The sequence below is a fragment of the Centropristis striata genome, chromosome 2 (assembly GCF_030273125.1).
Source record: "Centropristis striata isolate RG_2023a ecotype Rhode Island chromosome 2, C.striata_1.0, whole genome shotgun sequence".
Taxonomy (NCBI): domain Eukaryota; kingdom Metazoa; phylum Chordata; class Actinopteri; order Perciformes; family Serranidae; genus Centropristis; species Centropristis striata.
The window spans coordinates 25,489,254-25,547,194 of NC_081518.1; the positions used below are offsets into that span (position 1 = coordinate 25,489,254).

General features: G+C 38.3%; 1 protein-coding gene across 1 annotated transcript; it reads right to left on the reverse strand.

Moving 5' to 3' along the window:
• Positions 1 to 27,488: 27,488 nt before the first annotated feature.
• lingo1b (leucine rich repeat and Ig domain containing 1b) lies at positions 27,489 to 47,540 on the reverse strand. The gene is made up of 2 exons (XM_059347551.1): positions 47,258 to 47,540; positions 27,489 to 31,067 (listed from the first exon to the last, which is right to left on the reverse strand). Exons 1-2 carry the CDS (start codon positions 47,267 to 47,269, stop codon positions 29,208 to 29,210), a joined length of 1,872 nt encoding a protein of 623 aa, XP_059203534.1. The 5' UTR covers positions 47,270 to 47,540; the 3' UTR covers positions 27,489 to 29,207.
• Positions 47,541 to 57,941: the final 10,401 nt, after the last annotated feature.

The following is a 57,941-nucleotide window of genomic DNA, read 5'->3' on the forward strand; positions in this document are numbered from 1 at the left end:
AAAAAAAAAATAATAATTACAAAGGCAATTGATGAGATATCTTAATCAGATTTGTTATACTCAGTGGTTGTCTTGTTTTTTTAATGACATTGCATTTGTGTATTTCAGGTACCCTTAATTTGGTGTAGTGGTTAGCACTCTTGCCTCACTGCAAGATGGTCGCTGGTTCGACTCAGGCCTGCGGCTCTTCTGTTTGAAGATTGCATTTTCTCCCCATGTCAGAGTGGATTCTCACCGAGTACTCCGGCTTCCTCTGTCCGTCCAAAAATATGCACTTTGGTTTAATTGGTGACTCTAAAAATTGCCAGGAGGTGTGAATGAGAGCGTAATTGTCTGTCTATGTTTTAGCCCTGCGATAGTCTGGTAACCTGTCCAGGGTGTCCCTCGCTTCTTGCCCAATGTCAACATGGATCGGCTCCAGCCCCCCGCGACCTGAGTGCAGATAAGCAGTTAGGATAATGAATGAATGTTTATGAAATAGCTTGGAGTAATTAAAGCCCTATACAAATGGCTACTCCTCAAGAGAAGACACAGTGTGTATCATGGTTTATTGAAACAAAAAAATCTTTCTGTGGCGTTAGGTTAAAGATTTCATGTATTGAACAAAGATATGGGACATCACTGACCTAAAGCAAAAGATCACTGATGCCATTGAGACCGAACATGGTGAGAAATCAGGTACCGTCTTGATGTGCTCTGTGCAACATATGGTGCCCATGTAGAGGTGTATTAAAACTTCAAATCTACTCTGCATTTTGCAACAATTTCCACATATTTTGTTATTATTACATATGTCATACCACTTATACTATACTGTGTATATCTCTGCATATATTTAAATATATTTATTAATTGATGTTGCATGTATTCATTGATTACATGTAACAACCTATTAACCTATTTAACTTGCTAAAATATTTTTCTGTCTATGTGCAATATCTGTATAATGCAAAGTACTTTCAGGAAAACAAACACGAAAAATAGTATATTAATTATAAATGCCAAATAGCAGAAATGTATGTATATACTGTGTATAGAATGTATGTATTTGTCTTATTGTTTATGTTCTTTATTCTGTTTTCCATGTGTCTGTATCTTGAGCTGCTGTGACAACTAAATTTCCCCACTGTGGGATAAAATCATATTTTATTATCTTATCTTATCTTATCTTATCTTGTCTTTTGTCTGTTTATTTGCTTTTGTAATACATTTTTTTAAGTTGTAAAGAGACCTTATGGACACCGTGTAGGACACAGATTGATGAGATATAACAAAATTACATTTCAGTTTTTAAAAATGTTTTACATCACATTGTAGGAATGAATTTTTCTTCTTAAAAAGGTTTGGTAATGGACATGGAATCAGTTAGCAGATTATTAGACTAATATCATGCAACAGTCCTGCAATAATTACCGAAGCTTGTAATGTATAATTGAAAACTGTTTAAGAGAGGCGCTGATTCAACTTTTGGTAATTTCTGAGCCTGGAATTAAGCGAGACATTTTTCTGATTTGAATGCAGTATATTGTTCAGAATTTTATATCATTACTATTAAATCACTACGCTAAAGGAGATCTCTTCATCTCATTTACTTCTCCTTGGTCAACATTAGTTTCCCCAAGCATGTAAATTCTACCCTTCAATTGTCTTTCTTTGCGTTTTACTCTCCACTGATTATTCTTTCTCATGTTGTAATTTGTACTCATTGAATTTTAAGTCTCTGAAAGGTCATCATTAAGAAACATCTCAAAAGTCTAGCAGCGCTCTCTGTGCAATCTGTGACCAATTTTCTCCCATCTATAAAGGAGATTTTAGCCCTTTTTTTTGTCTCAAGCACTTCTGAAGCAGACACTCTGCCGGCACTTGATTGGGTACACCTGACGAGGACTGGGTAGGATATTGTCTTCACGGCTGCATGATTTCAGGGATAGCTTTTCTCCTGTTCCTGCAGATTTGTTTGCCTGTGATTCAAGGTTAAAAAAATATAGTCCAATCTCAGACTCATCACTTTTAGTTATAATTTTTGTTTTATTTCACATATAAAAACTATAAAGCATATAGATGATAACACATAAAAGTACATGTGTGGGTGCAGCAGAAACCTGTAAAGGTTTATATGAAAACCACACCCAAAAAAAATTAGAATAAGAAAAGTCAGACAAAAAAATCAAAACAATACATAAATAATCAAAAAACAAATACAAAACAATCACACCACATGTTAAAATCTATTACAAAACAATCTAAGTGTAGGGCATATATGTGGAGTTAACATTAAATAGCAGGAGTCATCCTGAACATATAAATAAGAACACTTTTAGTTTGAACTAATTGCTTTTGACAGCAGAGCATTTTGTAGTCTCTTTTTGTACACAAACAATGAGACAAAAGAGTCTCAATAGTAGTAGTAAATCAATGTTTGCATTCCATAAGAGAACTCCACGATATGTATTAAGAAACTGACTGGAAGATTTATACAGAGGGTTATGAAGATTTCTAGTACTATAATAATGGAATTTTGAATTTTTAACAAAATAAAATCTGAAACTGTAAGGTAAATCTTTAATTCATCACAACCACGAACCATCCTGGACATCTCAGACTAGACAGGATCCATTAACTTACTGTCTGAAATTGTCCAACTTGTTGCAATCACATTCACCAGGAATGCCACAGGAAATCCTCCCACCGGTTAGCAATAGACATTTTACAAGAAAAGATAAATGTATTGCTTACTTTGATGTCCAATGTTAGATCTTTAGATCTTCTTCTTAACTTTTAACTAAATTTAAGAGGAACAGTTGATGTGTCTGTGGCAGCACCTGTCCTGTGTTATGGCCTGGTCTTTGTCTTTCATTTAGACTGTGTTACCTATAACGGCTTAGAACAAGGTTTTTGAAGTTGAACACAGCTACAAGGTAAGTGAGGTTTCTGGAATACTTTTGCTTAAGTTTTAAGGAGGATCTAAGCTGATTGCAGATCGTTAGTGTGTTGATTAAGGTGTTGGTTTCGCTGTATAGACGGCCATCGCATCGATTTGATTGGTCGTCGGCACAGAGAATCTATAGGGGCATGTTTTTAATTTAACTTTACACTATAACTAATAGAAAATTCCAAATCATTACGCAGCAGTCGCCCAACAGTTGACTCATTTATTCTTATAAACAACAAAAACATTCTTGTCCTAACATGAGGTCAAAGACTGTATTGATGCCCAGCACGTTTCCTCCATGTCTAGTGAAGCAAAATAACCTGTAGCCCTTCTCACTATCACAGCTGTCAATCATCTCCTCAGCATGTGATCTACCATGGCTAAAACAAAATACAAAATAAACAAGCATATTCTAAGAATATAATTTTGTAATCAACACAACAAAGGCTCTAACAACCTGCTTTTCCTTCTAAATAAAATGCTCAACTTGTTTTTTTCTTATGGCTTTGGCTTGGGCTCTGCAGCATCTCCCTCTTCCTCTTTGTTTGGCTTTTCTCTCACGGGAACCTTGTGGAGTGGCCATCGCCTGGTGGAGAGCCCATCTACTCTCCCCTTTGAGGAGGTATGCTTCTTCCTCTATTGTTTCCCTCAACATTTGGGTCTTAGTCACCCTTTTAGCACAGGTCTATGAATGGTTCCTTGTAAGCTCTGTGCTGAGACTCTGCTGCTGCTTTCAATATGTAATTGGAGCGTCTGTCTACTGACGTTTACCAAGTGGAGTGTTTTTCTTTGATGAAAATGGGCCCTGAAATATAAAAAAATGAATAAATGGATTTATTTTGAAAAAAAAAACACAGTGATGATGGGCAACTCCTGTAATAGGTGTAACCCTGACTACCGCAGCATGATTCTATTTCTTGAAACTCAACATGGTCGTCTGCTTCAAGCGACAGTTGTCATGAGCTGTTATTTTTATACCTGTACACTCTTTGTGTGCTGAGCTTGAAATTGTCTGACCATTGTTCTTTGACGTTTTCCATTAATAAGAGCTGCCTGGCAGCATGTTCTTGCTCTTTGTCCCATTATCTATAAACCTGGACACCTTATTGCAAGAATCCCAAGAGGTTCTTGGTTCAGGGGCTGAAACCAGTACATCTGCACCAACATGACAACAAAGTAATGGTCACTTACAACCTGTGTTTCACCTCAGCTGAACAGTAGTTGAATCTGAATTTTATATACAGGATTCAGTGAGTTGCTTTTTTAAAGGAGTTGATAGTTGTTGGCATTAATATTAGCATTAAGCATGCCTCATCACTAGAGGTGGAGGAAAAAATCAATACACCATAGTAACGTGATATGTATTTTTTTTAAAACATGTTTGTATTGTTTTTTCACATAAAGTAAACAAACATTCATTCATTCAAAGCAGGGTAAACATTCATACAGTGAGCCCTTAACCAACCATATTCATACTTAAGTGACAAAAATACACAGATGTTGGCTGAATTAAACAGAATACCCCCCACCCATCCTAATACAATTACTCTCTAACCAAAAATCTCAGTATGTCAAGTGAGTACAAGTGGATTATCAAGGAAAAAGGGTAGCTACAGGCAAAAAGAGGACTTCTTGTAACCCTCTGCAATACGATACGTATCGCGATATTTTGAGTGGCAATATTATATATATTGTTTTTTTCTTTTTTTTTTTTTGGAATAAACTGGATATACTGGTATAATATGAACCTAGAAGATCTAAGTAAACTTAGATCTATAGGCACCATGTGCGTCAGTATATCGTGTCGGGAAGTTGTTGAAAAGTAATTTTTTGATGTTTGTGATTTTGATTTTCAAAGCGGTCATGTGACCTCTGATGTCATGCTATAGAGAAAATAACGCAATCCCTTACTTTCTGCATTTGCAAAGACTTGGATTAGATTAGATTAGATTAGATAGAATTAGATTAGATTAGATTTTATTGATCCCACAACGGGGAAATTCACTTGTCACAGCAGCAAAAACAGAGGTGGAGAGAGAGGATCACAGGTGTGATTATAAATTACAGGAAAAAAAAAAGTAGTTCTAATGAAAAATGAAAAATATGAATACAGAGAACAAGATTATATAAAATACGGTGAGTAGTGTAATAAGTGCTAACAAAAGTGTGGTGATGATCTGAACAGAAACTCCAACATGATCAGGTGGTGCAGGTGTTGTAGAGTCTGACAGCGGCAGGGATACAAGACCTGTGAAATCTCTCCTTCCTATACCATGGGTGTAGGAAGAAGTGTCAGTCTCCTGCTGAAGGAGCTACTCAGGGACCCCACAGTGTATGACGTATAGGTGCTGAGAGGTGTTGTCCATGACGGATGTCAGCTTCACAGAACCTCTCACCCCCTACATGATACTGTGGGCTGACTATGACTTGAGGCCATACAACGTTGTTGAAAACGAGGGTTTTGGCTTCATGCTAAAGACGTAAAAAGACGTAAAGACGTATCGAAGCTATACAGAGCAGTGAAGCTTAACTTTGGGGAAAGTTTGAGAAAATGCTGCAGTTGTTGTCGTCCATACATGTTTGATATCAGTTCAGTTCAGTTTGACTGGATACTTTGTTGGTCAGTCTGTGGGTTTGACTCATTGTGGAGAAATTAAAAGACGAAGTGAGACGAATAGACTGAGCAATTTCTCTTATTTGACAAAACAATTATTAATAGAAATTAATTTTGTGGACACAAAATGCAGTAAAACAGTTAAATTGCAATACAGGTGCATCTCAATAAATTAGAATACCATAGAAAACTTTATTTATGTCAGTGATTCAATTCAGAAAGTGGAAATAACACATTCTATAGATCCATTACACACAGAATGAAATATTTCATGTCTTAATTCATTTAATTTCTTCTAATTAAAATGATTATGGCTTACATTTAATGTTACATTCAGTGTCTCAAATTTGAAAAAAATGTGAATATTACAAAAGAACAATTTTAAAAAGTATGTTTAATATGGAAATGTTGGCCTCTGAAAAGCATGTCCATCTATGTGACTCAATACTTGGTTGGGGTTATTTGACTTGAACTACTGGAAATGGACTTTTCCATCATATTCTAATGTATTGAGATGCACCTGTATATTCTAGCGAAATACTCACGCATTAATATTGTATTGTGACCCAAGTATCAGGATAAAATTGTATCGTGTGGCCTCTGCTGATTCCCACCTCAACTAATCACAGTGTGTTTATATGCATTTCTTGATTGAACTAAAGGAGAAAGGAAATGTGTGTGTGTGTGTGTGTGCCTGAAGATCTCAGAGCAGGCAGACCTGCCTCTGCACATTTGGTGAAGGCAGTAAGGGTTTCCGAGCTCAGGATAATTGGAGAGTTTGTCCTTAAAGGTGAACCTGACATGTATGTGACATTTTTTGAGAGACTGCAGTAGCGCCCTGAGCACAGACATGTAACACGGCCACTGTTAGCACTACCAGCACAAAGCAAAGGGACTTGTTGTCTAAGCAACTAGCTGGATCTCTGTAGGGCTGCAACTAATGATTGTTTTTATTATTGATCGGTCTTCCACATTTTTTCCTGTTTAATGGTTTTGTCTTTAAATGTTCACCAACAGTCCAAAAACCCAGAGGTATTCACTTTACTATCGCAAAAGACAGAAATAAGCAAATATTAATATGTTGGACCAGTTTTATTTCATGCAAAATAACCTGCATGAATAACTGCTTCTCAAAAACAGTTGCTGACATTTGCTTTACTTATTGAAAAATCATCTAATTGTTACTGAGTAGATCAAAGCTATTTTTTGCCCATAGAGTTTTAGTACATTAAGGAAACACATTTGTGTAGCCTTGAACAGAAGTCCATCTAATGCACTAAATAATATACCTTTAGCGGGTATGAAAGCAGAGGATATCATTATTCCTCATTAGACGTGGTTATTTCAAGTACACTATCACACAGTGAGAACATTACCAGCCCCCTGCCTGATAAAATATTTGATTCACCAATGAGATGGACCTCCAGTATCAGTAATAATGAGCAGTAAGGTGCTCATTACATTCAGCAGAAGGAAGATAACCCTTGCTTAAGCCTTTTACTAGTAGGGCACTCTTAATGGAAAAGTGTCATGAAAATGGCACAGCTTCTTTAATGTGCATTCTTCACTGCAGAACGGCCGAGATAGTGTTTCATCGGCTATTCTAGCGCAACTCAGTAACTCTGTAATGGGCACGTCATTCAGTCAAATGTATTCAATGACCAAATGCATGTCATATAACACGTGCTTTGGAGCGCAAAGAGTAATCTCAAGATCCGCAGTCACGACACTGATCTTTATATCTGAGGCGTTCTCTAGACCAAAGGATTTCTGATTTACCGATCCATTCAGAGATTTGAGATTTGAAACAATAGCAAAAAGTAGTGTTCAAACCATATACAGCACTGTGCAAAAGTCTTAGGCAGGTGTGAAAAAATGTCTAGAAGAATTGATGCTGGTTTGAAGACAAAGGGTGGCCACACCAAATACTGATTTGATTCAGATTATTATTCTGTTTACTGACTTTACATCTTGTTAATTGATAAAAAAAAAATAAGCTATTAACATTTCCATTTTTGAAAGGACTCTTATTTTACAACATTTTTCACACCTGCCTTAGACTTTTGCACAGTACTGTATCTCACTAAACGTTTACACAATATACTGTGTTTAGAAAGTATAGTTTAAATTATTTCAAAGCACTTACAATCAATATCTTTATAGTGACAATGTGAAATAGGATGCTCGTCGATATGGACCAACACTAACTGAATGTGTAGCTCCCCTTGGCTTTACTAAGCTTTAACTGGATGTCTAGCTGTCCAGCCCACAACTTTACTGTTTTGTTCACTCTTACTGCTCTCTTGGGGTTGTTTTCAGTCTCAGCAGGAAGCTGTTTTTCGTGAAAACGCTGTAAAACCCCCACTGTACACTACCTGTTCAGTACCGAACAGCAGACAGGTACAGTCAGTGACTTCTTGTATTGGAAGGTGTGGACTTTTGCAGTTGCTTCTCCACCAAACTTGCTAAATTGATGCAAATTGTTTTACAAATATTCCTTTTTGTGATTGACAATTTTACATGACCTATGAGTCGCTCATCAGGATAGGGAAATCAATACACCACTGAGTGGGCTCTCCTCCTGCCGACTCCAATTTGACTCGATTTCAAATCTAAACATCAGAATAAACAACAAAAAAAGGCAAAGAAGTTGATTTCTATGTCTGAGCAGGAACTGAGGAGGAATTAAACACCAGCTGAGATTGCAGCAACATTTGATCATTTCCATAGCCTGCATATAGACATACAGTAGTGTTCAAAATAATAGCAGTCCAATGTGACTTACCAGATTAATCCAGGTTTTTAGTATATTTTTTATTGCTACATGGCAAACAAGGTACCAGTAGCTGCAGCAGATTCTCAGAAAACCAACAAGACCCAGCATTGGTGAAATGCACGCTCTTAAGGCTGTGGAATTGGACAATTAGTTGAAAGGGGTGTGTTAAAAAAATAGCAGTGTCTGCCGTTGACTTCACAAACTCAAAACTATTTTTTACAAACTTTTTTGTTTCTAGGATTTAGCAATCCTGTGAATCACTAAACTAATATTTAGTTGTATGACCACAGTTTTTTAAAACTGCTTCACATCTGTGTGTCATGGAGTCAACCAACTAGTGGCACCTTTCAGCTGTTATTCCACTCCAAGATTCTCTAACAACATTCCACAATTCATTTACATTTCTTGGTTTTGCTTCAGAAACAGCATTTTTGATGTCACCACACAAGTTCTCAATTGGATTAAGGTCCGGGGATTGGGCTGGCCACTCCATAACATCAGTGTTGTTGGTTTGGAACCAAGATTTTGCTGGTTTACTAGTGTGTTTGGGGTCATTGTCTTGTTGAAACACCCATTTCAAGGGCATGTCCTCTTCAGCATAAGGCAACATGACCTCTTCAAGTATTTTGACATATGCAAACTGATCCATGATCCCTGGTATGTGATAAATAGGCCCAACACCATAGTAGGAGAAACATGCCCATATCATGATGCTTGCACCACCATGCTTCACTGTCTTCACTGTACTGTGGCTTGAATTCAGAGTTTGGGGCTCGTCTCACAAACTGTCTGCAGCCCTTGGACCCAAAAAGAACAATTTACTCTCATCAGTCCACAAAATGTTCCTCCATTTCTCTTTAGGCCAGTTGATGTGTTCTTTGGAAAATTGTAACTTCTTCTGCACATGCCTTTTTTTTAACAGAGGGACTTTGCAGGGGATTCTTGTAAATAGATTAGCTTCACACAGACATCTTCTAACTGTCACAGCACTTACAGGTAACTCCAGACTGTCTTTGATCATCCTGGAGCTGATCATTGGCTGAGACTTTGCCATTCTGATTATTCTTCCATCCATTTTGATGGTTGTCTTATGTTTTCTGCTACGTGTCTCTGGTTTTGCTCTCCATTTTAAAGCATTGGAGATCATTTTAGCTGAACAGCCTATAATTGTTTGCACCTCTTTATAAGTTTTCAACTCTCCAATCAACTTCTTTTATCAAAGTACGCTGTTCTTCTGAACAATGTCTTCAACGACCCATTTTCCTCAGGCTTTCAAAGAGAAATGTATGATCAACAAGTGCTGGCTTCATCCTTAAATAGAGGCCACCTGATTCACATCTGTTTTTTCACAAAATTGATGACCTCACTGATTGAATGCTACACTGCTATTATTTTTAACACACCCCTTTCAACTAATTGCCCAATTGCACAGCCTTAAGAGCGTGCATATCACAAATACTGGGTCTTGTTGGTTTTCTGAGAATCTACTGCACCTACTGGTACCTTATTTGCCATGTAGCAATAAAAAATATACTAAAAACCCGGATTAATCTGGTTAGTCACATTGGACCGCTATTATTTTGAACACTACTGTATAGGTTTCTGCAGAGGCGAATTTAAGCTCAAAGTCAGTGGCTCCAGCTGTCGCTTTCTTGGCAGTGCCTGACTCCTACTAATTCCTGGCTAATCCAAAAAAAGAGGCAAAGAAACGACGCGAGGTTGGACTGAGGCGGGCTTAATGATGATCTAAATTGATAATCTGCTAAGCATCCTGTGGCTCTACACACAGGTATTTGATAATAAATTCAACTTTCACAGAAACATGGCTAAACCCTGAAAAAACTGACAGCGCCATTCTTTTGTTTATACTAATCTGACAGAACATATGGCTCTAGCAAGATAAAAGGATTGTGTGCTTCATGGTGAATAATGCATAAGCTGAAGGAGCTGGCTGCATTATAAAATCATTGTGCTGTACCTTTTACAATTTCATATGACCAATGGAATTGATTGATTGGTGAAGAAAGTGGAGCATTGAGCAGCGAAAGAGCAAGAAAATTCCCAGAGGAGTTGGATACAGACAGAAAGCTAAAAGTAGAATGAACATTGGACCTGCATTCATCAGGTGGAAACAAACAGGATAATTTTGTCCTGTAACAGCTGGATGAGGATAACAAATTCTGGATTTGCTCACAAGTTCACCATAACGACTTAAAGAGGTGATGGTACTTTAATGTTGCATTCGCAACTTGCCCTTAAGTGACCAAAAGATCAGTTATTGCAAGTTAAAGTAAGTTATTTGTCTGCATACCCAGTGATAGTATCACAAAAAGGATGCACATAACAGTACGCTGCAGGTACATTTAAATTATTTAGGGAAAGGCAAGTTTACCTGCAAAAGACCTTTCAATAACAAGGCAATTCAGGTAGCCACACATAAGACATAAAAGGCAGCAAGAGGAAGTTTTATAAAAGGGTTTAAAATCATTAACATTTAGTTGAATTTGAAGTGCTTAATGATTTAGACTGCATGCATTTTTACTCTGCTTTGAGATAACAAAACTCAGTGTTCCACACTCAGTAGTCAGGCCAGCCTTGTCTTGCAGGAGCACTCACAAACCGGCCTCAAAGAAGAAAGTTTTGCATTTTTAATTCACCCTTTCTGTCCACCAAAATTTCCTTTCTATAACCTATACCTGGAATGTAAAAAAACCCCATTATCTCGTGGTCCAGTGGCTGAGTGGTTGGGATGCTCGGAAGTAGGGATGGGAATAATCAATCGATGATCGATTAATGGTCGTTAAGAATTTGTTTGATCTTGTGAAATTTTTATCAATCTGTGTATTTTTTAATCTTAATTTTATCAGTTGGATAAAGCTGCAGTTTGCAAACTGAAAGTTGCAATAACAATTTTAAAACACAGAAATAGAAGACGATTAATTTGAGCAAAACTAGCTTACTGTATCAAACCTTGCTAGCATGAATTACTAGGTTTACTTTTATCCAAAACTTATTTAAACACAAAACACATTTAAATATGCAAGATTACTGTGAAAACTAACCTCACGCCTCTTCGGGGGCTAAAACATAAAACCGTGAACTCCTTGACATTATCTTTACAGTTTAATCTTAGTTGAGTTAGTTTTACGATTGACAGGAAGAAAAGCATCCGTTATCAAAGCATCCATTATCAAAACAGGCTTTTGCATAGTTCCTTTTTAATAGAAAATAATGCTCGGGTGTATTTGAACTGGTGACGTTGTAGCATCCCAGGTGGGCATTTGGAAAAAACCTGCCAACTCGATTATCTATTACGTTAACGATCAATTTATCAATTAATCGCAATATCAAAGATATCTATATATATATATATATTATCTATTACGTTAACGATCAATTTATCAATTAATCGCAATATCAAAGATATCTATATATATAGATATATATATATATCTTTGATATTGCGATTAATTGATAAATTGATCGTTAACGTAATAGATAATCGAGTTGGCAGGTTTTTTCCAAATGCCCACCTGGGATGCTACAACGTCACCAGTTCAAATACACCCGAGCATTATTTTCTATTAAAAAGGAACCACTCTATTTAGTCTCAATTACAACAGACTGGGATTCTTGTCTGAGTTAAAGCCCCCTTCTGAATGTTTTACAACACGTGTCTTATTTCACAGTTTACCCATGGGTATGATAACATTTTACGCACCCATTTAATTGCCGCGACACAAGGAGTCTGTGTTGTGGAACTCAACTGGGAATTTAATCAGAGTCTGAGTGGTTTGGTTGTGTGACCAGTCATCGACCAGTCTTTGCAGTGTTTTTTTTTTTTTTTTAAAGCTGTGTCAACTACAGATTTTAAATATTATACTGATGATTTTTAGATGTATCAGTAGTTGTAAGAATGATGGCCAAAAGTATAAAGGCTAGATCAAGGTTATAAAAAAAATAAACTGTATTTTCTGTAAGTGCAGTGCTGCCTGTAAAGAGATCCTATGAGATCGGGGGAAGATATTCTGAGGCAATATAAGCACACCCTGATGCTTTGAGTTTATAGCTCCAGACAAAAGCACTCTGAAATTGGAAAGCTGGCTGTCTTTCATTAAAGCGTTGGGGACATTATATCTTTGCCAAACAACAGTCAAGTTTGCAGAGCACGTGCATGTTTGTGTGAAGAGCAAAATGTTTGGAGAGCAATATCCTTTCATCCTGTGCTCTAATACACACCGGGTCTATTTCCATGAAAATAGAAACTGAAATATGAACCTGAGTTGTTGTTACTCAGAAAAACTCTGTCAGTCATCATTAATTTCTATACTGCAGAGTCTTGTAGAAGTTATAATGGTAATACTGCTGAATAAATCCTTTGCTCGCATTGTCTGCAAGTAAGAATTTAGAAGCATGAGTGCAGATTTATCATGTTGACTCTTTGCTCTCAGCGGTATTTCTTGCTGGCAGTTACAGCTTTCTAAAGCAGCCAGACACCGTCTAAAAAATCTGGAGGTTAGGGTTAGACCATTAATTCAATGAATTTGCTTAATTAGCCTACTGCCTCATGCCAAACCCTTAATAAAATACCCAGGGACTTATAGTCAGAGGTTGCAAATAACTTTCCAATGCAGCCCTGTCTTGCTTTAAAGCAGGATGGGTTTCTTTTTTTTTTTTTTTTTTTACAGCAGGGTGTAGTGGGCTGTGGCCGAGGTTGTCTCATTTAGAGAAGGATCAGTGTTAGGGCAGTTTGACAGATGTTCTTTTTTTTTAAAAAGGACAAAAAAAGCTATCAAGGCGGCTCCATATTCAGTACCTTCTGTTCCTAAAACTGCGATACATCTGGAGGATATCTGCAGGCTTCAAATCTTGATGCAGTCTATCTTACTACAAACCTTGATCCAGGACAAGTACCTGGCTATGCAAACTGTTGTAAACATCACGATTCTTGCGGTGTATAGTGCATTTTACCACTTCTTGCTCTGTGTGTGTTTTGTGTGGAAGGAGAGATATTTGGCAAGACAGAACACTTAACATCAACCTTGACAGCACTGATTGTAAGCCTAACATTAAGAGGAGCGTTTAAATGGAGTGAAAAGTCGGGTAGATTTTACAAAAATACATGCTTACAAAGGTGCAAAGCTGTATCTGAAGGACAACCGCTACATGAAAGGACACTTATCTAGCTTTAGTGATGTAGCAGATTTCCTGTTCCTGTTTTAAGTTAATCAAGAGGCAAACACTATGACATCTACTGTAATGGCACAGAGGAACTCGAATGGCATGCTGTTCTACCAATGACCAACAGTAAATACAGATTACACTGAAAGGAATGGGAGAAAACAATAATGGTGTTTTAATTAACTTGCTGTGATGAACCACTGCTGATATTTTCAAAACTATTGTTCCATCAAGAGAGCTTTGAGGGATAAGTCTCTCCCATGAAATCCCATGAAAAGACCATAACCAACAATGACTCAATTCTACTGTCAAGTGTTGTCTTTAGGGCAGAACTGGATACGCAGGTGAAATGAATATCAAACTATCATATGAGTAAACTATAGGGCTAGGATTTGGCAGAATCTGTTTTTCCATCCTTTCCGACATTTCCCTGGGGTATACTGTTTATTTCAATAATGCATGAAAAACGAAATTATCCCACCTAGGGATGGGAATAATTGATCGATGATCAATTTATGGATGTTAAGAATATGGTCGATAACGTGGAATTTTTTAAACGATCTGTGTATTTTTTATTTAATCTATGACTGCATTCAGTTCTGCGGTCGTTCGTGAATAAGCCAATGACATGAAAATTAAGTTGGATAAAGCTGCAGTTTGTAAAACTGAAAGTTGCAATAACAATTATAAAACACAGAGAAATACAAGAGTATTAATTTGAGCAAAACTAGCTTACTGTATAGAACCTTGCCAGCATGAATTACTAAGTTTAATTTTATCCAAAACTTATTTAAACACAAAATACATTTAAATATGCAAGATTACTGTGAAAACTAACCTCATGCCTCTTCGGGGGCTACAACATAAAACATTGAACTCCTTGACTTTATCTTTACAGAATAATCTCAGTTGAGTTAGTTTTCATGTCTCTTTTTGTCCTTTCAAAATAAAAGTGTCCGTTATTAAAACAGGCTTTTTAAAATTATAGTATTGCATATATATGTATCTTTTATTTTGACCATGTATGCATTTAAAAAAAAATAAATACTTGAGTGTGTATAAGAACATAGCAATTAATCGATGATTTATTGTTAACATGATAGATGCTCGAGTTGGCAGGTTTCTTCCAAATGCCCATCCCTAGTCCCACCCTCATCTGGTTTAATACCTGCATACTTGACACTTGCCTGATGATTTTGTATTTATTCCAAAACCAACAAAAGAGCTACATTTAAAGACACAAAAAACAAATATGTTAGCTATCTTATCAGAGCCATGCTATAGATTATACATTACACAAAGCAAGCAAACGTGAACTTACTTAAACAAACCATTAGAAAGTCGCATTTACAATTTTACAACATAAACCAATCTTGTGCCTCTTTGGTAGGTTGCTAATATATTTAATGTCACCTTTTGCACTCTTTATTTCTCATTTTTTCCACTCTTACTTTGCTGTGGTAATAAACTTATTTCCAATTCTAGAAAGTCACCTTCAAAATAAAAGCCTCTCACCAAAACAGGAAACAGGACCGAAAATGTTGCAGCAATCAAAAAATAAAGGTCAACTGAGGCATTAATTCATTAACTAATTAACTGTATAACATGTCTTGCTCTTTTCAACAAATTGGGTTATTTGCACAGTGTATGGACACAGATAATGAAGTACTTGCTCATCCTTAGTTGTCTGTGTAGCCAAAGTCTGATATAGCGTATTCCCTGTGCATACACCTCTATTGTTGCCCAAACACTATTAAAAACACATCAATTTCACTCAGCGAAATGTTGCTTCATTGCAATGAACACGGGCACTGTCGTTTATTATAAGTTAATCCAACATTCACTGTCCTGCTAGTAAACATTCAGCAAGTGTGTATTAGTCTGAGCCTGAGAGTTGTTCCCCAAACAAATGCACTTTTTACTCCTTGAGTAATGTTTGTTCACTAAAGTGCTCAGCTGTTTCAGTAAATTATTTAGCCTTTTTAAAATAAATGACCCTGCCAGATTCCTTATTCATGGATGCAATTTGGAATAGGACGCACACTCACTCACACCCAAAGTCCAAATAAATGTAGCGCAGGTGAAATGCCGACTCAGAGGCTACAGAGATGTGCTCCAGCTCCCCTGTGACCTTGAATTTTCTGTTATGAAATAATTCTTTACATTTATTAGATGCTTGTAATAAAGCTCAGTACTCATGATTAAGGAATGACAAGTCAAGATATTTGTTTGTGATTAACTGTCAGTGCAAGAAAACAGAATGGATTTTTTTCAGCAAGAAATCTCCGCACCTGAGAATCCCCCTGTGAGGCAATTTTTGAGTCACTCGTATTGATCAACATCGCTATCATACCCCTGCAGCTCTATTATGGTCATAAGACAAAAAATTGCACAGTACCACGATTGTGTTTTTTTCGTTTTTAATCTTCTTTGGGTTTTTTTAAACGGCAGTCTAGTGCTGCATTCTTCTTGCTTCAAATACCACCATTGTCTTCTACCGAGCATTTGTCTCTGGATCCCTCACTTCCATCTTAATGTTGTTCTCTCACTCTGAAAACTCGAGGGAGCTTTTGTGAGATCTCTCTCTCTCTCTTCAATGGCTGAGGTCTTGTAGCATGGCAACAAAAAGGTACCCAGAACGCATTGTAATGACTTATTGTTTCCTTTACACAGTACACAACAGAATGTCAAGTGATATGTAGCCACACTCACAGGATTTGCTCTTTAAAAAAAAAAAAACTAATTTGAAATGCATTATTTCTCACTGGGAATGTGTAAGTTTTATAATTTCTTATCATTCTCAATTATGAGGTCTGCTCGGGGGCAAGTTAGTTCCATTTTAAATCCCCTTCTCCCTCTTGGACCCCGCTCTGCTGCTCTGAAATTGGCCACTCACATTACGAATTGTGCTACTTATTACCATGTGCCAAGGGGAAGTGAAGGATGGCCTGTTGAAACAGCAGAGGTGGGTCTGACGGCGGATGAGAAATGTTAGAGATGAGCAAACCTGAAAACCCAATAACACCATTTTATTCCTTTTGGCAGATCTATATTTGTATAACCCAATAATCTCAGTATCCATGTGTGAAGGCACTAGCTGACTGGTTGGGTTTAACAGGCCTCACAGCAGGCGTATTGGGTGTGGGTCAGATGCCTGCAGGCTGCTAATGATTAATGAATTCCATCACTGTCATACTGGGACTATGGTCACACAGACAGAAGCTGTCTGTCAGCTTGTTCATCTCGCTGCAGAATTAGCTTAAAATATGCTCTCAAGGTTCCACGGAGGAAGAAATTACAAAGCAAAGGGAAAAAAAATTACTCGATGTTGTTGGTTTGAAGAACGACACGCATCGCTAATTACTGGGATAAAAATAAATAGAAGCTGTGCACATCTCGCATTCGCTTGGAATTTCAACATCAGTGCTTTGATTATATAACTGCTGGTTTTGAATTAAAATTTGATTGTTGTTTTTCACCCTATTGGGGAATAAAAATGCAGATTTTTCAAGTCAGGTGTTCATATGCACGTTGAAAGACTCATTACTTCCGTTCATAAGTGATCTTTTTCCAATGTACTTTAATGTAAGTGATAGGGAAACAGTCGAGAGTCGTTTTATTTTCCTTGCAAACATACATACAAGCTGATTTAAAGGCAACATGAGGCTTCAAGAGTCTGAGTTATCCAAATCAAGTGGGGAGCTTGTAAATGTAGTCTTTCAGTACAAAATTTCCCCTTGTTCTGAAGCTGTCTGTCCACTGTACTGTAGATTGGCACCAGAACACTGTCAGGGGAAACAGAGGGAATTTCATATTAAAAAGAACCTTTGTAGATAGCAACTTGATGTTACTCCGATTGCTCGAGCCTCATATTAACTCTGGAAAACATGTTTGCACAGAACAAGGACTGTGGATTATTCCTCACATCTTTTACACTGGAAACTCATTAGGGAAGGAATTACTTACCGGACTCTGAACAGGGGAGGATACATACTGCAAGCAAAACCTGTTTAAATGTCGATTATGTGCACCTTGCTATTGTTGAATCTTGAAAAGTGTGGCCTAATTGTGCTTTCACCACAGAGGAAAATAACAACCCAGATTCACTTTTTAATACAGACTCACAGAAAGGTACCGACAAATAAAGAAACCTTTGGATATCACATTAAATAAGCCAATTATGTTACAAAGTAGAATGTAATTATTGGTGCAATTTGAAAGACCAATATAGACTTGTCAACAAAACCTTGAACCAAGTACAAAAAGCCACCACCTGGCAGGTACCTGGTAAAACACAATAAATAATTTGATTAGAAGCACCTAATAATGGACCTACAACTGTTTCATTCAACCATTTTATGTGAATATGAGCTGTGTTGAGTTATTAAAGCTAAACAGAATGGCATGTTTTACCAAAACCCCTTACTGTTTGATGAATAAATACGTTAATTCATTAACGTAATTGATTTTACTGTATTTTTGAATGAGTGGGGTTGGGGGGGAATGGGGAATATTTAACTCAACATTCCTTGTGTTGTTGTACAATGAAAGAATTGATTGTAAATAAAATAATTACGACTGGATAAAGTTCAAAAAGTTAAAATCTCATGTTTTTTAATTCCCATGGAAAGTTTCTGGAAATTTACTGGAAATTTTCCACCCCTTTTCAACCCTCATGCCAACACATGTTTAGTTCAGTCTCATTGAGCAGCCCCTGAGTGATTTAAAACTGTTTTGAAATCTGAAACGGTGTAAAATATCAGTGCTCAGCAGAAATGTCAGACACAGTTATAAGGCCACCGTCCCACTGAAGTTGAATGTTAATTAGGTGATGATCTGCATACGTTTTAGATTTGTCCTTGGATAGCATGAAACCCTCACTGTGTATGCTTACATAAAAAAATCTTTTCAGTAATCAAACTGCAATTTGTTCAGTTTGTTTTTCCCTTTTTAAAGTTGTTTTAATTTTTAAACTACTATGCTCGATCGATTCTTCTCTAAGATTAATAAACAGTCAGGAGAAAGTTAATGAGGAGAAAGTGTGTCTTTAATAAACTGAGATAAACAAGGACAGCAGTGGACTCTATGGTGCCTTAAGTGGTATTGCACTCGAGAACAAGATTGGTCCTGTCAAATTAGTTTTTTTTGCTCCTGGCAATTAACTTTAATGCCCAAATTCATGTCAGTGAAAAGATGCACTTCTCGGTAACCAACTGTGAAGCATCAACACATCTTACTCCTCTTGCCAAAATGCTATGCCTTAACCAGAGAGAAGTGTGAAAGGGAAGTAACCACAGACGGCCATTCCCATGTCATAACAGATTAGTCCACACACAGCCCAACCTCCTCAAACACCCACACACACTCTGCTTCTCTCAGATCTCATTTTATTCCCTGGTTTCTTATATCCACTGGATTTGTGCTCTGGGAGTTCTTAGCTTTTAAGCAAACACGAAGCTGTTCCAAAGCCAAAACCTGACAAATATACTCTCGAATATTCCGTCATTTTGAAAACGAATATTGTTGACCAGGTTAAAGCTGTTCTGGCATGGCTTTTGTTTCCTCCACCAACAAAGAAGAGTGTTACATTGTCACCTCTGTATTAAAAGGAAACCCATTGGGCTGATATTGGAGGGCAGCCAGAGCCATTATACTGCGTTTATAAGCTGATGGCAAAGTCCCAAATTATATTATCTACACTCTAATGTAAACCACATTTTAAACACACAGGGTCCTTAGATGAGGATAAGTAAAAACACATTTCAGTGGAGAATATAATTAAGTTTGGTGATTGATTACAAAACAGCAACTACAGTTTAATCCTTAGCCTTGTGCTCGCAGGGGTGAGGACTTATACCGGCCCTCCTTTTATGAGTTTGTATGAGGTAGCAGGGCCTGAATGTTTCCATAAACAGCACTGTTTTTCACAACTTTAATGGGTCCTACTATTAAAGATGGACAAAATCCTCCTCGCTGCGGACTGAAGTAGCATTTTCCACGCTAACTATTTTCATTTCTAAAATAAGGAACATTTCAAATATTTCTGTATTTATTTTGACGAACACTTCACCTATAGGCAATGGAACAGAGAAGCAACTTTATGCAATGAAACTAAGAATTTCAAAATATATAGAATAATAAAAAATAATGCTTGTGGATTAAGAGGACTGTAACAATTAATATCACCTTGTAAATTGAAATTGCTTCAGTAATTATTTTATGCTGTTCTGATTTTGTGTCTAAAGGCTGTTGAAAGCGGTGGGGATAAGGAGTTGGGCTCCAGTACTTTTATTCCTAAAAAAAAAAGAAGAAAAAAAAGAAATAACTATATATATATATATATATATATATATATATATGCTATAAAGAAACTGACTAATCTTACCACCTGTTGATAACAGCGCACAGCTTGAAGTTTATAGGTGGAACTCATACTTTATGGTCCAAATAAAGAACCATTACAGCCTGAGTGTATGATTGTTTCTATCAAGTATCATCTAAACAAACTAATGAATCAATTATAAGTAGAAATGGAGTCTTGCATGTCTTATTAAGACTTGTAGTTGCAAACGTCTACATGCAAGTAAAACTCTGTGATGACTGTTAATGGTGACAATTTACCAACATAACATAGCAGCAACTTTGCAGTTCAGCTATAATGTGATGAATTTGAAACATTTTGAGTAAAAAATACTCCCTTCTTCTTGTTCACAGAATATAATTTAAGAACTTAATAAGAAATCCCAGGAGTTGGTAATGGCTTCAAGCTGATGGACATCACTTATGAGTGCTGTCCATGGTGCTGAACAGGTTTCATAGTCTGGAGCTCAATATCTGTAAGTCTAATTTTAAAATGAACCACTGCATACAACTACGAACCAATGAAACACCTTTTGTACTATCATGTTACTAGGGGTTGCAACATCCCAGTTGGAAACTTTCCATGGGAATTAAAGGGAATAAACTGGGAATTTACAAAATGGAAGGTTGGCCCTTAACAGGGAACTTAAATATTGCATAAATTTAACCATATTTCATGCAAGTACACTTGAATATCTGTGCTATTCCTCAATCAAATGCAAATAGCACACTGCTTCCTGCCGGGCTGCTTAGACCACGCCCCCTAGGCCACGCCCCTACACGCACTGTGCATTTACAGTTGAATTACAGTTGGGAGAGGGGCTCTTTTAATATTTTTCATCTCCCTCAAATTTTGAATGGGTGGGGATGGGGGGAACGAGTAATTTTTACTCAACATTCACGTTTTTTATGTTAAATAAATTAATTAAAACTTGATAAAGTTCTTCTTACTAATAAATCTGTTGAAATGTCATGTTTTTTAAATTTTGAATATTTTCAGAAGCTTAACTTCCCATGGAAAGTTTCTGGAAATTTACGGGAAATTTTCCACCCCTTTGCAACCCTACATGTTGCCCTATATGACGCCTGTAAGTCACTTTGTATTCACTCTACACCAGAGTCATATCTTGCTTGACTTTGCCAAGTTTAATTTGCTTGTCATTACTCAATTTCAGTTGGTCAGTAATTTATCTTGCTTTTTTGTTTTGCCAGGACCTGCTTCTATAAAACTAATTCAAGCACACTAATTTCTCACATCATAGAAAATCCAGGTAACACAATCAGTCTGTTGGACAAAATGATGAAAGAAATTAATTTATTTCCCAGCCACGCACACACCCGAATGGAGCTGTGTAACTCCCTCTAGCCCAGATGGCCGGCTAACCTTGGACACACAGGTTGGCACACACGCACACACAAAGTTTGCACTGCCTACTTTTAACAATTTCCATTCAGGGAAGTCAGTATTCTATCCCACTCACATACTACGAAGAAAATTAGTGTCTTGCCATGGACTTGTCGATAAGCTGGAGTAAGCTCTTAGCAAGCCGCTCGGCTGCATAGTAAGGTCAGCCTCTTGACAAGCATGTGCAGCGTTTACATTAGCTGCAGCTCCACTTACTCTGTCAGGTGAAATAGGTGTCTCCTTATGGATGCAACAGAACCCTTGTTGAGTTTAATGAAGTGCCACTCAACTCTGAAACTGTGACAAGACAAATAATGGTCAGAACAATCTGAGACTGAAATGTTTCCCTTGTTCTAGGTACATATGATTGATATTTCATTCTTTAGGGTGATGCTTTACAAAGAAAATCTTCCACAATTGCTTTGTGTCTCAGAGGAACTTCCAATTACTGCCATCATTTTACTTTGTTGTATGACCTAATTCTGTCACAAGCATTCCACCATAGACATAAATGGGTGACAGTAACTTTAAAAGTGGTTGAAAAAGTCTCTGCTTTTACTTGAAGATGACATATACTGTTTGTATTTGAATATGTATGAAAAAAGACATTTCATAAATGTAAATATATATATAAAACAATATGAATTTATTTATTTACTTTATTTATTTACTTTCTCATTTATACTTTTAGGCAGAACAGAAATACAATACATTGGGTAAAACTCAGTATAACTGCATCTAAGAGCTATTGGAGATGAATTGCTGTCTGAGGTGGTTTGACAGGTTTTCTCCTTTAGTTTCCCTCCGATCTTTACATCACACAGATGTAACAGCATCAGCATATGGTTCCAGGGCCATGCCCTTGTAATAATGGCAGAGGATAATGGCGCTAAAATTATGTAACAGTAGAAAAAGTTTGCAGAAATAATTCCAGTGCGACAGAGAAAATGCCGTGGGTGCAGTGGTATGTGGCATTTATGTGACTGTCCATGTGGTGAACAAATCATTTGCCTCCCATGTAGTCAATCTATATATTTTGCATTTGTGTTAGTTGGTGGTCAATCTCAGAATCCATTTAGCCTTTGGGGGCAATGGCCACTATTTCAGAGGTTCAGGTGTAGCCAGCAGATATACAGATAACTGGTATTGGGGCTAAGACTTTCTCTTCTGTGCGCTTTTCTCTGTAAACAGATACAGTATATGCATATGAATTTAGAGGAATAAAAACTAAAAGGTAACAAAAAGTTAAATCGTCATTGGATGTTGGCTTGTCATGATAATTACTATATCATTTTTTTGTTTGATATATAAAATGGACATGATCGTTTACATGCGTGTTTGTTTACAATAATTTAGCCAGTTGTGCTGCTTCTTTCCATCTCATGTCAGTCAGGTGCTCTCTGTGGGAGGCGGGGCTTATATACACAGTTTGTACAGCGTGCAAGATTGAACTAGCCAGCCGAAGCACAGGGAGTGTACTATTTGAAGCTAAGTTTTCCGACGGCTGCACAATTCCAGAAGGTTTGGTGGAATAAATGGAATTGGTTCCACAGCTTCGGTGTGGGAACATTTCAGCCGAATAAGCGAGGAGAACGTAGTAACGTCAACCAGCCGGCATGTTGATATTTATATGAGAAACGTGGCAATGAAAACTGGCAATACAACGGACTGGATACATTTAAAACATAATCATTTCACCCAATTTCTCAGCTGGGAACAATGGTCTTAAAACAACATCAACAATAATATTGATAATATCGCGAATATATCTTGACAGGTCTAATTGGATGATACCTGATAGGTTCCAAGATTACTTACTTATTTGGTCAATGCGTTCTACCTCATTTGCACCCCACATGGGCTATTTTCCTGTATTCAACTCAAACATGATTGGTCAATTCTACTTACACCACAAAGTACTTCTAAATCAAATCAGAATGTTTCGAACACCAACAACTTGCCTACAGATCTGCATTCCTTTACAGATATCTGTTTATAGAGGTGTATAGTTAGTGGTTGGTTGGTGGTCGTGTCCAGAAGGTAACTGTAGATCTGTGAAGCTATCGCCGGATGGATAAGCATTGCCGCTTCTCTTGACATCTTCAGTTCTTTGCAAACAGTTTTCAGTGCATTACTCCCACCGTGTTGGCAGGAGTATGTTCCGGCCCATCCAGGTTTGCATCTAAATGATAAATTGACTCCATTTATGCAGCACCTGTCTGCCTTAACGGACAAAGTGCTTCGCGATTTGCACACACGTTCCATGCAGGGCGGTGGCCTGCCTGTAACAAGCAACTTGGGGTTCAGTGTCTTGCTCGAGGACCATCAACCTTGTGATTAAAGGATGACCCGCCCTCTCTCTCTCTTAAGCCACAGCCACCCCCCGAGCATAAGGAGATGCAAATTACATTTATCATCTGACTAATGAAGACACATGTGGCTTGTTGTACTGTAAGTGAATAAGTATAAAGTGTTATATGGATTTTGATTAAGACACCATGGTATTTTATTCATTGAAATCAGTTATATTTAACATACTCTTGTATTCTTATAATATTTTCTCTTTGCTGACACTAATCTGAATCCTCCTCTTTGTTTGTATCTGGAGAATTATGATTGTATATGATCTTGGACTTGGCCGATGCTGTGTCCTATTTCTGTATAGCTGGAAACTCATGACAGGACGGACCCACTTTTCATGTTGGACTTTTTCTGTGCTGGGCTTTTGTTTTCTGTTCATCAAGGCAGACGCAGACTGATCCTTTGTTCCTCTTGTGCCTGTCCAGCGCGTTGCCAATAAACCACCTTGGAAAGGAAATCCACTTGCGGCCTGACTGATTCCTTCGTCACGATGAATAACAAATAACTCCTCTTTCACAAATGAAGTGGCAGGTAGATATCCAATTGATCAAAAGATGAGATTTTGAATGGTTGACTTAAGGTCTTAAGGCCTTGTGTTACCAATGCACTCTTTCAAATTGATTTTAAATTGTTGACAGCTCATAATAACCCCAAGATGTAGCTCCCATCACACCTGTCAAGGAAAAATGTTCGGTCCTTGGGCGTGTGTACTTCTCCTGCTTCATTATTTACTCGTGAAGTGCCTTTTCGTTTTCTCCCCTTTGGTTATTTCTTGGCTGTGTTATTAATCTTAATCTGCTCGCCTACAAGCTACGGTGAAAATATTCCAATTTTTCTTTTTCTTTTACGTAACTGTTGCTCTTCTTGATGGCCAGAATACATCAGAAGACAAATTGCTTTCTCAGCTCTAAAACTGTTCATCAGGTTGGTCCAAACGAATTCAAAACATTATGACTCAAATTTTTAAAACCAGGGCATTACTTAATCAAACTTGGAAGATCGACAAAGCCGACAGCTTTTTCATTTAAAAAAGAATACTGGCTTTTTCAACAACAACAATTTTCTGCTTGTCCTCAAACAAGCTGTGGCTCGGCTCCAGTTTGTGTGTATGTGTGCTGCCAATAAGTTGCTTATTATCGATGAAGAATAAACACGCTTCATTCATCCATATCAGCCTACTTTTCCCAGCTTCTCTGCACTGCTTTCATTACAGAATCGATTTTCAAAGTTTCAGTGATTACGTGGCTCGGTAATGTCTGGCTGCTTACTGCTTGTCTTTTTATGAGCCCAGAGTGCAGCTGTAATTCTATAAAGTGTGTCTCTTGCTTGAAATTGAGGTATGAATATAATGTTGTCCTTTAAACGCTCTTTATACAAAATATCTTCTGCATTGGAGAGCCTCCAGTAGCTGTCAAGTTTCAAGTGCAGGTTTCTGGGTGGTGGAATAAAATTTTCATCATTCCTAGAAGATAGCCAGTTATGGTGTCAGCCATCATAAATAATGCAAATTGGGGGTATCATAAACATACTGTTTTAAACCAGTCTTACAGCATCATAGAGGAAGAAAGGAAGATATTTTTTCCAGTTTTAGGAAGGCAAAAAGCCTCCCAACATAAACTAGTTTTGTTGCTGTGTCTTGCTATTGTCAATGATGCTCTTCTTGCCTTCATGCTTTCTTGCTTTTACGAGTGTTATAGTTATTGCTATCTTTATTGCTCTATCCGTCTGAGCATAAAACCCAGACGCAACAGGTTTCCGGCGAGTTCTCTGGAGCATGGCAAAAGGCTTATTCTCAGAAATGTGAGGCGAGTTGCTTAGCTGATACATGAAGAAAAAAACAACATTTGGTCACTTTTTCATCTCAAAACAAGTGCTAGGAAGCACGTTCATGATGTAGTGTTAGAATGAAACTAATCAGAACTTTTATAGAGGAATGCTTCTGTGCTATTCAAATCACATCTGCATGTTGTCGGTATGCTGATAAATACAGTGCAGTTTGTCAACACTCTATTTCATGGAGTAACTTTATCTCAGAATGGATGCAGTCGGTGTCTTTCCTAACATGTAACACTGCCACTAGGGGCAGCCTAGGCCTTATTTAATACACAATCATTTGTTACTGTAATCAAAATCCCAAAGTCAGAGATCACTTCCTTTCTTCCTGATTTTCCAGCCCAGTTGCCAGCCAAAAATGTTGCCATTGTGCATTTCTGCAAACCTACATTGCACATACCTTGGATACATTTAGCTGTTTTTATGTCGTTGCAGCAAAGCAATATGTTGTTTATAGCAGCATAGGTTCAGGTGGGTGAGAGGAGGTGGATAGGACCAACAGAACCAGGATTATGAAGCAGGAGATCGGTGTTCACATCTCGTAGTGGTTTTGTAACCCGCTGTTGGAATTTTTATCTGGAATCAAGTGTTTTTTGTAAGCCTGATCCTGTTATTTCTTAACTAACTTTAACCCTTTATTTGGCAGAGAATTGTATATGGTAACTTCAGCGAACATCTAAAATTGGGGTCCCCTTGCTCGCCATGAGGTCTTACGTGACTGATAGTGACACCGTGGCGCCTCATCAATCAGCAACGTGTTGCAGTCGTCACATGTTTGCAGCACCATTTGAGCGACAGTAGTCACATGTCACAATGAGGACATCATTCAAACGTTCACAGTCAATATACAGTCATGGAAAAAAATATTAGACCACCCTTGTTTTCTCTAATTTCTTGTTAATTTTAATGCCTGGTACAACTTAAGGTAATGAAGACAACAAAAATAGCTCATAAGAGTTTAATTTAAGAGCTGATATCTAGACACTTCCATGGGTTTCTTGATAATCATCATCACAAAATCATTATCAAGAAAACCATGGAAAATGTCTGATGAGCTATTTTTGTTGTTATCATTATATTTGTCCAAACAAATGTACCTTTAGTTGTACCAGGCATTAAAATGATCAAGAAATTGAAGAAAACAATAGTCCATTAATCTTTTCCATGACTGTATGTGCACTGTAGATATTTAACATTATCTGTGCTTTGCAGAAATGTACAAATCCAACATTCATTCTGGCGACTGGGTTGGATTTACTGACTATATTCTTGGAGTTAGTTTCCGTTTTGTACTTTCTCCACCATCACCTGCCTTAACCCTTTACATTTTTCCTTTAGTGTCACATGAGTTCATGTTTAATTCATGTATTTAAAAAGAAAACAGATGTGTTTATACAAACCTGTCCACAGGCAAAAAAAAAAAAAATCTGCTTTTGATGTCCTTGTGATCTTGATCAAGCTGACAGTTGCTGCGTTAAAACAAAACCAGGCGTCTTTATGCCTCCAAGCTTTCAGTGTAACGTTGTGTCCCCAGTGTCAAGCTGACAGTTGAATGATACTTTTCTGTTTTGAGCATCTGTTGTCACTACAACCAGCCATTTAGGAGCACGACCTAGGAATTGCATCACCTAACTCTCTGATTGTGGTTATTAAGAAATGTTATTTGTGTTGAGCTTAAAGGACAACTGAAGCTCACAATATGCAGCTCAGACTGATGAAAACTGAGCCAGGTGTGACAGTAGAAACCGGAAACCATGCATGATCTCACTCGCCACTTGCATCTGTGGGAATATGCTATAACATCACCACCAGTTTTGAATGCACTATGTGAGATTTTATGACCATAATGGCAAGTACCAACATTAAAAGACTGCAGTGAGAGTATTTAAGGGGTATTCAGTGAAGTGCGCTTCACTTTGTACCTCTTAAGTAAAGCAACGCAGCACAGGAGATCACCTCTTTTACAGATGAAAAATGTGTCTTCGCATTCATTTTTATAGTAGATTAGCATAAAATAGGCACCCCGTAGTATAAAATGTTATTTATTTTAATAGAATTTCCATCTGCCCATCCCTTTTTAAACAAGTATTTTAAGAGTTAATGAACACATTATCTTCAGAGCAGACCTTGACTGTGAAATTAATTAGACAACATAAAATCCTTATGAGGCATAAAACTCCATTTTACGCATAATATTGGGTATTGCTCAGCTGAAAGCTGGAAAATGGGTTACTTAAGGCAACAAATTAATAATGTCAGCATTTTTGAGATACACCGGTGACAATATAACCTCAGGACAGAGCGCTCGCACTTATTGAGCTGCCAGAATGGGTAAACAAATTTAACTTTGTTACACTCGATGATAAATTGTTAATCAGATGATTTTCAGGGGCTCTCTGAAACGCTGTAACACTCTCTTTTGGTTTGGTCACGTCAAAAAACATGAATATTTATCTGCTCTTCAGATTGTAATATGTTCAGAACTCACAGCCATTAAAAGCATTACTATTGTGCCATAGCATAATGTACAAGGAAAGAATAAAATACAGAAAAAATATGTATAGCTGAACATGTTAATACATTTAATGACAAACGTCCTTTGTTGGCAGAAAGGAGCACATACTGTAGGACTGGCTTTTTTTTTTCTCTTTTTTTCAGTGTGTTAACATGCACATTTGAATGATACCAGATTAAGGAAATAACACAGTTATTATAACTGATACACACAGTATAATTGAACCCCAGATGATAAAATTGCTTGTCTTTTCTTCCACGCAGCAGTGCCAAAGTGTGCAGAGAAAACATCAAAACACAATTTAATGATGTTAAAGGCCTCTGCTCTCTGACTAACAAAGGGTCATAAGGTTCACTGACTCCTCTGTGTCCCATCCACCAATTTATTCATCATATTAAAATTTTAATTTTTAAGACAGGCAATCCAAAAAAGCGAGTTCTTTCCAACATGACATTCTCTCAACAACTTCCTTCTCCAAATATTAAGACCTTTCAAAAATATTACTTTATCTGTAAATTCTGTTATTGTATTTTGCAAAATCGCAACATTTAAAGTTGGTCTTTTGTAATTTAATGAGTTATTTCATAAAAGTTTCTTTAGTCTCTCAAAATATGACTATATTCTGTATTTTTCTATTCATCTAAAAATACCTTTAACTCATGTCAGACTTGTCAATTGCGTGTGATGGGACAATAGTGGAATTTCTTTCAACTAAGCATTTCGAGCAGCAGAACTTAGGTTCTAATAATGGGTTATTGTGCTTTGTACATCAATCAAAGCAAAAGACAGCAACAAAACCCGAACAGGATAGTTTCTTTTATGTTGTGCTCATGACTGCAGACTCATTTTCACATCCTGCCAGACGATAATCAACCGAACATATAAACTCTGTTTATTTTTGGAAATTCATCTACTGTGATCCATGTCCTTCATTCAAAGCATTTCCTTAATTTGGTTTCACGCAGTTATTGGAGTTTTGAGTGCATGTTAACATACTGATTGCCAATACAAATTTACAGAAATTTGAATATTTTAAATTCAACATCTTACTTTTTAAAGATTCAGTCCCTGAAGTAAAAAAAAAAAGGAAAAAAAAAGTCAAGGGTATAGTGTCAAGATGCGTTTGCTGCTGTGCAATTTCTATCGCTCATAAACTGAGTACATATTCGAAGCGAAGATAGTATGCATCTCGACTGCAGTTTGTAAGCTTACATGGCCTCCATTTGAAGTTCACATGATTTTCATGTTGAATTGTATGGGAGCCTCAGTTGGACTGGCCTCCTCTGGTTCCTCTTTACGTGGCACATATTCAACCTCTATACTTGACTTGGTATTGTCTTTCCCTCGACTCCAGAGAAATAATATTACAAGACAGAAGAGGACAACTCCGAGGAAAGAGATAAATCCCATGGTGGTTGCAATGATAAGTGTCTTTACATCAAATGGAAATGGAACTGTGGCCCGGGTCACATTAGCACCTTCATCGCTGGGCTGGTTGGAAATGAAGGCAAATGTCTTGTTTGGCTGGTGGGGCCAATTAGGGGAGTAACTATGCACAAAAAGGTGAGCAGCTTTGGTGTCATTGCCTGCTGCATTGCTCGCAATGCACAAGTAGGTGCCGTTGTCTTGGATTTGAGCGTAACGCACCTCCAATGTGCCCTCATTAGACACAGAAAGTCTTGAACCCACAGTTTTGGTTGTGATGTATTCCTTCTTTGGGGATAGCCATATTATCACAGGGAGCGGATCACCCTCAGCTTGGCAAGTGAAATGAACTGTGGTTCCTTCATCTACATGGCTTTCTTGAACCTTATAATCCATGATCTTTGATTTCTGGCAGATGAAATAATCAGAAGGGAGAATGTCGGGGAAGTCCTTGAACTCTTTCCCTTGAACTATCTCAGGTGAAGCACACATGGGTTGTTGCCTGTTGAAGTTGAGTCTCCACCGCCGGCGGAAGACCCAGAGCAAGCGGCAGTCGCAGGCCAGCGGGTTGTCGTACAAAGCCAGAGTCTCCAGGTTTCCCACTGAGTGGAAGACTGACTCCTCCAGGGTGTTCAGGCTATTGCTGGATACATTGAGTACACGAAGGTGGTTAAGTCCTCTGAAAGAGTAGGGCTCAACGGCAGCTAATCTCCCACCAGCCAAATGAAACGCCTGGAGCTTCTGCAGATTGAACAGTTGGTTCCCTTCCACAGTATGAATTGGATTGAAAGAGAGATTCAAAAAGCGGAGATATCTTAGGTGACTGATGGCTTGGTAGGGGATGACAGTAAGATTACAGTTTGTGACGGACAGTGCTGTGAGGTTGAGTCCAAACAAGCATTTTGGAGTCATGGTATCCAGGGCAGGCATTTGAGAAATCTCCAGCACTCTGAGCCGATACAGCCTCTTAAAGGAGTAATCCCTCATGACAGTGACGTTAAGATAGCGTAATCGAAGTGACAACAGGTTATGCAGATGGCTGAGGGCATCAGTGGGCACTGAGGCCAGATTGCATCCCTCAATGTTGAGGCTTTCAAGGTTGCTGAGGCCATGAAATGATCGGGGTGAGATGAATACCAGGTCATTGTCTCCAACCTCCAGAGCCCTGAGGTTGTACAGCTCCTGGAACATATAGTCAAGCAGAATGACAATTTTGTTCTCACTAATATCCAGTTGGGTGAGGTTGGTGAGGCCTGTGAACACCCCGAGCTGAATGAGCTTCAGCTGGTTGCTGCGCAAACCTAGAGTTCGAAGGTTCATAAGGTTGCTGAAAGCCCCAGGCTCAATGGATGAAATTGTGTTTTCATTAAGCTGCAGCTCCTCCAGCTGAGGGTAATTAATGAACTCCTCGGGCCCCAGAGTTTTCAGCCGGTTCTTGCTGAGGTCCAGCAGCTTCGTCTCGGTGGGTATGCCCTCGGGTAGAGCCGCCAGTCGCCGTCGGTGGCACACGACTGAGCGCTCCTGACCGTTGCAGTCACATCGTGAGGGGCAACCGGTGGTGGATCCGGAGAGGACGGTGCCGAGCATGAGGATCAGGATGGGCTGCCAGCATGCCACCAAGTAGCTGTGCCCCCCTGCCTCCCCGAACACCATCCTACTGCTTACCTGCAGAGACATGGAAGAAAAAGATGTTGGTAAAGAGGAATGACAAACGCAAATGGCTCTAAAAGACAATTTTGAACAATGAAGATGCATTTTCTTAACAGAGGAATAAAAGGATGCCTGTCATTAGTTACTAAGAGAAAAAATGCCCCAAATCAGGGTTCCATTCTGGCTTCTTGCCAAATTTTGATATTAGTAAATGGACTTTTCTTTTGAACGCAAAAACAAAAGGTATGTCTGTTTACTTGTAAGGTTTCCCTGTGTAGACAGGTATGGTTTGATCTGCCTGTCCATATGTATGAAAATAACTAGGCAGTGGTGGAAAAAGTAAGTAAATCACTCCACTACAAGTAAAAGTCCTGCATTCAAAACTTACTCAAGTAAAAGTACAAAAGTATCAGCATCAAAATGTACTAAAAGTATCAAAAGTAAAAGTACTCGTTATGCAGAATGGACCCGCTCAGATAAATTATATTCCAAATACATACTATTAATACATTACTGGATTATTATTGATTTATTATTATTATTATTATTATTATTATTGATGTATTTATGTAAATGTAATGGAGTAGAAGTATAAAGTTAAATAAAATGGAAATACTCAAGTGCCTCAAAATTCTACTTAAGTACAGCACTTCAGTAAATGTACTTACTTAAATGTTACATTCCACCACTGTAACTATATTGTATTGTATTGTAGTGTTGTGTAATTGTTTTCCTAAAATGCTTCCCTTGCCTTTTTATAAAAAAATATTTGAAATACCATTGAAATACTTTCATTTGATTGGAAAAAAAGGTTTCTAACATACCTTACCAGTTTCATAAACTATTGTTTTGCAATTCAAAATGTTCATGGTAATAACCATTATATGAAACTAATGAGTCCTCCCTAGATCCACTTCTACATAACCTGCAGTATGGACTGAATACATTTCTCACAATATAAAGCCTTTTGAAAAATCTATTTTCAGAAGTTGTGCAAAGTCAGTGGAAATCACGATTTCTCTTTTATCTGTCCACCTTAACAAAGATAAAAGCCTTTCCTTGCATAACATTTCATTATGGTGACTTCAAGTAATGAAAACAGCCAATCAATAAAAGGGCTTGGTCACACAATACAACCACCCTGCTGTGCTTCCGACTCCTGAATATGCTGGAAACGATTACTGCCAATAACAATGACACATCGTCTCCCCTCATACAAACAGTTTTTTAAATTAGCAGCCAAAACTGCCATGGTATATCCTTAAATGGCTCCCTGAAATATTTGCAAACTTAACACATCCCATGCCACCACTGAGCTGTTGACCTTGCCGTGATATAAAAAAGAGATTGCTGCCAACCGGTGATAAATGGAGAGAAGGAGATTGTCAGAGGACTTTAAACCCCTATTTGATTTCGAGTCAGGGGAACTTTAACTTGCTAAAACCTTCAAGCTCTACTTCTCACATCAATCATGCGGTTTAAGTCCCAGCTATATCTGTAGGACAAACTCGTAGAAGAGCCTCATGCAAAGCGAGAGAAATTACACCGTGATGTGCTTTTACTTTAGCAATTTTATCTGAACAAAGTTGTCTTGAATAGTCCTAAGAAGCAAAGTAAAACATCAGTGTTATCTGACTAATAATTGTCTGTATTGCTTCATGATAGGGGCATTCCATTCCATGTTATTGTGAAACAGTGATGCAAAGAAATATATCTTTTAAATTTCAAAGGGGACTTCATGAGAGGGTAATACAGTCTCTGTCCGAATATCCATCATGTTGTCATATGTGGGAGCTTAATAGGCTCTATGTGTTCAGTCTGAAACTTGTTCACTTACCGCAAAAGTGTTTTGGTAAGAGTGCTTCAAATTATTGGTGTAGTGCTTTTTAGAACCTCTTTGGCTGTCTACCACGCTTTTGTAGCGTTAGAAGCAAAAAAAAAAATCTCAAACTCGATAGACTGATCGTGCTTTTATTGCGCCAACACAGATTAAACATCACTCTCAGTGTATTAAAGTCATGTGACTAAAGCAGGCTTGGATTGCAGTCTGAGTAGATCCGATGCAATAGTAATTGTAGCTTCCACTTTCACTTCCTGCACAACTGTTAATTTCTGTGGGCTGCATATGTCAGAGCCGTCAGGCGTCAGTCCAGCGTGCATAGAGCATTGTAAAAAGGAGACTGTCAGAGTGGAATCTAAAGTGTCTATCCGTTGCTCCTCTGTGACCTCCCACTCTGTTCTGCCTCTCACTAATTATGTGAATTTGCAGATGGATGGCATAAGACTTGTCCAGTGGGATGGTGAAAGATCTCTAAAACAGACAAGCACACGTTTAACTTTGATCCATTGTGACATATGCTAAACCTCGGAGTGAAAGGAAATATCACGAAGATACTCAATGCAGAAAACGGCTGACATGTTTATCTGTTTAACACAGAATGTGATTTTTATCTTGTCAAGTCAGGCGTATGAATGGAGATGAGGCTCACTGATGTCCTTGCTAATCGAAGACAAGCAAATGTAAATGCAGTGCTGATTTTCTTACCAGAGTACCATGCATGATTTATGATTCAGAGTGTAGTAAAGGCAGGGGTACTATCTGTGTAATCTGGCCTTACTTCTGCTTCAGATCTGCTCACTGTATCACCACTTTGTTTTGACCTTGAGCTGAATTTCTGAAAAGAAAACACTCAATTACTGCCTTATATACACTGAATTTAGTGTGGTTTGAAGTATTTTTTTTTTTTGAGAAGAAAATACACCAAGATCTCCAGCCTAAATGACAGAATTGACCATTTGTCTACACCACACATAACGACTCATATGAGCATTTGTCAAAATGTGCGTTTTGCAGCTCACAGTACAGTGGAGCATTCTCAAAATAGCACATACGTCATTATACATACACGTACGGTTCGCAGTTGTAAAAAAATCTGCAGTTTCAGTGAGGCTGCAAAACCACTGGTCTAGGTTTAGGGCAAAAAACTCCCTTGCAAGGCATTATGAATAGGGATGGGATTAATTCATTGATAATTGATTGATTGTTAAGAATTTGTTCGATCATATGGAATTTTATTGATTATTTTTTAGGGCCCGAGCAGGCAACGACCTGCGAGGTCCCTATTGTATTTCGAATGATTATTTTATTTAAATTTTATTTATGACTGCATATCGGTAGGCTACTCACTGAGCTGAAACACGGTCGATCGTTCAGTTCTGAAGCCGTACGTCAATAAGCCAATGAGCTGAGAATCAAGTTGGATAAAGTTAAAGTTTGCAAACTGAAAGTTGAACAAACAGGCTTTTGCATAGTACTGTATATATATCTTTAATTTTGCCCATGTATGCATGCAGCGATTAATTGATTAATTGATCGTTAATTTTATAGATAATCTACTAAGCAGGTTTCTTCCAAACGCCCATCCCCAGCTATAAAAGACAGTTTAAACAGTAAATAAATGTATGTAAATGCTGGAAGTGAAGTAGTTATGATAGTGACGCGAGCCACAAAAGTTACGTAAAAAACAAAGTTACGTAAAAAGTTGTTTACTTTTGTTTTCACCCAGTGACACGAACCCCGTTCTCCTGGGGGAAAATCTGTTGTCCGTTCGACCCATCCACCACCTATTCCTAGCGCCCTGAGTGTGACCATTGAAATCCCACATCGCGGTCAGTCATTACTAGTACGTCAGCAAAATTGTGGCGAAAGAGAGTTTAAAACGTAAATGTGAGTTGTATTTTGCTGCCTGTACAAACACCCTATATGGTTGTTTTTGAAAGGAGAAACCAGCCTGAGAAAAAGTAACTTGATCTGTCACTCCACATATCCTTTGTCCCCACCCTGATTCCTTCCATTCCTCTTTTTGATGCCACTGTGCAGGGGGGGAATATGGCTGGACAAGCCTTTTCTCTCCTGCCCTTCTATGACTGCTTGCATTTTCTCCGCGGACCTCTCACCCTGTCACAGTCTTCTCTCAAAAGCATGTCTCAGCTCACCATTAGTCTCTCGTAGCCTTGAATCTCCTCTCTTATGATGCCTTGTGGTTTGATACGGGGCAAACCAGAGAGAGGTGTGCACTGCTAATGGGTCACTGAATTTCTGCAAGCAGGATGGAGACAAATAAGCTACACGCATCAGTGCATACATGCCCTTCGGTTGTTTTTAGTTACTGTTAAGTATGCTTGTTGTGCAGCGTAATGCTAGAAGGACTATTGGGATGTTTACATTAAAAGGGGAACAGGGCCCTTTTAAAAAGTAAGATTATTGAGGAGGCAGACAAGTAGGTCATAAAAAGAGGCTTTAAAGTAAATTGTAGTTGCAAATACAAAGCTTTGTCATTAGTTGCACCACATTATTTTTTAGAAACTGTACACTGTATGTTTGCCGTGTCCCTGCTGGATCCGTTCAACTTGTGACCGCTGTCATGAATCATCATTGCAGCTTGAGTTCTGAGAGTGTTTCCCTTGATGTATTGAATAATTTAGTTTTTTGTTTTGATTGATGTGCAGGCAGTTTGGGCACAGTTAATTTGTCTGTTTTTTCTCCCTTTTTTAGCTTTCAAATGCTGCTTATTGAGATTTAATATGTGACCCAACTTTTATTGCAGTGTTTGTAATTGTGATTAAATGACACCAGAGTCGAGCTTCTTTTTCCTGAAGGCTTATAGATAAGCATTAAATCTCTGCGAAGTAACGTGAGTGACTTTTATATGTATCAGTCTCCTCAAGAGAATCCATCATTTCTCTTTCATACCTAAACACACGCTTCAGTCAGTGATGCTTTCCTGAATTTCCCTCTGGGGATCAATAAGTGCCTATCTTACCTTTTAATTTTTGTTTATGACAGTTCAGAAATAATTCACTCTCTACAGTACTTGTAGCTTCTGCTTTCTTCAGTTCAGTTGTGAACAACATGCTCATTAACACCTCTGTTAGCTTGTTGTTGAGTGGTAAACATTTCCTAATCAGCTTTCATTATTCTGCCACTGTTTAGAGAATGAGGATGAATCAAACAAAAAAAAAAGGAAGCCACAGCCACAAAGTAACACGTAAATACGTATAGGATTTAGGAGCTAAAGATTGCTTCCACTGCTGTGTTTGTGTTCAGCTGCCAAATTTAAAGTAAACATTAAAAAGTCAAAATACAAACAAAAAAGTTGTGGGATGCAAAGTGACAATGTTTGTGGCAGATCACAGTGGACAAGTGTCTTTTACATAACTGTGGTGCAGTGTGTGATATCAAAACAAAGAGCGTACTTTGATTATCTCTTATTTTAGTTAATTTAAATCAAAATTGGGTTTATTACATCCGACCAAATCTGCAGCATGTGCACATCTAGACATGATGCATCTTAACTTACAAACAGTCGTGCTATTGCAAATATACATAATTATGTTACAGTAAATACTTGCTGGGTAAACACAGACAGCTAATCTAGGTCCTCCAGAGGAATGAGCAGTCAGATATGTGAAATCCCATGAAAACAAATCCTCCATGGAGGCCGGAGATAAAGGTAACAACCCCTGCAAACCTAAAAAGAAACTGCACGGCCTGATGCTCCACCATGGCAGGATCAAATGCTTAGAGGAGGACAAAATGGTTCAGTGCATGGGAACTACTCCTGTTGAGATGCAGAAACACACCTGCATGGGGTCAGCAAACTCACAATCTTTCTTTTTTTGACAGCAGTATCCTAGAGCTAGCAGGGCTCTCAGCCAGAAAGGCACACACTTTTGCCTCAGAAGTTACTGCACAGAACATACCTGCACCCATACTTATTCTGGAAGGAGACGGTGTCGAGAGAGATTTAAGAAGTCTGGGTGATGATCGTGGTCACTGTGCAGGTCAGGACAAGTAAACGCACAGAATATTCTCTTTAAAGGAGTGGATTGTGCAAAACTGAAAATGTTAGACAATATTTAATTACCTGTGGTAGTTTGCACGTCTGCAGTAAATTATAACGCACAGTGGATTCTCATACTGTAGTTCTCCGACAGCGACTTCAAAACAAGCCCTCTCAAAACACCACATGCCACATAATCCAGCATAATACATGTTCAGGAGCCAAACAATTGCACAGAGTCCCAAAGATTTACACCAGTTTTCAGATCATTTTTTCATTAAAATGAGCTTTCTGCAGTGTTTTTGCAAAATGATTTTTCCGGGCTTTTTAAGAAGCAGAAGCTTACGAGGTGTGCGCGTGCAAAGCTCTGTGAAAACAACTCTGACCCCAGAATCCTAATATTATATCGGCACAAAAGAAGATAAGTATAGGAGACTCAGATTTCAGATCTTACTGTGTTCACCAACCAGCTGCTTGGACATAAACACTATAAAAAAAAGTGTCCAGGAATTAGCCAGAGAGGAGCAGAGGTCTGTGAGTGGATTAAAAATAAGCCTAAAGGGTACTTATCCAACACATTCAGGCAGATACTGAAGCTTTGGCATTCATACGGGATAGTTTTCAGTTTGACAGGTGACACTGTAGATTAATGGTGTTCAGGGTGCCAGAGGACATGGAGTAGTTGATCACAGAAACCTGCTCTCTACCTAAACATCACTGTGCTTAATGGAACTGAAAACAACAGTTTCCATTAGGCTGTCCATTTGACTCTGTCTGTCTCAAAGTACCTGTACTGCACTCTAAGCAACACAGCATTCATCTGCTTGTCAGGAATCATGGCTGCTAGTTGTGGAGGCTGGCCAAGCAGGTCGTCTGCCTTTATTGTAATGTGATATTTATTTAATCCCAAATCTAATAAAAGCAAACTGTTCGTACATTTATGCGAAAAGCTAGATTTTCAACTTGCATAAATACATTTTCTCTGCATGGTGTTTCTCGCACAATAAAGCAATAATTAATTTGAGCTTTTTAACAGAGAGCGCTGCTTCTCATTTCACTGCTCACCTTGCTGCATATGTGCCTTTGAAAATGAAGTGTTCATGGGGGTATATGCCGCCTCATGCACACTGGTGTATGCCCCTCCACAGGACCAGTGCTATGTTCAAAGGGACCCCAAGGGTGCTGGCTAACACCAAGTCAGTAGGAACTGCATCCTTCTCACACGTTCAACCTCTGTGCTACTGATCTGGAAATAACCAGCTTCAAGATCAGAAGGCTCCTCTCATCTGCTGTGAGGTCAGTGGACGAGACTCATCAGCTTTGATCCTCCATCTTTTGTTGTGCACCAAAAAAACAATTCACTGATTCTTTTTTTTTTGTTGCCTGAGACAATTAGCTTTGCTTCCTTAAACACATTCTTATGCAAATTTTAAAGTGTCTCATTAGAAAAGTGTAAAGGAAAAGGCAAAATTCAATAAAACTTTTCAGTAACAAAAGTGTTTACGCTCTAGTCGTGTTTTGCCTTTGTTCAAAATGTATTAATATCCTGCTAGTTGGATATGGAAACAACTTTGCAGAATAATTTCTCACTTGAACATTTAACTCACATGACTGATCAGCTGTTTCTATCGACATCTTCCCAGATCACTGCATTCATTTGTCCTTATCTCCGACAATATGAAACATGGCCAACACTTGCTGACGTGAAAGAACAATAAAAACTTGCCCAATTTAAAAAAAAACAACAAAAAAAAAAAAAACTCTCTTTTTCTCTTGTCGATGGCTGAGGTGAAGTGTGCTATTTCCAGTTCACAAGCTCTACTTCTCCTACTCCGTTTACGGCTTGATTTTGGATTTGCATACATCTATATATCTTTTCATATTTCTATTTTATTGTATTGTACATATATTTTCCTCCAAAGTATTCTACATTTTATATTTGTATTTGTACATATCTTTATTTACTTAAGACTGGCATTTGTATTTACATTCATGGAAAAAAAAATTAGACCACCCTTTTTCTTCAATTTCCTGTTAATTTAAATGCCTGGTACAACTAAAGGTACATTTGTTTGGACAAATAGAATGATAACAACAGAAATAGCTCATAAGAGTTTAATTTAAGAGCTGATATCTAGACATTTTTCATGGTTTTCTTGATAATAACCAAAATCATTATCACGAAAACTATGGAAAATGTCTAGATATCAGCTCTTAAATTAAACTCTTATGGGCTATTTTTGTTGTTATCATTATATTTGTCCAAACAAATTTAGCTTTAGTTGTACCAGGCATCAAAATGAACAAGAAATTGAAGAAAACAAGGGTGTTAATTTTTTCCATGACTGCGTGTTGTTGTAAATTTAGTGTAGAGGGCTTTTTACTTGTTACCTGTTATTTATCAACAGAAGCACTTCTTTTTCTATTCTAATACAGTAGCAACTGTAACAAAAAGCAATTTCCCCCCGGGGATGAATAAAGTATTTCTGATTTTTGATTTTAGCCATGCATGAACAAGAAATTACTTTTTGCCTAGCCTGGTTTAATCACTCCAAACCAGTTCATGGGGACCATGGTTGCCAAAACAGCTGGCTCCAGTCATTTCTTTTTAATACATTTAGAAGTTTTTTTGCACATACGACTTTTTGATGCATCACAGTAATTCTATTTAGCCGCTTTAGCTTTGGAGTCCTAGTTTTGTGAATCCGTTGTTTATGTGACAACAACTTTTCCTGCTGCAAAATATCAGAATATCTGCTGTGAAAAAGCCCCCCTGTGATTCCCTCGGATTACAGCACGAGATAAAGAACTCATGTGGATCACCGCGAAAAGAAGTACAAAATGAAACCCGGTGCCACATTACTAGCCACAAACACGGAGCACACACACACACAGAAAGCTAAAGAAAATAAAAGAAAACCAGCCCAGGAAGAAGAAAGGCAAAGACTTGCACTACAAACTACACTTTGTTGCACTGCTCATAGGTGCAACAAAGACAACTTTTGGTTCCAAATAACAAAAAAAAGTGCAACACTTCACACAGTTCTTCTCCAGTACATCATGCTTTATTAACATCACCTAATGTTTACGGCTACCTTTCATATTTTTCATCATGGTGATTTGTGGATTGTGTATTCTCAGATTTTTAGAAATAGTCAGAAGATGTAGGCCACAAGCAAACAGAGCACACATGCTTGGACCCTCTGCAATACAGACAAAGACTCTTAATCCATCTACTTTAAAATGTCTAATCCTTATGGTCTTTGTCTTTAAGAACAATCAATAAACTCTGTTAGCATCTCAGAAACGAACAGCTGGAACGCTGTCGAGATACTGTGTTTGTAAAAGAAAAAGTTCATTTAAAAACATCTCACTCAGCAAACAAAAGTTGCTGTTTGGAATGGAGCGCTGGAGGCATGTAGAAAAACAAAGGGGAAATCCTAAGCACTCAGAGTTCTGAGCTGACACCTACGTATCACGCCCTGAAGAAGACTCCTGCTGAAGCATGTGGGTGTCCGCCATGCTTGAATAAAAGCTTTTTACTATACACTCAGAACTGTGAGTGCCTCGGAGTTCACGGTCTTTATTGTTTGTTGGGTATATGTCAATGCAATAATAAGTAGCTGTCTTGCATTTGACACAAATATGCTGACCTCAAGTTTTAGATGGCTTTTTCCTATAGACATAAGCAATTCTAAAAATAATAGTCACAATAAACACGACTCCATAATGTTCCAGTATGCAGAATTTTTCAGATTGGGTTGGGGTTGGACCTATAGAGATGTGTCTGCCTGTTTGCATTGTTAAGCCATCATTATAGGATTTCTATAGTTTGATTAGATTTAATAAGGAATATAGCTTTATCATGATGGTTTTTGTTTTCTGATGAAAATGTGGATAGATTTAAATCTCTCTCAGCTACTGGATTCACTGCAGTGGGAAAAAAAGATTTTATTTTATCTGAGAAAAGGCCTATAGCGAGTGGAAATATATTTGATTTCGAGTCCGTAGCTTCCCGTTGTGCTGTTATGAGCGAGATAGGAGGACGCTGCATTTTCATGATGAATCCGAAACGTTTTTGCACTCAATCTGCGCAGTCTACCCGATGGATTCAATTTGGAGTGAGTGGCTCATGGCTCTGGGGTGAGGGGCCCAGGAGCAACCCAGGGCTGGTCCTCGCCACTCCCTGAGGCTGTGTCTCTCTTTGAGGGGAGGGACAGGATCCTGGAACAGACTGTTCTCGTTCGTCATGTTGACAACCCACCCAACCATCTTAAAAAAAAACGACCTTATCTCGTTTCCATGCTTTGGTGGGACTTGAGTCTATTTTTGACTTATTTTATTTGAAATACACATTACATACAGTGCTGTGCAAAAGTCTTAGGCAGGTGTGGAAAAAATGGCTAGAAAAATTTATGCTGGTTTGAAGGCCAGTTCACTAACTTAATAGAAAATAAATACGTACATAAACGTTTCTATTTTTGAAATCATTCCTATTTTACCAAATTTTTTCTACACCTGCCTAAGACTTTTGCATAGTACTGTATATACACAAAAACAACCTATTTTACAGTGTTCTTTCAATATTATGAATCAACATGCCTTAATTTATACTTTTTCGTACGGCCTGCCAATCAGTTTCTACCATTTTTTCAGGAAATTTAAATATTCCAGGACCTGTGGACTGGCACAATCACTGTCATTGTGATGAATAATTTCTAAAAAACCCTGAAGATTTAGATCATTTGGTTTGGATTTGGTGATTTATAATACATTTAATAATACTTCAATGCTGTGTAATGCAAAATAATGAGACCAGGATGGGTTTGATATAGACAATCTGGATATTTTTACAATCCCACTTGAGCGGTGCAAGCATAGGGATCTATATGTGATTAGAGTGTAGGAACAGAACAGATAGAAACAGCATTGCAGATTGTAAGTGAGAGTTCTGAGATTGTATTTTCCAGCACTCTTTGTATTAACAAATGGAAACAGTTCTGCCGATTTGTTTTAGAAATTGGCTGCATTAAATCATTTTGAGCTTAAGATCCAGAATGTAGACTTCAAAACAAAGCCATAGTCTTTAAGTAATGTGGCATTCCTGTGACTAATGTGTTGGACTCTGACTCTTAAATTCTTGGGGGCGGTTTGCTCAGCCATGTGAGAAATGGTCATTTCATTTTAGCCTTTGGTCTTACAACTATACTGAAAGCAAACCCCATCTCTTTGGGTTACTAGATGTTCAGCTGTCTCTACGAGGCACTTGACTCTACAAAAGATACAGGCTCCTACTCTACTATTTCACACTGGGCAGGTAGTGTACAATCAGTGTGTGGGAGCTTTTCAGCTAGAAGCTTTTGAGCTGGGAGCAGCTGCCCACGTTTCATATAGGGGGTCAGTGTGAGCCAGAGGGACTCAACCAGACGGGCCGGTGAACCAAAACAATTAACTGCAAGAGGCTGAAAGCTGCTCAGAGCTGCCGACTATTCATTCTATGAAATCAGCAGCACTAATAACCCTTTCACAGTCATTTTATTTAGTGTTGATGAGGAAAATGTTGCCTAATGGAGTTTTTATTTGCCATCCAAAGATGTTTTTACCTTACCTCATTATTTATTATTATATCAAGATGTAATTAAAGCTGTTTTCATCTTGTTGGACTCATCAGTCAGATTCATGACAAGGTATGTAATAGCAGCCAAATGATCTCACTCCTCATTGAAATATTGTAAGAACATGGCCTAGGATGAATCTTGCAGTATATTTAACCTATTACTTAGTGTTCCTACGCGGATCTGTTTCTTGGTTCATTGACAAAGTCGAACAGTAATACTACAAAAGAGCCTCTTGTCTTCATTAACACCCATTCCTCTTGAAAGTCAAGTAGGATAAGCTTGAAATTACATAAACCTTTATCCCCTACTCACCATCGGGGAATATAAGATGTTTTTGGACTGGAATTGAAAAGAAAGGGCTAAATGCCATGCTAAAGGCAATTTTACCTCAGACAAGCCTCTTACAGCCCTTCATTGGAAGCACAATGGGAGATTTTGAGAGATTTTCACACCAAATCATTGAGGCAATAATCAGCAGTTACAGTACAAATATGAAGTTAAAGTGCCTTTTTTTTCACTGATACAAGGAAACTCAAGTTATTTGCCCCGTTTTTTTTGAAGGAATGCTTCAGCCTTGGTGTTGATAATAGAAAAAAAAGGCATTAAGATTCCAGAGGCTTAGTTACTCACTGACACAGTCCATACAGTTCGGAGAATACAGACAGACAGGGCGATAAACCATCACGCTCTTCCTTTCTAATGAAAGGAACCAGACCACTGATGTCAGTTATATTATAAATTCCCGCCAACCAAAAGGGCGATACGAACAGGCGCACAGATGAATGGGAAGAGACAGTCTTTGCAATGATATTGTAGGCTCTGCCATGGTGGAGCTTGAATCCAGCCCGGAGCATGAACATGAGGCACCCTCAGTCGTCAATCGTTCCAGCCCCTGACTGTCTCATATTTTGCATAAAGCTGTTATTATTAAATTTAAATGAGGAAGGCTGCGGCAGAGCAGCAGGACTGTGACCTTCTGAATACATTTGTAGAACGCAAATTTGAGTATCCTGTGACAGATCTGGCTCCGTCTGTCACCTCGCCATCCAGCAGACTCTCTACAAACACGTGGTCGTGGCAGTCTTCACCACAATCACTCTCACCGTTTCCTTTTCAAGGTGGCTGATGTTACCCATTATGTGGCTGCATCTGGATTCCAGATGGATCTTGTTTCAGAGAATGCTTTAATAGTAACACCCTCAATGTTTTCTGGCCACTTTAAAACATTGCTCCTTTCTGGGGCATCGCAAATGAACTGTTATGTGCAGGAGTGCCCTAATTTTAGCTGTAAATAAAATGGGCTATAATTAGATCCCAAAATCAAACATGATTAACCATAAGAGGCCCGACAAAGGCTTCAGATGGGAGTGAGATCTTTCTCTGTCTAATTGTTACTCGGTTAACTGTGGGACGAAACACTCTGCTTTTATATTCAATATACTGGTATATATGTCTCCTTTGAGTTTACCCACAGATTTGTCAGCTTGACTACTATTCCAATTGAACTGGAAGGAAAAACTTAACATCCTTGTGTAAACACATTACCTTGGCTTTGATGATGCCCATTTGATCCTACTGTGAGAAAATTGGCTATTGTTCAATGTTCTTTAGACCGCTACGTTACAGAATATTAAGCATAGGACAGCATGAAACAAAGCACTGTGAAAATATGAGCAGCAGCACTGCTTTGATTGTGTCTAGCTGTTGTGTTTGGTTTGGACTGAAACGCAGTTGTATACATGTGTGCGTTGTCTTTATCATTTTACTCGCATTACTTATTGACTTGCTCGTACTGTTAAAATGATTTATATCTGCTATATCTGTTGTTATATTTGAATAGTACTGTATCTGCTCGTTAAATGAGCCTTTTTGAGCTTTTTTTCCTGAGATGTTGGGAGTGAAGCAATCCATACTCCATTGTGCTTATTATTTTTTCAAGTAGGCTGCACACTGTGAGGAGCATATACGGAAGAACCTCTCTGGATCCTATAGATTCTACAAGGTCTCTTTTCTTCAGTGTTTGTAGGTAATTCAAATAAATTAGCATGAAGTCTTGCAAGCACACACATAACTCTATATTATTGGATACTCTGCTACTGAGCAGTCTCAGAGGCCTGGGGGGTACTGTGGCTTTTACATGGACAGTGAAAACATACATTTTAACTAAAAAAGAGATTCTTAAAGTATGTTTGCCATTTCATCCATTAGGCTACTTACATATGCAGCAGTTTTTCTGCCAAAGACAAGCAATTGCATGCTATAAGTTAAATATAATGGACTCCACACGTTGCTCTATTGTAATCATTACAGCTTCTAAACTAAATATTTCTCTATTGATCAAATTGTATGTAACAATGTACGTTTGTAGTGGTGAACCAGCAGAGACTCATCACTTTACTCTGCAGTTCCCCTCTGCTGTGCGTTTTAGCTCACTGTTTTGGTTTTCACAGCCTGCAAGTTCAATGTTCTGCTTCAGTCTCGCCGCTCTCATTAGCATGACTTTCAGCCACAGCAGGCAGCTGTTTTCTGCAAGAAACAAAAACAAAAATGCAACCAAAGAACCCTGATAAACCCGCTGTAGTCGACCTGCCCAGCACCACAGGGCAGAAAGACAAAGTTGATGACTAGCTGGTGAACATAAAGTTGCATTTAGCAGCCATAGAGACAGAAATTCAGACCAAAAAATAACTATAAAGTATGGATATTGGATTTATATTTATCTGTGGGGGGATAAACATGACAATTGAATGTTTTTTTTGTTGTTGTTGCTCCCAGTGTGCAGGTAGGTAACTTTGACATGTTAACATAGCAGATATTAAGATTTGATATTGATATTTGTTTTATATACTTGATAAATGAAAAGTACTTTCTTAATTAGGAACTTGAGTGCAAAAGGGACATACAGTTTAAAGTGAAATTGGACAAAAACATATTTCCGGCTATACACTGACTCTGACAATAATTTGATTAACTACACTGGGCTATTCCCATAAGTATAGCTCTTGGATGTAGGCTCGATGGAGTTGAACAGTAAAGCTGTATGAATTAATGAATAAGGAAAAAAACCTGCACACTTCTGTTGGAAAACACTCACAATGCTTTTAACCAACATTTGGGTTTGGAGTGGACCTTTACACATTAAAACGTTACTAGACAAAGAGATCCCCGCCCTGAGCTGTATACACTATTGTATTCTGGGTTAATGGAGCTTAAAGGTTGGAGAAGGTTGTGACTGGAAGGTTAGTTGGAGTCCAGTTTGTTAATTGCATTGGACTGAGTGCTAATGTAAAGTGTGACGTAAAAAAGCAAAGCAGCAATATATCCTCCAGCCTTGATATTCTGTCGTAATATGCGCATAAATGGTGCATGAATTGTATAATTAACAAGTTGTGCTGATATGGCATTTACATTCCTACACACTGGAAAGACATGCAAACAGGACTAACTGAACAATCTACATATTGTTGCTGTCTCTGTTCAAACAGTTTGCCCAGTAACAATGGGTTAGGTTTAATCACCGATCACCAGATGTAATCAGAAATTCCAGTCATAAACATGCTCCGCTCATTTCAGTTTGTTGAAATTGCATTGAGTGCTCTGGAGCGGCAGACGTGCATGCTTGGTGACACGCATTAATAACTACAAAAAAAAAAAGGGAAGAAAAGATTCTAATCAGCTGCCATAACCTGATTACAAGGCCCCAATTTAAGTCTCGCTCATAAAGCCTTGACGTGAAGAGCAGACCCTTCACTCAAAGAGCGTCAGGGGTCTGTGGCTCGCTGAGGTTGTCACTGTTAAAAACAGAGAGGAAGAGTCCCCTCAACGCTGTCTGCCTGCTGGAGCGTTGCAGCCATAATTATAAAAATGCAAATATAACAAGCAGTAGAAATTAAACTATGAGAGATCAATTATTTGGCCTGCATAAAGAATCATCGGGCATCATTCCCCACACCCACCCCCCCCCCTCCCCTCTCTTCCCCTCCTCATCACCACCACTGCCACCTATCAGTCTAACCTGTGGCAAATCAAACACCTGCATAGGATCCCTCACACCCAGAGGACACAGCCAACAGCAAAAAGGCTGCTGAGAATGAATAAGTGAGAGCCGAGATGAGTTTACTGGCATTTGGAGGAACATGAATGTTAATGAGGGCAGATTAGGAAGCAACGACAACCACCCGGGCACAACACTCTGGAAGAAACACAAAACAGACACTCTCCTGCTCAGCCTCACACCTTCAGCTGAGATATAAAAAGGCAGGACATAGGTGTGTTTGCATGCATCCATGCACACACACACACACACACACACACACACACACACACACACACACACACACACACACACACACACACACACACACATACACACACACACACACACACACACCATATTTACAGTATTAACCTGTATTGATATATTCATCATGACATTTTTACATACTGTATAATCAGATATTGCATGCACTCATCCTATGTGTGTGTTCCATACACACTACAGACCCAGATTGAACAGCACACAGCAAAATGAAACCCATCTGGATGACAAAGCACAAACAAGATCTGGAGCCCTCTTCAGTGAATAATACTCCCTCTTTCCATCCCTACCATTTGCCTACGATACACAATTTTATTCCTGACATTAATTTGCTCCCTGGCGATCCCCTGGCCCCACCACTGCACCATAATAAATCTGATCCAATGCCTCAGTGCTCAAAGCCCACCATAGAGACAGAGTACTTACCAGGACTGTCATGCAGAGAATTCTAATTCAGGCAGCTCCATGTTGCCAAGGAAATTCAAAATGCCTCCGAAAGCATGGAGACAGGGATGCAGGATTCAAGACTAGGCTAGATTCAAATGGGAAAGAGGGATATATGCAGCGATGAGAATCCCTTGTCTGAGGGGCATTTGAGAAATGCCTTCGTCCTCTCCAGATGCGCTAAATCCGGCAGCACTGATAGGCTGACATGTAAACACACAGGCGGCTCTGCTGGCTCACACACGCTCACATACATGCTGCACCTAGCAGAGACAGAGAGGGGAAGAGGGAGGGGCAGCTGATGAGAGAGGTGGAAGGAGGAGCTGCAGTGTACTGGGAGAATGAGAGGCTCAGAGCACAGGCGGCGAGGGGAGTTGAAAAGAAATGGGGAGAAATGTACCCTGATTGCACTGGCAACAACCTCCTCTGATTTTTGTTTACTGTAGTTTTCCTATTTATGGAAGGATTGGCATGATCTGGTTAACTGGAATATAGGCTGTTGTGTGATTGAGGGAAAACAATCAGAGTGGTGTGTGTGTGTGTGTGGTGACAGAAGAAAGGAGGTTAGAGAGGGAGAAGTAGGAACGTGCAAATAAAGCAAGGGAATGAAGATGGGCGAAAAAAAAGTGAAGGGGTGTTATGGAGGGGAGGAGGGAGTGATGAAACAGGGGTATAGAGCAAATGAAATTCAATTTCTGCAGTATGCAAACCTTTCTTGGTAATGACAAGCAACTTAAGAATGTGGTTGATAGGGATGGACTTTCCGTTTTTAAAGATTTCTTGCCAGAGTTGAGGATTAACGCCACCCATAGTGCAACGTGAGGTAATCATCGCACAAACTCACCTTTGCTGTGAGGAAAGGGGGCTGGGGGTGAGAAGCAGAGGCTTAACGGTGCTAATGGGTATATGAGGCTGGCACACACATGCTGGCAATGCCAAGGAAGCTCCACAGTCAGGGAGTGTTTATGGGAGATTAGGGGGCTGAGGATTTAGTGGAGTGGTGGTGGACATGAAGGGCTCCTGGCCACAAAATGAACTGTGTGACAAATGTTGTAAGGCTTAGAAAAAGACATCTTTATTTTTGTTTCTTTTATATTTTATTCTATACATTTGATTTCTTAATATACGAACAAGTTTTATTTAATCAAAATTATGTTCATTTATCTTGTTTTCGAGACCAAGTTATGACATATACCATCTACCCAGAAGGAAAGGAAGCCTGGCCCGCTTTTCTACTAAATCTGTTAGACAAACAGCGGTACACAGAGCCGAAGACAGCCGATGGTGGCACATCTCTGCTGTACAATAAAACATACAGAAGGGAAAGAATTATTCAGCCAGTTGGAAAAGGGGAAGCACTCCACACCAATACAACATAAAAGATATTTATGGCTCATTTCGCCAACTAGAAGCTAATCTAAAAGAGATGAGTTATGCCTCATGTAAGAAATAAAACCAGATGAAATGTGAGTGAGTGAAATTTGAATGGATGACGCCAAGGATAAGAATCGCCCGACATGGAGCAGGAGGAATTCATCTAATTTTTTATGCTTTGAATGGCACTGGGCCCACTATGGCCACTTAGAAAAGATTGGACAGCTGATTCATGACATCTTCATTTGCATTCAATGGCGCTATGCATTTTCCTATTTCTGTGTTAGCAGGTGAGGGCCATAGAAACCTGAAGTAACCATACCAAGTGACTCACAAACTATGATTTGTTTCTGGATTTGTTCCAGAGACAGTGTTTGTATCATGATGTAACAGAATTCAATAGCAAACTATGGTTTAAAGGGAGGGCTTTCTTTATTAAAATGCAAGCACTCTATTCCCGTAATCAATATCTGCACACAGGCCATAACCCTCTAAGATTTAGATTTTAGAATAGCAACTAGAGCACACAGAGCTATGAGTTACTTTATTGAGGTGAGCCTACCTACTCTGAATCTCGTAAGTTGGCAGGCCATTCATTCTGTTAAAAGCTTTTCATGCCAAAAATGTTGCTATTGCTTCCTACTAACTTTGATGTGCATTATCTGTCTGTGGCTGTGCTCAGGAGACTCTTCGCCCACATCAATAAATCCAAAATAATACCTTCATGCAGCTGCTGATGGCCGATAAAAAAACATGTTACACCCAGTGGTTCAAAATATTCATAACTCAGCATTGGCTAAGCTGTCGTTCCAATGATGTCTACATTAATAACAGTGGCAGATTCACCATATTCAATTTTGAGAAAGAAATGGGTCCCCTATTTAAAACAGAGGGAGAAAAAAAGCTGACCTCATTTCTAGCTGACAACCATTGATTTTACTGTTTGTAAAGGCTCTTGATGGCAGATTTTATATAAATGAAGCTAACTTCTGCTTTAGGCTGCGGTCACATGCATAGATTTAAAATGGTATGATATTCCCCCCTTTCATTCATTTCGATTCTATCGGGACCAGGGACAAAGGGACAAATAAAACATTTGCCTCTGGTTTTAAAGTAAATTAGTGTCATTGCATCCCATGGAGTTCAACTGTTGTGAACTTTGGTTGAACTTTTGTGTTTTCGACCTCAACCAATAAGAAAGACGTGTGTGTTTGACCCCACGGAGATCTGATATGTGTCACATCCTGCACTGTATTTCCCGCTGATTTTTTTCATGTTTCCAGCTGACTTTTAATAAGAGAAATCTTGCCTATGGAGTCTTAAATATGCACGTCATGGCTGTGTGAAAAGGCTGAGGCTAGAGGCAAAAATGGCTTCCACAGCACTGTGTAGAAGACATGGAAATATAGAAACTATGGTCTTCAAATGTTTCCTTTTCTGGACTAGGGCTTGCAAGCAAAACTGAGCTATGATTTAGCATAGCTCGCTATGGATGCTTAATTTATTTGTTTTGTTTCTCCAACCAATAATATTCAGAGAAAAGGCTTTTAGGATGTTTTGGGTAAATGTAACGCTATCTTGGAGTTCGGCGAGTGTTGCCAAAGTGTAGATTTGTTTAAACTTTTAGTTTTTGGAAAGGCTGAAAAAGCTATGAATGGATACATCAATGGTGTGTGATCTGGTTCTTTTTATTTTTACAACATCCACCTTTATAATGTGCATGAAAAATGTTTGTCTTGACTCCCACATGACCTGCAGTACAGATTCCCGCCACTAAACCTCCAATATGCACACCTCAGCTCCGTCTCTGGAGGGGTTGCTGCCAACTGATACACAGCACATACTTAATTCACAAACTGAATATGAATACTGTGTAGGATCACAAAAGTGCTGTGAAAGCATGTAAACATCTGTGCCTGAGCTTTAAAGGTGCTCTGGGGTTTATGCCTGAGCATGTTAAATAGTTGACTTAACTGTAAAATCCCCACCTGCAACAACAAAACGACACATTGTGTTTAGCAAATAACATATTCACCAAACAAAATTTTCATGCAAATTCCTTTCAGCAGTCTGCATTGCAACATATATAACAGAACATACAGAACATATATAATATATATAAATAAATCTGCTCTTCCCAGTAACCTGATGCACTGTTTACTGCATGTTTGTTTCTCAATACAATAATTTAATTGCTGCCCTAGCAAAATGTATATTATGATGCTTTTAATTTGGTTGAGGCGCTGTGCTATATCTGGACACTTGCCAGTACATTACAAATTCATGATGGGGTTAAGTGGAGAAATCTCAGGCACTACACTGTGAAGCTACAACCTGAAAGGCTCCTTTCACCTCCAAGCCACCCCTCCTTCAAAAAGGAAAAAAGAAGAAGAAAGAACTTATTGCTTAAAGATACACTCCCTGTTTTATTTATTTTTTCTCGCAGTTCGCAATCCATTTTTTACCTCTCTGCGGCTTCAGCTAGGAATATCTAACATGCTAAAAGAGGGTTTTTCTTGTCTTTCCCTGTCACCTGCTTGAATATTACTCACAGTATTTCTCACGTGGGTTATTATCTTATAATGCAGTAAGGTCAATGTGAAACTCATTCTGCATATCTTCAGATATCCACACAAGTGAGGAAACCCAACACCCCACAGGAAAATGGCTAAAAAAAGATGTCATGTCGTGGCCACTGAGTGCTTGGTTGGTGTTAAAGTGTTTTAGGGTACAATTTTCCATTAAGCCTGATCAGCGAGGATTTAACACCAAACTGTGTGTGTTTTCAGGCCTGCTTCAGCTGGTATTAAGTGTCTCTTAGGCAGCAGCTAACATGTGGTGGGGTTTTCCCAAAATACACACAGCAGATTCCCCCTAAGTCTGTCTCTGCAGGAAAACTGCTCCAGAAGAACCAAGTCGCTCAGAGAGCGCGAGTGGTCAGCTGTAACGCTTCTGCACTCAGCAGAAGCCTGAAGGGCTTAAAGAGTTATTTTGTCTCGTTTATGTCACATTTAATCATGATGATGCAGAAGAGGTAGCACATGAGTTTAACACAGAGTTTCAGAAAACAACAAGTTCAATGTAAGGTCTTTGAAAAAACAAGAGGAGTTCTGCGTCTATAGCTTGTAATCCTTATTTTGTTTGTTTGTGTGAATACAGAAAAAATAAAATAAAATTTAATACACAAGATGCATCTGATATTAACAAAAACACACTTTGGAAACTGCATGAGGTTTATTTACCTCTAATATTGACTGAAGGAACTGAAGTCTTCAAACATCAAAGACTGTTTCTCAAGCTTAATGAGAGCAAGTCTGAGTTTGTCATATTTGGCTTCCCCGACTTCTTCATTACCATCATTAAAAACCTTGTCGAGCCATTTGCCCAAAAATCTGGGGTAATCTTTGACGGAATCCTAGCTTTGATAAGCAAATTAACTCAGTAGTTAGTAAGTTCTTCTTTCTTCCTTTGTTGGCTATTAACTGGTCTTTGCTGTCTCATCTCTGCTAATTGTCCATAGTGCTGCTGCAGAAGTTCTTCTTGGCACCAAAAGTGAAAAAAGAGACAGTCTCTCTCCTGTGCTGGGCTCTCTTCACTGGCCCCCAGTGCATCAGAAAAATGATTTCAAGATCCTGCTGTTGTTTTTTAAGGCACTCAATGGGGCCCTGTATATCTCAAATCTCTTAACCTGTCAAATCTTCTCAAAATCTTTTCTTAGAGCTGCTGGTTGTTTCATGGTCCAGCTGAGGTGTTAGGTTGCCTTTGGGTTTATCTCATAAAAGTCAACAAGAACTTACTGTTCCTGAACCAAACTCAACACAGTCTTCAAAATCAAGTAGATAGGTGTGGTGGCAGGTCTGTATTTAAAGTAGGGCTGGGAAAAGGGCCAAAATAATTTTTTATAGCCTATCTTTGTGCATGCCGTACGTCATATGGTTCACGCCAGCTTTTCTCCAATGTGCAAGGTTCAAGACCTAAAGCATTGTTCAAATAATGCAAATATGTCATTATCATCGTCCAAATAATGCAAATATTTCATTTTTTTAATTGCAATTTTGGCAGCTAGTTTTTGCAAAAGAAACTGTATGTATTGTCATATCCCCCCTCCCAGTAATTGTGTATTTGATGATTGTGGGACATGATTCCATCACAATGTGAATCCATTGAAAGACCATAAATGATCATATTGAATTATTACCCAGCTTTAATTCATAATAACCTGGTGCTGCCATATGGTTTGTCTCACAGAACCATCTGTGAAGCAGTCTTTGAAAACTTTTTGGAAAAGGGCAGACACTTTCAAAATATACCTGGCAGCTGATTGGAGGAACCATCTGTCCGTCCCCTGTAACCGCCGGGAAGAAGAGCAGAAGTCTTCAGTTTTCTGCTCTTCTTTTAATGTGGAAATACTCTCCATGAATGTTGATGTTGCAGCATCTAACCTAAGCACGCTAACCTCTTTAGCAGCCACCATTGTTGTTTTTAACCTGAACAAACATCACAAACATGAAACTGGCAGTATCTCCTCACAGGAAGCTGATTGGGCGAACCATTGATTATTGCCTGACAAGATGGATTTGCGTGATATGTGATACTGTGATTCTTCTTGTGATATCGCGAGAGTCCAGCTGCAGTGCAAGGCCAAATCCATAAGTCATTGTAGAGTTATCAGCTGACACCCTCAGCTCAAGAGCTTTTTGCTGCCTTTGAGCTCATTGTTCTGTTTTTACATCTTGTATCTTTGCAGTTTGAATACGCTTTCAAAGCTCTCATCGGTGTCTTTTTCAACAGCACGCAGCTATTTCTGCTATGAATCACCATTTTGCAACCTCATTCAGCGATAGTGACTTAACAGACATTTACTTAAATGAAATTCTTTGAGATGATTACTTTAAGTACCAGATATTTCCCATAGGAGTACGTGGAGACCAAAGCAAAGAGAGGAGTGTGATTATGGGTCGTATTGGATGCATTTATTTGAAAATGGCTGCGTTTTTGTAGAACTTTTATTCAAAGTACATAGCAATTTGCCTCTTATTTACTCATTCACACACACTCACACACCAATGGCAACAAGATACCATGAAAGAAACTGCAGATAAGTCCGCCAGAATACAGCACAAAGGTCCAAAACAAACATACAAAAGCAAACTACTCACTTATCAACCATCATCTTAGACTGCGATCACACTCATCATGCTCAGAACAGAAGACGTCTTTGCAGATCTGTGGTTAATTTGTTTTCTAGCATACAGTAAATGTTGTGGCACTGGTATTGCACAGAACCCTTAGCACCTCCAGCTTAAATCCAACAGCTGTTTGCATTGACACAAGTTGACGTGAGTCATCAAGTCACGTTTTTCTCACGGAGATAAGCAGGCTGGCTAATAGGTGCACATCCAGGAGAAATACAATTACTCACATGTACCCACACTGTAGTGCAGAGCTGTAAAGTTGGTGAATGGTGGTGATGTGAGCCAGAGCGCGAGAGATGTACTCTGTGTATCACAGGGCTCTTACACACCAGCCTAATCACAATCTTCACTTATTTACAACACTGCAGCTTGTTTTGTTGCAGCTGAAGCAGATAAACACCTCAAGGACGGCCCTCGCAGGACCATGTCAAGATTCGGATAAAGCAAATGTTAAACAGCAGTAGATAATGGTGCTCAATTATTTAGTTTATGACAGATGGTGACTAAGAATGTGTGAAGAATGGCAACGATGCAGCTGGATAAAAAGACGATGGTTGATTGGCAGCCAGATATGCATGAAAGTAATGAGGCTAATGTTTTTCAGTGCTTAATTAAGTTAATCTCAAGATGGTCATACAAAGCATTGATCGTTAAAGTTTATCACTGAAGTGTAAACTGCAGATGGACGGGATGGATAAGATCAAAATGCTATTTATGTTTCAATTAAACATTCACCGTCGATTGTGTTTGAAAGGCAGCAGAACAGTTGGAAAGTCCGCTTGGATGGATGAATTTGTCCCCAGAGGAACCGTAAAATTCATATTTCAGACTTGTCACAAAGACCACGACACTAAATCTTTTATTAGCTGACACCTTTGTTCAGGGCACACAGTGATTAAGACTATAATTATATTATTGTTCAGAATAAATTGTTGCATAGAGGTTACACAGTATCAGTGTGGGGTTTCTCTTCCACAGCACCCAGATACACATGTGAATATAGAAATTATTTCCCAGTATTTTCCATATTTTGCTCATATCTTATTATCATATTTTGTTTGAGTCTTATAAACCATTACTAATTATAAATAACCAAAACAGTTGTGTTTTATTGTACAGAAATCCACATATAAACATGTATTGCTTTCATTTATTCTATTGTTGTGAAAGGTCTGCTTACATCAGTAATATTCATTAAAACAGCTTTCTATTTTCAATATGGTTATACGAGGAACACCTTTGTATCCATATGTACATTTTTTATAAATATAAATGAACAGAATTGTAATATAAATGGTCAGATAATGACCAACTGTGCACTTAATCCAGCCAAAATATCTTGGACCGACCTCATGAGCTTCTGTTTTTGTTGCCCAAAATTAATATAAGAGCTCCACCTGGTGGATCAGAGCAGTAATGACAGTTGTAGTTTTGTCATATTCTGCATTTCTGTAGTAATTTCTGTATTATTTATGCTTTTCTTTGTACATTTTCTCTAGTAATTTGGGGCTTTTGTTTGTTGTAAAGAAGCCAAATGATCTGCAGCTGTTTGCAATGGGCCTGGAGCCAAACAGAAGCAGAATGAAAGCCATTACAACCCAAAACAACATGCATTATTATTGACAACTCGTTGCAGCTGTAACTTACATTATTATTACGCTAAGAGTAATTTCACATTTGTACTGCACACTCACAGAAGGAGAGAATCGCTCATTTTATTTCGCAGCAGTGCTATCATTAGTTAAAATTTGAAACAATCATAGCAGCTGCACAGCCGGACAGAGAAACAAATCGACACTGATGCTAATATTGCCACATGCAGCTGATAGGATTTTTTATTTTGCGGAGACACGTGCAATTTGATTCAGTGAATGACCCTCAGGACAGGAAAACAGACAGCTTCCTCTGTCTTCATGCTGACTGTGCTGGGTACATGTCAAAGAAACAGCCTATCTGTGTCTACTTGAGCGTGACATATCTGCTGAAGACGTTTTTTCTTTTTTTTCATTTTCTGCTGCAGTGAGGGACTGTGAAGAAGAAAGAGAACACCTGTCCCTAAAATTATGGAGAATGCCAGTGAGCACAGAAGCAATTGTGTTCAAAGTGTGTATAATTGTGTAAGCTGTGAACCATGTCCACCTTCCATGCTTGGCAGTCACGCACCATTTCCTGTGACCTTGCTTTACATGAGAGAATCTAAACTGACTTTTGTGTATTTTCAATCGTTTTGCTCTCCAATTTAAATATAGGTGAGGCTGTATTATGCATTGGCCTCATTGTGCCCAGATTTATGCCATATTTAATTTGCTGGAGTAAAAGCCTTGGTCCAGCAAGGTGCCCACATTTAAATGCACAGTTCTTTCCTCACACACACTGCAGTAGGTGGTGTTTTATGAAGGTTTTCTTCAACTTGAGCACAAGCTAAAAACACAGCTGTAACATTTCTCAGACAGAAAACATCACAAACCAACTGGAGGGAGTATTATCATTTAGTCATGAATATGTTTATTTTCTTTCTGTTTTATTTAATTCACAAAAACTGTCCATCTGGTCTGCATGCAGGTGTCAGAGGTAGATAGGGGATTCAGAAGAATGGGCAGAAAATTTCATTATTCCAAATAAGTTATTAGCACATTTTCTGTTTTTGTATGTCATGACATATATTTATATATTTGTTAAATGTGGCAGATGGGTAAGAAATAATGCAAAATTACAGATACTACATAAAAAAGAAATAAAGACTAATGCTGCAAGAAATTATTTTTCAATCATTTGTTCTAGAAAATGTCAGAAAATAGTGAAAAATATTCAGATCCAAGGTGATGTCTTTAAATGTCATGGTTTATCATTCCAAAACTCTGATAACATTTAGTTTAATATGATATAAAAGAGAGAAAAGCAGGAAATGTCCATATTTAAGAGGCTGAAAATAGTATTTTCTGCCATTAAGTTAAGATTGACTTATTAATCGACTAATCATTGCAGCTCTACATAAAATTTTTGCAAAACACAAAAAAAGGGAATTTAAATAAGCAATATTATACAAATGTTTGCCCAAACTCACCAAATCAATAACAGTTCAATGCTGTCTGAACTATCTCTGTGTTCTCCATGGCAGTGTGTGCCCAATGTCTGTTTAGTGGGTAGAATTAATCCTGAAGTATAACTGTTAAGTGCAGGAGGTTTATATCAGAATATTTGAAATCCCAAAATCCTCTAAATGGAGGCTATAGTATCGATGGCTTATGTGTATTTAAAACTTCCCTGTCTGCATATGACGAAATATTAAGAGCCTCTGGTGCAGTGGGACACAGCGCTGCACTGAACTCTGCTTTACCCTACTTCTCTTTGCTCCAAAACTTCCCACCAACTTTTAGATCTTGTGACTGGGGAACAGCTTCCTGGTGCACATCAACCACTGCTGAGTTTGCGTAACAGTTTCTATAGGAGCTCTGTTGTCTCTGACTTAGGGAATACTGGGAGGGAACAGAGGTTGCACCATACGATGAACGTGGTCATTTAAAATTTCTCTTCATTCTTTAGTTCATTAGATGACTATTTAGAGTAATCAGTGACCTAATAGTTTTCATTATTCTCTCTGGTGATAATAGTGTAAATAGGATATCAGTGGTGGAAAAAGTATTCAGATCCCTTATTTAAGTAAAAGTTCTAATACCACACGGTAAAATTAGTCCTGAATTTAAAACGCACTCAAGTAAAAGTACAAAAGTATCAGCATCAAAATGTACTTAAAGTATCAAAAGGGAAAGTACTTGTCATACAGAATGGACCCACTCAGATTGTAATATACTGTATATTACAAATATACTATTTGATCAATTATTGATTAATTTATGTAAGCATATTTTTACTTTCTCAAGATAGGGCTCATTTTAACTACTTAATATACTGAAATGAAGTTTTATTAAAAAAAATAAAGGTAATCACTTAAAATGTTTCATGTTTTTAAGTTGAATCTCAACCTGAAAGTAACAAAAGCTAAATGTAGTGGAGTAAAAAGTACAATATTTTCCTCTTTAATGTAGTGGAGTAGAAGAATAAAATTACTTAAATTAAAAATCAACACCTTGTACTGC